The following is a 72,089-nucleotide window of genomic DNA, read 5'->3' on the forward strand; positions in this document are numbered from 1 at the left end:
GACTAATAGGGATCCCTGACTGGGGTTGGGTCAGGGTGGGGAATGAGGTCCCTACCCCTGACCCCAATTTTATATATATATTTTAAATGAAGGACAATTTTTTATCACCGATGAGGATTGGGGCTGGGGACGGGGAATGTGATCCCCACCCCAAACTTGCCCCATTATCATTCCTAATTAAGAATTTAGAGATTTATAGGGTTTATTACTTTTTAGTAAATCTTAGTGTTAATTGGATGCATTGTCCAATTGCTTGATTTGCGTAAATGAAGTCAACCCGATAATATGCTTTTTGGGATTTTTGAAATTAGAGTTAAGTTTTCTTTTATTGGATTTTATTTCTTATACAACAATTCCAAGCTCTGGTTCATGGTCAATATCAAGTTAGAATTTTTGGTTTTAGTTATTGAATTCCATTTTTGGAGATACCACTTACACCAAGGTCCTTTTTCGACAAATTGGAATGGTATAAGCAAAAGGAGACTACATAGTTACTTTTAGCAATTCAATGAGTTTCTCAATGTAATTATGTTCACTAGCAAGAATACAAGTCCTTCAAAAGGCTATTGCTTTGTGATATTTATTGTTTTAGATTGTTAGTTTCGTACTTGCTGCAACTATAAAAATGGGATTTTCTTTTACCTTTTCCCTCTTCTTTTCCTCTCTCTGCTTGATATCACAAAAAAAAAAAAGATACAAGATAAAGATGCATAAACTTCCAAAGTGTGGATGTAATCAAATGTCCACATTTTTTGGCCTTTGGTAACTAAAAATTTGGTAGAAAATGATTTGCAAGTGTAACTTTGATACTTATCAATACATTAAATAAAATCCTTACATAAAAATAAAAGTATAGATTAATTCTTATTTATATTTCAGTGATTTTCTTTTATTTGTATGGAGGATTTAGGTAACCTTCGATGATCCATAACCTACAAGGAGGGTTTGTGTTGATCCAAGCCAAATTATTGGTGGTAAAAAGGAGTGTAATTTGACCTTACTTAAGGCAGTCTACCCAGATCATTTTTGCCTTTTGGTATCTTTTTTTTCTTTGTTTTATTTATTTGAATATACATCTGATATGTGATCGTTATTGGGGCTTTGATTTTTAAGTCACATTAGTTTACTTTTATAAACATTATTTAATCCATGAACTGAACATTTGTTATCTATGATGAGTCGCCATCCAAAATGAAAGATATATGTCTTTGTTCTTCCAACTATGCTCGTCTACAACCAAATGAGCATCTTCCATCAAATTTCACGTGTTTATTTTTTTCTTAAATACTGTAGAAATAGGAATGTCTAATGGACCGATCCTTAAAGAATTCAAACATGCTCTTATGTGGTTGGAAGAAATTCCATATATAAATCTTCCTGGAGACCTTTTGATTGCCTACATTGCATGGTGAAGTTTTATCTTTAGTTGTTTCAATGTAATTATTTATTGTTACTTTTTTTTCCTATTTTCCCCTTTGATCATCTCCCTCTCTCTCTTTCCATTGTATACATCGTTAGGAAATTTTCTTTTAAAGACTTAAAAAAAAGCACTAATTTTAGGCTTTATGCTTTGGGGCTTATAAGTTCTTTGGCTTTAGAATATGATATTTTCAAAAGTAATTCTTATAAGTGTTTTAGCTTTAGAATATTATGTTTTGTTCACGCTTTTTTTTTTTTATTTTCTTATTTCTTATTTAACATCTCTTTGTTGTTTTATTTAATGGAAACTTAAGAATGTGTTTAGCATCGATGCAACATATACAACATTATTTTCTGCACTGGATATGTGTGGGTTGGAAGCACTGTTTTATAAGAAAATAATATTTTTTTGTTTGGAAATGTTGTTGCCACGTAGGACATTTACATTCTATTTGGTACCGATGCTCCGTATCTGTTTTCAGCACTAACACCCATTATCTAGTGCTTATACTATGTATATATTATCTTACATCCATTGGTGGAAAAAAAATACATATTTTATCATATGGCCCCAATTGTTGAATAGACTATAAATAAAAAAAAAATCATTAAATCATGAGGAGATTGATTCTAGACCTCCGATGAATGAAAAAATAACTATAGACCTCCGATGACTGAACAAAAGGTCTCTAGATCTCCGACGACGAGATTGATTATCCGGTGATTGGTTACATGGGTAGACCTTTGGTGATTAGGAAAGGAAGACAATGCATTCGACCTCCAACAACTAAAGAAACGTAGAAGAATAAAATGTTTTAGGGTTCTTTAAAAGAGGGGAGAAGTATTTTACGATATGGTGCATTGCGTTGCACCATATCAATTTAAATATAATACACGTTGTATGCCACTTCACTACCACATAATGTTACCGTTGGTAGCAACGAGCTCCAAATTGAGAAAACATCGAACTCGGCATTTCTTCTGACCACGCCTTCTCAATTTCGAAGGCATGGTTTGAAACAATAATTTTCTTTTATGGAAAAACGGTTCCAAACATGTCGTTGTTTTATGGAACATCGATTTTTTTAACGTAACACTAATGTGCCACTATTTTCTGGAGCAACGACATTAATACCAAACATTGCCTAATTATTAGTTGGTTGAATACAAAAATTAGAAGGAGGCCTTCCCTTAGAAGTTTCTTCCCATAAGTTATGACTTCACCATCAATATCGAGCAACTTGTTCATGTTAAAAGCATGCTAAGACCTTTTCCTTTTTTATTTTTGCAATAGAGGATGACAAGCCCAAGTTTTAAAAGCCTAATTTGTAAGAACTCATGTTATTCTTTTAATGCAAACCATGTTAAGCCATCTTGATATGTGGGCCTCAACCCCTTATCTTACTTCGGCCTTAGAAAATGGGCTGTGTCTGACATAGATCTGTTCATGGGCCGGGCTGAGCCGAGCTTTCACTCTGGATTAATAGAATTTTCTAAGGCCCAAGCCCGAGCGGCCCACCCCGAAATTTAGCCCATATTATTAGTGGCTGAATAGAGAGAGAGAAGAATAAAATATATATATATATATATATATTAAATTATAAATATATAATTTAATAAATATTATATTATTTATATAATATATAAATACATATTATATATTTTATAAGATATATAATGCTGAGTCGGGCCGGGTCGAACTTTTTTGACAAATCCCCAAACCGATCCGAAACACAGTCGAGCTTACTGTGTTAGGCCCGAGATCAGGCCCGCAGACCTAATTACATGACCAAGCCCAACTGAGGTGCAGGCCGGGCCATCAGGCTACCCGACCTATGAACATGTCTAGTCTGACATAACCCACATCGTTCTGGGCTGTGCCATCCCATGAACGGCCCGGTCCATTCTACAAGTATTTATATTATGCATTGTAAAATTAATTTATTTTGTAAAAGAAAAAAATACGAGACCCAACAAATATATAAAGTATGTAGCTTTTCTTCGATGACCTAGCAAGAGGACTTGTGGTGTATTGATTCTAGTGAATTGGGTGGACGCCATATATAATTCAGGAAGTTTCCGTTTATTTTCTTAACGATAAAGACAAAAAATATTTTAATTTTAATAAAAGGGAGTTTTTTTTTTTCTTCTGTCGTTAAGAAAGGGAGAGTTGAAGTCGGATTTTGCATATATTAATGAATTTACATCTGCGCACCCACAAATTCCCCACAACATTTTCCAACCGTGTATTGGAATGACAACCTCGGGAGACGTTTCAAATTCACGCTTTGATGTGTATGTAGGAATTGAAGGGCATTTTGTAAGGCGCCTTCGGTGGGGCGCAGATGCGATATCTATACTTATGGTTAGTTGATACTCGGCTTAACTCCGAATACGGAGGCGCGGGATAAAAAATCCCGCGTAACTGCAGGCTCTCCTCGGTAGCCCTCACGTGCATCATGTTTTGTTCATAGGGCCCCACTACGTAACATGTATGCATGCAATGCAATAAAAAAAAAAAAGAAAAAGAAAGAAAAATCTATGACAGCAAAAAGTCATGGTATCGAAAGAACATCGACCAATCAAAGCATATTATGAATTTTGATGGACGACATATGATTGATCTCCCCTGTTATGATTCTGGTTGATTGGCTAAAAAAGCCAAAAAACCTTCCGTCTAGCGTGTTTTAGGGGTTTCTACCTATCGACAGCATAATAAAACGATGGGTTAGCATTGAATCCATTGATACAAGAGTCGGGATCTGCTGCCAACAAAATGAATTCATGATCTGTGTCCATACATTAGAGACATGGTAGGCCCCAATCTCACGTGAGAGGGTACAGATCATAATGGAACTATGGAAGCATGTTTTGGCAGCAGATCCGATATCTTGATACAAAAGCACGGCACGCGTGAAGATGTTAGATGTATACAATTCATCCACTCCGTCCATGCATGCATCCGTAGGCATGTATGATGTATACACATAGACAATTAGACATAAATGTTATGCTATATTATACGCCGTAGCTACAGCGCTTATAATTATTCTGGAGGGTATATTATAGGTTGAAAAGCGGAGCGGAGGGCGGTAGATGAGGACCGGAGAGACGAAATTACAGTGATAGGATCTGGAAATATATTTTAGGGGCTGCAAAAGAAATCTGAAAATATCAGCAAAGATCAAAGAGGAAGGAAGGGTTGTGTGTTGAAGAGGGGAGGAGATTGAAACTTAGAAGAGAAGCCGAATGGGGGAGGGCGGGTGCTGTCCATCGATGGAGCTGTTCCGCTCGGAGCCGATGCAACTGGTGCAACTCATCATCCCCATCGAATCCGCCCATCTAAGCATTTCTTACTTGGGCGAACTTGGCCTTGTTCAATTCAAGGACGTAATTTTCTTTTTGAATCATCTCATCTTCTTTTTCAGTATCTTCCTTTTTCGGTATTTTGTTGCAGCGTAACCCTCATTTGGCTATTCCCATTAAGTCTAGGAATTCATAAAAAAGTTAACTGGATAGATGAATGATTGTATTTGCCTCTCTAGATTTCTGGTTCTTCCGGGCTTTTGTCAACTGAATTTACCTTGATCGTATCTGAACGGTCTTATGCACTCTGATCTGCAAATATTGCTTGATTTGGCGACTGTATTCCTGATGAATGTTAGCGATGATGCGGATTGTACAATGTGATGTTGTGCTAGATCAATTCGTTGTTTTTTGCGCTGAAAGATTTCATTACGTTGTAATCTCATACGGTCGCGTACGGTCTAGTGATTTTGCACTGAAGTTCAGGAATTAGGTACACTTATTTTTCAGTTTCTGAACTTCAATTGCAATCATTCATCTAGCACCTTGAAGGATGAAGTGCAAGAATTTGAAGAAAGAGTTGCAATTGGCAAGTATAACAGATGGCACTCCAGCTCATTCTCTTATCTTCAATTAACTAATTAATTTTTAAGCAATGAATTAATTAGTTGATTGGTTTGATCGTTTTTCCCTGTCATGTATGTAATATTGCAATTACTTCCATAGAATTATCCTTCCTTGCAATCGACTGAGAAAATAGTATTAATTTTAGCGTAGAGCTTCTGTGACACATAGGGGTTTGGTACCTAAATTTAAACAGGGAAACTGGGAATAAAGTAGGTTTTGGGATGGATGGTAGAGGAAGGGGGAAGGGGATAAGGGAAGTATTACATCCATTCCAAATTCAATTGAAATAAGAAGAAACTTTAAATTGACCAAATGAACATTGGAAGTTGGAGGGTTTAAACAAATATTACTTGTGCGTAGAGTTTGGACCATGCTGGCTTTGATATAACATTTTGCTGATATGTGCATGCATGGTTGTGTGCGCACTTGTTTGCTCTCTTTTTTTTTTCAATAAATTGCAAACCCATGAATGATTTTCTGAACCTCTCATTAACCTGCTGAATCATGCAATTGCATGTCCCTGATTCTTGCTGTTGATTTTGAGCCTTTTTCAGCTTGGGATATCTGCCAGGCAAAAAGCCTGAGCTATAATATTAAAACTAATGGTTATGAATCATTCATTTATCTGGTCCGGATGTTAGATTCATAATGAGTTAGTCAATTATTCATGGTTTTAGTAGGTACTAGTAAACGTGAATGTGCATTTGCACGTGGCATTATCTCTAATACAAAATTATTTATAAATTCATGGGCAGTTTCTGAACGGTTATAAGTGGGCAGTTTCTAAACAGTTATAAGTGGGCAGTTTTTGAAGTGAGAGTAAAGGACATATATGCCCTCTTTATGCCCGTTGTATGCTTAGACAAGGGGGTAGAAAATGTCCAATGAAAATTTCAGAAAGAAGGGGCATTCGCTCTTTTATAGGTAGTATAGATAAATCTGTGTGACGTTTCTTAAATTGCAGGGAAAGCATGACTTGAATAAGCTATCTTCCCTTTATAGTTCTTCCCTTCCACTCTTCATGATCCTTGAATCTAGCTTCTTTTCTTTTCTTTTCATTTGTTTCTTGTTGAGCAATTTTGGTTATGTGAAAATGCCAGAATCTGATTTGCATATCCAAATCCTTATTACACTGGCCATTGCATCTATTTGTCATCTGTTGAGCTACTGTTTAGAGAATGAGCCTTGACAAGAGCAATCTATGGATCATGATTTATGAAAGGCATTCTGCTGATTGAAAAAAGAGGTTATTTGTATTTTATTTGTTCTCTCTATGTACAGAAAGTGTATACTTGTACATGCTTTTCTTTCAAGGGAAACTCTCCGCCATTTAATGCAACTGCCTTTTACTTTAAAAAATGTGTTATAGGAAAATGCATACAAATTTTGCTCATTCGTTCTTGGACTTGCTTTTCTTCCAAAGTGGTCGGCATGAAAGGAGCCATTACAGTAAATACATAAAAATTTTGCTCATTAGCTCTTGGACTTGGTTTCCCATACCAACTTTAGACAATGAAAAGAAATTAACTTTTACCATTCAGATAAATACTATGAAGGTTGGAAGGTAGCATTTTATTTTTTCTTCATTTGGAGAGTGAGAAGAAAGGGGGTTTATGATTTTCTGAAGCTTTGGAATTGATTGTAAAAAAACAAGAGATGGTTCAGATGGGGCAATGTTGGTCACTGGATGGGTTTTGAGGATTGAGGATTATACATGTTTTTGTCAGGGTTGGTGCATCTACTGGTTTGGCCTGCATGCTGCTATGTTGACGTATCTATTGTTTTTTCTTTGTCTTTATCTGTTGGGAGGTTAGTGGGCTATGATTTTATTGAATTTGCGAGGGAATTCTTTATTTTTATCAATCTAAACGGCATTTTTTGTTGTGGAGTGGTTTTGCTAGAGAAATTGTGGTCTTTTCTTAGAAAGTGTGAGTTTTAATTTTTGCTTTCTTCTTTTCTTGTGACCCCTTTATCACTTGTTCATGTTTCTTATTTTTTTTTTACCTCTAATAAATGTTTTTTTTTTTGTAAAAAAAGCACCACCAGCTTCTCTATGCAATCATTGCAATCTTCTTATCCTCTTACTAATTGCATTTCAATATGACTATGTAGATTGTATTCCATTTTTCTTCTATTTTGGGATATTGTGGAGGGTTCCACAGCAAACCTACATGGTTGAATAGCCCTACCCCTTTTTAACCTGCCTCTAGCCAAAAAAACCCAAGAAAGATAATCATCTGTTGAATTTCTTTGGGTGCTTTCCAATTATTTTTTTTTGGTTGCACGGTTGAGTGCTCATTACTCGTACATTTTCTATGGTTTTCTGATATCTAGTTTATTATTTCTTCCAGCTTAATGCAGAAAAGAGCCCCTTCCAGCGGACATATGCTACTCAGGTATATATTTGTTCCACTCCTCTCGTTTTTAAGGTTATCCATGTTTGTACGGTTGCAGGCTTAGGTTTTAAAGTTACATACTTTTCCCCCAGCATGCATATTGTACTTGTAGTAAGTGCAAATTGTGGTAACTGTTAAATCTATGTCAGTGACTTGGCCGCCCAGCATTATTTTATAAATTCAAATACATATTGCTGAAAAAGGTATTTTTTTGATAAGTAAACAATAGGATTTTATTGAAAGATTAAGAATTCACAAACATCACAAGAGGCCCAAGGAGAGATGTGAGGTGCAGCTTCTCAAAGAGCATAGTATCAAATTACAAATGAGCCTGAAACAAATGATCCCTATTAACCCCTTGTTTGGCTAAAGTATCTGCAATCCCTTTAGCCATTATTCTTTCCCATTGGAATTCTTATAGTCATACTATACTTTTAGTAAGCCATTTGAATCTCTTGATCTCATTCATATAAGCCCATACCTGTGGGTGTTTTATTCCATCCTACCATCAGCTTGGAGTCTCCTGCAATAATCAAATTGTCAAAATTAAGCTGTCTTGCTAACTGTATTGCTTGGAGTACAACAAGGAGTTTATATCTAACTGAGCCTCTACACCTGCTGGTCCCGAAAATAATGCAAAATCTGTTCTTTCTTTGTTCCTTAAAACACCCCTACACTTGAAGGACCTGGGTTTCCAATAATGCTCCCAAAATTTAGTTTAATAAAATCTTCTTTATGTGGAGACTAAGGGAAATAGATCCTTTCCTTCCTTGAAGATCTTCTTTGCCACTATACCCCAACAAAGAGAAAATATCTAGTCTTCTCCCAATGTATCACCCTTGTCAACATGTCCTCTGTCACTGCATCCTCACTTTGTTCTTTCTCTAGGAAAATTCTAGCATTTCTTTTTTCCCAGATGGTTCAAGCCAAGGCTGCCCTTGTACACCTTCAAAGGCCTCTCCCCCCTTTTCTTGGGCCACCTAAACGTGTAAGAGTCAAAAAGCATGTTAACCTCCAAAGGCAAAGTCCAGCTGCACCCGAACAAAGAGAAAAAACAGGAGATTAGTAGGTGGTAATAACTTTCTCCATTGGCTTGCAAAGAATGCACTAATTTGTTGATAAGAAAAGAAGAGGCTTTTTCCTTTGTAAATTATCCAAGGTATTAATCTTCCCATAGAAGACTTAGACTTGGTATAGACCGGATGGCCGACTGTCAAAATCAAAGAATCAATATCCAAAGCAGTTTTAATTAAAAAAAATCCCATAGAAGAATTCCCAACAAAAGGCACCAGCTTTAGGGGGAATAGTTCTTCACCAACTTTCCTTTAGAGGGAAAAGACTGGATGGAGGGAGAAGAGCACAAAGAGGAGTAAAAAAACACAAGAGTTACTTAGATGTCCTAAGTTAATGCTCAATCAAATTTGAGTATTAAAATATGAAGTGTTAATGTTTTTAACATGTTGGCACCAATAGGAAGAATATTAGTTTTATTTTATTATTTTTATTATTTTTATTGTTTAATAATAAGATTCATTAAATCATAACCAAAAGAATACAACTCAGGGAGTGGCACGAGATGCTACCTCCCCTTTAAGAAGGGGAAATGGAGGATTCCATCTACCCTTTTGTTGATTACACAAAACAAAGAAAAATTACAGAGAAGCCCAATACAAAGTAACCTGAGAAGCCCCTTGTTTGGCAAGAGCATCAGCCGAGGCATTTGCCAATCTGCCCACCCACTGAAACCTGCTATGTTCCTTGTGAGCCATTTAACCTTTTTTTAGAACATCCTTAAAGCCCCAACTAACAGTATTCAGAATATTAGTTGGAGAACATGTAGGCAGAATCCTTCCAGACTAGATGTTTTTTGATTTTTATGGGGGTATATAGAAGGGTTTTCTTGTGTTTCTTGCTGAATTTTTAATAAAATCTCTTTCACCTTGTGGTTGGAGGACAGCATACTTCATTGTTAACTTATTCTGTCATCAGCAATACTTAATCCAGGAGTGGTCGGGTGGTTCTCCCCTGTTTCTAGGAGCCATCAAGCTATATTTTCTTTCCTGATTAAAAATGAGAACATTATATATGTGATTCTTTCTACTCTAGCATTGAGAGTATAACCAAGATCTTAGCCCTCCTTCAGGATCCTGTTTTGTTGTTTTTCTTGAGTATTGCATATTTTAAGGTTGAGGGATTTCTGGGTTGTTACCATATCCAGATGAACAAATGGTCCTTGGAACTTAGAGACATGATCAGGGAGGTAAAAAGCCTTGGCATCTGGAGTGAACATCTCACTTCGATGGATACTGCAATATGCCGATTTGCTTGATAACAGTCTAGCTAATCCAAGCATGGTCAGGACTAATTTTTATTTGGGAACATGCACTCCATGATAGTATTTATTCTTGATTTATCTCTTTGTATGTTTGTCTTTGGTGGCCTTTTAGGCTTGGGTGTTTCCCCACTTCTGTCTGTTAGGAAGTGGTTTTAGTGATACATTTGCTTCATCCTTGTTTGTTTTTTTTTTTTCAATCTTTAGTAGAATAGTTTGTTATTTATCAGAAAAAAGTTGGTTTACTGAATGAAATTGTTGATAACCTCTTCCCATTGCCCGGGAGAGAGCTTTGAGTTTCAGAAACAAATGATGAGGCAAAATTCAATATCCTGCTATTCATTATTTAGTCATTTATAACCATTGGTGGTCTGAGACTGTTGCAGTAATGATTAGGCACTTGATATGGTTCCAACGGCCTGTACGGCAAATCAGGTGGTTATAGTGGAATATTTGATGCAGGCTGACGTGGCTACAACAGCGCAGCAGCGCCCCGCATCATCCCCTCCTCCTCGGAAAACGCCTTGTCCTCGAGGGGTGTCGATGGGTATCGATGCTGCATCTGACTGAGAGCTTCCTAGGTGGCGTTGGCAGGGCTCGTCCCTCCCATTGTACCATGATTTCAGTGACAACACGGTTCCCTTGTTTTACCATACGCCTTTCAAGCACAGCCTTCGGGTGGGGAAGGAGGTCCCCTCCATGAGTAAGTGGTGGTAATTCAGGGCAGATATGGTTCGGATCCCCGACGGAACATTTAAGCCAAGATACATGGACTACTACTAGGTGGATCCGATTATCTAGGGGAAGAGCCAATCTATAAGCCACCGGGATGATCCGTTCGATGATGGTGTAAGGGCCGTAGTACTTGGCCAATAGCTTTTCTGATTGGCGAGCTGCAACGGAGGTTTGTTGGAAAACCTCATCTTCTACCTCAAATTCCCGTTCTGTCCTTCGTTGACCCGTCTGTTTCATTCTTTCTTGTAACCGGGCTAGATTCTCCTTGAGCTTCATCAAAGTCGTTTCCCTGTCCTCCAATTCTTCGTACACCACTTGTACCTTAGTGGTCCCCGGGAGCCAGGATGTAGGTGAGGAGATTGGGAGGGGGACACCAGTAGACCATGTGAAACTGGGTGGTGCGAATGGCGGAGTGGTGCCAACCATTTTGTCCAAGTTTGCAGGCTTTGTCCGGCGAAACAACACAAATATGCCTCCAGAGTTCGTTTCACCACCTCGGTTTGCCCGTTAGACTAGGGATGGTAGGCCGAACTCATCTGTAGTTGTGTCCCCTGTAGATAGAACAACTCCTTCCAAAAATTCTAGTGAAGAATGGGTCCCTATCGCTCACTATGCTGCTCAGCATCCCACGAAGCTTGAACACATTCTCCATGAATGTGTGAGCTACTCCCTAGGCCGTATAGGGGTGTGATAAAGCTACGAAATGACTATATTTGGTTAGTCGGTCGACTACCACCATGATAGTTGACTTTCTGTTGGAAAGTGGTAGCTCATCAATGAAGTCTATTGACATATCCCTCCAGACATACTCGGATATTAGTAGAGGCTGCAGTCGTCTGGGAGTGGGGACGTTTTCACTATTGTTTCATTGGCAAGTTTCGCATTCACAGATCTAGTTGCGCACTTGTCAACGATACCCCTTCCAGAAGCATATCTTCCGTAGTTGTTGCTTTGTTTTTTGGTAACCTGCGTGTCCTCTCAGGGGACTCAAGTGAGCTTCTGTGAACAACTTCCAACGGAATTCAAAGGTTGGCCTGAGAACCACCCGCCCCTTTTTCCACACCAATCCATTCTTCAAAGTGGATTTCATGCTGGAGACCTGCCCCTGTTTGATCTTCTCCACTAACTCCTTCACCCATTCATCCTGGTCATGCTCCCGAAACAGCTCTTCCACCCACTTCAGTGACGGGTTGGAGATGGCTTGCACTTCTCCTTCAACACAATGGGACAGGGCATCAGCAGTGGTGTTCTCCTGATCCCTCTTGTATTGCAATGTGAAATCAAACCCCATGGTTTTGCTGAGGAGTCGTTGTTGGTAGGGAGTGGTGATCCTCTATTTAAGCAAGTATCCCAAGCTTTGGTGATCACTCCTGACTACGAACTTCTGTCCCAGAAGATACTGTCGCCATCGTTGGATAGCCATGACAACGGCTAGCAATTCCTTATCATACGTGGATTTGGCTGCGTTGGTGGGGTTCAAAGCTTGACTAAAAAAAGTGATAGGTCTCCCTTGTTGGGATAGAATGATGCCAATACCAGTTCTTGACACATCACATTCCAGTATGAAGGGAGAGTTAAAGTCCGGCATGGCCAACACTGGAGTGGAAGTCATGGCCTCCTTTAGCTTCTGGAAGGTGTCCTCAGCTTTCGGGTTCTGGCCCCAGGCTCCCTTCTTAAGCAGTCATGTCAGTGGTCGGGCTAGTTTCCTGTTATCTTGGACGAACTTTCGGTAATACCATGTGAGGCCCAAGAATCCCCCGAGTCCGGTTGGAGATTTGGGTTTGGGCCATTTCACCATACATTCGATTTTGACGGGATCCACCTCTACTCCACTAGCTGAGATAATATGTCCTAGGTAGCTCACTTTGTTGATCCCAAAGCAGCATTTACTTCTTTTGGCATGCAGCTTGTGGGCCTTCAGAGTCACAAGCACTGCTAAGAGGTGCTTGATATGCTCCTCTACTGATCGGCTATAAACCAATATGTCATCCAAAAAGATGAGGATGGACTTCCTTAGAAACTCTCGAAAGACCTCGTGCATGAGTGCTTGAAAAGTGGCCGGAGCGTTGGATAACCCAAAGGGCATCACTAGAAACTCATAATGCGTCTGTTTGGCATCATTGCCGTTTCCTGGAGCAACATTGTGAGAAAATGTTGCTGCATCTGCAGCATCGATGCCAAACATATACAATGTCTGTCGTGCATCTAAAATGCCGTCTTAGGGACATCCGAGGCCCGAACTTTGATATGACGATAGCCTATTCGAAGGCCCAACTTGGAAAAGATCCGTGACCCGTGCAACTCGTCCAAAAGCTTGTCGATGTTGGGCATTGGATATTTATCCTTTATCGTCATCGTCATTGCATTCAGCTGTCGGTAATCCACGTAGAACCTCCAACTTCCATCCTTCTTCTTTACTAACAACATCAGGGAGGAGAATGGACTCACACTGGGTCGGATGATCCCACTAGCGAGCATTTCCTGAACCAACTTTTTGATCTCTTCTTTGTGGTAATGTAGGTATCGGTAGGGACGCACGCACACTAGCATCACCCATCTTTGCAACGAAATGGCGTGGTCTAAGGCCTGAGGAAGGGGTAGACCCTTCGACTCTTCAAAGACCTCTTCAAAGCCCTCCAACACAGACCAGATCTGAGAGTTCATGGTGGGCTCCGTTGGATCGTGGGTGTCTTGTATTTGCATCAGAAAACAACATAAGTACTTGTTTCTCCATTTTGTCCCCATCTATTGCTCTTAGCTCAGGAGGTCGGTGGCCTTGTAGGAGGTGAGTGTCGGCCTGGTCTTGGTATTATAGGGAAAGACTGTTGAAATCCCATGTGACTAGCCCCAAGGTTCGAAGCCATTGGACCCCAAGTACAACATCCAATCCTATTAGGGATAACAGGTAGAAGTCTACAGTGATCTCTACCCCTACGGTCCAGATGCAGGTTCCATCACAACGGCCCTGCTCGGCTACCTGGTCCCCGTTTGCCACCGTTACTCTGAACTTGGTGTTTGATGTCTGCCACCTTGGCCTTCGTTGCCACCCGGTCCATGAAGTTGAGGGAGGATCTGGAGTCCACGAGGATGGTTATTAGGAGAGCCCCTACCATTAAATGTATGCACATAGTCTGTGATGTGTTGGCTTCTGAGATAGCATGCAGGGAGATGGTTAGGGTTGGGTCCGGTTCTTCTTCTCCCATGGTCTGTTCAGAGTCATCCCCTTCCTCCTCTTCCGCCTCCCAGTTAATCCACAACAACTTCTGCACCTTGCATCGGTGGCTGGGGATGTACCGCTCCTCACAGTTGTAACATAATCCCTTCTCCCTACTCTCCTTCATTTTTGTTGGTGTGAGCCTATGAATCTCTGGAAGCTTCCTTTGTGATGACTTGTTTGTTGGAGGGTCGCTCACCGGTGAGAGGCAGGGTCATGGTTGCTCCTGTTTGACTGTCCTTCGTTATGATGCCCATTCTTCTTCCTCTAACAGCATCAAGCGGAAGGCTCGAGCCAAGGTCATTGGCTCAACTTTTGCACTCTTGCCCGAACCTTTGCCTTGAGACCGGAGATGAAACACCCCACAAGGGTCTCTTAATTTAGCCCCTTTACTCGGATGGAGATCCTCTGGAACTCCTCCATATATTCATGAACAGTGGAGGATTGTGAGAGCTTCGCAAACCGTCCAACATGGTTGCTTCCCAGGGGCCCCTTGAATCGAGCATCTACGGCGGCTACAAACTGACGCCATGTGGGATCTGATTGATGGTCCTTATTACCACCTATACCACTCCACTGCTCGCCCTTCAAACCCAAGGCTAGCCACCGCCACCTAGTTCTCCTCTGATAGCTCCTGCAAGCGGAAGTACTGCTGGATGAGGAGAAGCCATCCGTCCAGCCCCGTGCCTCCAAACTTCTGTAACTCCACCTTCCAGAACTTTTGCGGGGAGACGAAGCCGCTCCCTACTAGCCCTGAACTATCCACTCCCTTCTTGAAGCCCCCACCAGTGGACGACTGATGGTGAGATTCTTCCTGCTGATCCAATCAGAAAGCGATGTGATCCAGACACTCCATCAACTTGGAGAACTTCATGTGCATCTCCTCACGAGACCTTTCTAGACTTCCTACGCGATCCTCCATCGCCAGTACCTTGGTTACCCAGGGATTTGATTGCTCTGATACCAAGATGTTGATAACCTCTTCCCGTTGCCGGGGAGAGAGCTTCGAGTTTCCCCGAGCTATAGTGAAGCACCGCTCGAGGGGATGGCCAGAAGCATGACCGGAGAGAAAGACACAAATGTTGAGGCAAAATTCAATTTCCCACTATTCATTATTCAATCATTTATAATCATTGGTGGTCCAAGACCGTTACAATAATGATTAGGCACTTGATATGGTTCCAATGGCCTGTTCGGCAAATCATGTGGTTACAGCGGAATATTCGATGCAGGCTGATGTGGCTACAGCAGTGCAGCAGCGCTTCGCACCAGAAATCCAGAAACTTTCGCTTCGACTCCCTTGCACTTTTAGATGGATTCTAAGGGAACTGAATTCCCTAGTTGATTCTCTTTCTAATTCGGGGGTGGATAGAATTGAGCAAGTATTCATTGCTCCTTGGCTTGTAGAGTTTGGTCACACTTCTTTCATGCAATGGGCATTTACTGGGTGATGCCAAGATTGGTTTAGGAACTTCTACACAGCTGGTATATTCTGGGTTTTTCCAAAAGAGGAAAAATCATTTGGAGGACCATTCCAGCTGTAGTGATTAGCGCTATTTGGTCTGAGAGGAATAACAGAGTTTTTAGTGATCTTTGTAAAAGTTCTGATGAGTTGATCAATTGTATTGTGGCTAAACTAGCTTCTTGGTTATCAGTTGTTCCTGAGTTTAGAAATCAGAATATGTTCCTGATTCTAAATTCAGTTAGTTTATGGGACATCTGATGTTGTTTGTGTGGCGGAGGCAGTCTTGTTTGTTCCTCCATGTGTATGTATTTCTTCAGAATTAATATTACATTACCTTTTTTTTTTTAAAAAAAAAAGTAATTGAGTTGTACAGTGCTAATACTTTACCTTTATTATTTTTTCTTTTTTTGGTAAGCTGGCAAAAAAGTATTGTATTAATGGTATGAGAATGATGAGGCCAAGGCACTCTCTGCTGTACAAAGAACCTTATCAAGAACTACTCAAAAGTATTACTATATCCTCCTTTGGACAAGTTATGTCTTAGAGAACAACACTCCTAGAAAGTCCAAAGAAAATCCAAAGTGAAGAGAGAAGACAAAGTTGACATTGTATTTACTGGTTATGTCCTTGCTTATGAACGATCTATAAGTGCTCTCTTGGCCTTCCTTGGTTCTAGATTCTTCAACTTGTAAGATGCCACCTCTTTGGATGCCAAAAAAGCATGTGTGTAGTGGTAATGCAAATTTTGAGATGATTGTGGTGGAAGGCTTGACAAGAGAAGTGAGTCATGCGGAGGTTCAAATTAATTCCGATGGAAGGCTTGACGAGAGGATGAAGTCTCTTAATGCAAGCTTGATAGGAAGGTGTGTTGGAATGGATATGGAGGAAGTAGTCGCCTGGGCTTCTTTTGAATGGGGTAAAGATAGAGTTTTGGGTGTCAGAAGGCTGAATGGGGGACTATACTTGTTTATGTTTCATAGCAGGAAGGATGCGGAGTGGGTTCTGGAGTCTGAAGCTAAGTTGAGTAGGGGCTGTGACTTATGATTAAGCTGGTGGTTTCCAATGGCAGGTTTCCTACAAGAAGGCAAAAGGAGGAGGGCAATGTAGATTGGTGTTTTGGGAATCCCCTTGCATGCATGAAGTGATGTATCCTTCAGAGTGATTGGGGATGCTTGTGGTTAATTCTTGACTGTTGATGAAAGGAATATCTGCTAGGAGAAGATCAACATTGCAAGAATTTTGGTGGAGGTTGATGAGGTCTCTGCCATTCCAGGTTGTTTTGTTTTGGTTTTTGTAGGTTAGAAATACGACCTAAAAATTTTTGTCTAGGGAGAGGATACTACCTTTTTAGAGTGTGTCGAAAGGAGAGAAGGAAGGAATTTTGAGAAGCCTGAAACAGGGCTGGAGTTTCAGGACGGTTGCTTTGTTTAAGAGGTGAAGAGCTGCTTGAATGAGGAGGACGATGGAGGGGATGATACAAGGGGCATAGCGGTAATTTCGGGTGGGACATGGACTTTAATAGAGAGGTACGTGGTTGGAGTTGGCAAGGATAATATGAATAGATGCTGGTTGGAGGTGTAGGGATGAGAGATCCATCATATGGATGGCGGAACCCTGTAGAAAGGTTGGGCGAAATTTCAAAAATTTCTTTCTCCCATCTGGAAATCGCATTCCTTATTTTAGAAAACCGCATTTTCAAGGATCAATCTTGAGCCAAAACCGGACCTGATCTGAAATCAAAAGGGAGGAGAGGGATATACCTAATACGAAGTAGCAGTAACTCCCAATGAAGGTGTTCACGCCCAAGGAGAAAACCAAAACCCGCTTCCACTGAAGATGACACAGTGTGTGGTGAAGCAGGATCAGCAGGACGAATTCTTCAGCAAGAACTGAATTCTTCAGCAAGAATGGAGTAGAGGGCTGGTGAGTACGACTTCAAATTGCTTCTTCTACCAAGAAACAATATCAAGAACAATTCTTGATCACTCCCACAAGTGGAGATCAAACTGGGTAGGAGCGTCAAGAACAGGGAAGAATTTTGCAGATTGCTGTGGTGTGTATAACTGAGGAATTCACCCCCTTTATTTATAGCCTTCTCAGGATCAGCCTCCTAATCCAATTAGGAGAGAGTTCCTTAATCCAAATATGATATTTGAATCTAGACTCTTGAATGGATAAGACTTATCTTATCCTTCAGCTAATCCTAATCAGATTATAAATCCTATCTTGCCTCCTTTTAATTAACTAACTTAAGCCCAATTCGAATTGGGCTTTAGGCGCATTAGGTTTATGTGCTCACTTAGCCTCTTAACCTGTTGCCCAATTGGCTCTCTTTGTATGGCGTGGGACCCAAACATTGATATACACATCGGCCACATGGGTTCAACCCAACCTTTGTTACAAGGCCTGGCTGAATTCACTATAGGAGACCGTGAACCCCTGAGTCCATCACCATGGGCTCTTAATGGGCCCAACATTTACACTAAATGGTCCTTGGGTCTAGCCACCTTATGAAAACCCAAGGACTGTGGGCAGATGCAAGATTAGCCCATCAGGTATTACCCTCAATGGTCTTACACTTAACCTCTCAACCCAAAATGATCAAACACTGCCCGACAAGAGAGGACCTCTCCCTCAATTGCAAGGAACAGTGCTGCACTCTCTACTCACATGGATCCCGGGAATTAAAACCTTTTGCAAACATTTTGAAACCATACTATATATATGTATATCTCTATGTAAATATATTTTGCAAAAACAAATTTCAACGGTTGAAATCAACTGTCGGCAGTTTAGGTTTCTATCAGAGAGAGTGCATTCCCCGATCATTTACTTTGTCTGACAAAGGGGCTGATCCAATCACTATGATCACCCACTTAGGTGAATTCTCAGACTGTCCCAACATACCCAGGTTTTGACCCTCTCTAAGAATCTCACTGATTGGCATATCAAAGACAACCCAATCCGACACCTAGTGCAGTACCATAATCGAGTCTAGGGGTCAGGTGTAACATTCTATTTTTGCTCATCTATCTCCAAGGTCCAGGGCAACACTAGAATTTTGGTCCAGTTCAGGGTTTCAAGAAAACCACACTGCATGTACCTCAGGTCTCACTCTGGCAGCTAAGACAAGCCACCCCAACCAACTTGGCGGCACATCAGTGTCAGCCTTGGCAGGATAAATCTCCCCAGATCTATCCAACGGTTGTGATGATCCTAAACTAACATGAGTCTCATAAGTGTCCAGTTTAAGGGTATTACACAGAAACACACCAAAACACATGAATCAATTATGTACTTTTATTCATTTACATTAAATGTCATCAAGTACATCAATTTGATTGGAGCTAAGGGCATACACTGTCTAACAGGAGGGTGGGAGTTTAATAGCAAATTTCAAGGGGATATGCAAAGGGTTACAAGGCTTGTTTAAGACGTTGGATGCTGAGAGTGGGGACCACTCCCTGTGATCGAGATTTAAGAGGGTTTGTAGTAGTTTTAGGCGCAACAAAATAAAGTTAAGAAAATGATTTGGCGCCAAGGCTTTGCAGTTCAAGAAGATAAAGAGAAAGAGGGATTTCCACTGGCTTCAATTTGGCAAGGCGAAGGATTGGGTTTGGGTCATCACTAACTAAGATAGCTCTAGAAAAAAATCTGAGCCTGAAAAACAAGGAGAGCCGTACTGATGAGAAGGAGCTTCATGGTCTTGTGAGTGGTGAAGCTATTTTCATTCCAAGGGAGACAGATGTTGGGAGATCGGAGGAATAGACAAAGATATAATCGGCCTTTAGGTAGGCCTATTTGTTTTTGCTCTTTTGTGGTGAAAATTCTTGTTGGTCCACCCAAGGATCGAAATATCGCAATGTACTAGGGCGTATTGACTGATACGTATCTTATTGGGGCCCCTCTGATACGCCCCTATACTTAGTGTTCCGGGGTCTCACCTATTTCATGGGGTAGGTGGGCCTTAAATTGACCCCCTTGAACCGGTTTGAAAGAAAAAAAACTAAAAAAATAAAGGGGAGCTTTGGTGCAGGCCAATACGCCCCATCCGGTGAATCGACTTGTATCGATACTTTTGAACCTTGATCCACCCCTAAGTGGGGCATTTGGTGTCATTTGACTGGGATTTCGCTAGGGTTGAGGGAGACGGGAAAAATGGAGGCTGGGGTGGAGAAAGGAGAGGAGGAGGACTAAGGGGGATGAAGGTTCTCAGAAGAGATGCAGAGGAGGGGGGAATTCAAAGGAGGGGCAGCCAGGAGGTTAGAAACAGGCAGTTAGACTGAAGAAGCGAGCAGAACAGACAAGAATGGTGAGTCGGAAGTTCGAGAAGAGTGTTTACACTTTGAAGTCCCAGTTGGAATACTTGAGTTGACTTAGGCTGAAGAAGGAATTCTGAGATCAAGGAAAGGGATGCTTCTGCTTCAGAGTCTTTGGAGAAAGTAAGAGAGGTGAGCAAGTTCGTCAAAAGTTTTTTTTCCCCACGTTTGAAAGATGGTTTGGTTGGTGCTGGTCCTACCAACAAATTCAAGAAACCTTATAAGAAAAAAGGCTCAAAAGATAAAGCTTTAAAGGTGAAAGTTGCCGAAATCAAGGGAGCCAAGTGTCAAGATTCACAAGGGGATCAGTTGCAACGGATACTGGCTTCTGAAGAAGGTTTGGAGTTGAGGCCAGAGTTTGAGGATATGGAAGGAAGGGGTAATTGAGATAGTGAAAAGGGCTCAATTGCGACTTCATCAGTCAGTGTGGGTGAGAAGGGATGTTAGGGTGGGCAAGAGCTTAAGCCTGTTTTATTGGGGTGGAGATTTAACTAGAAAGGATTTTGAAGCTTTTCAAAAAGGTAAGAGGGAAGAAATCCTGAAGAAGATCGCAGTTGGGGAAGGAGGAGAGGCGTGGAATGAGAAAGGAGTTGAAGGAGAAGGATAAGATGAAATGCTTGAAGAAGACTTTTTAAGTTTGCTCTGTCTCGGGGTGGCTTTCAGCTGCTTCCCTCTGTTTTGCAATCTTAATTTTTGTTTTTTTTTTGCAGTTGAAGGGTGGGTGTTATCTAAACACCTTGTTTGTTGTTTGTACTTGATCATTTTTCTTTCAATAAAATTTTTGTTTTTACCTTTCAAAATAAATTACTATATCATTTAGAGTGATGCACTGAAACTGTCTTATTATAATTGATCTCCAATCATTTGTGAAATCAACCACTGTTGCTCCAAAAAACTGTTGCAGCACTCTAGCCCACTTAATAAGACCCTGCTCAATCTTCCCCCAAATTCTCTTCCTTTTGGAGTATCCTTCATAAACAAATTAAAAATATTTTTTACTATATTCCAAATTTACCCTTCAATCTGGACTTATGAACTAACTTGCCTTGTCTAAGTAGTATATCAGGATTATACAAAAACCATTAAACCATGTTTAGTATGCCCAATTAATATATACTGTACTATTGCTAATATAAATTCTTAGCTGAATTGCTGGAAAGAATTTTAAAAAGAACATGGCTGGTTTGTGGATATGTAAATGTATGTTAGTTAAGTTGATTTTTGTGCCAGATTAAAAGGTGTGGAGAAATGGCACGTAAACTGCGCTTTTTCAAGGAACAGATGACAAAGGCAGGTTTGACCCCTTCAACAAGGCCTCTGACACGGGTTGACATTGATCTTGATAACTTGGAGGTATTTCCACTATTGATCAGTTTGATTTGGAACATATTATATTTCATGTTCTAATCTTTCCTTTTGTTCTGGATTGGTAGACAAAACTTGGAGAACTTGAAACTGAGCTGATAGAGATAAATGCGAACAGTGATAAGTTGCAACGAACTTACAGTGAGCTTTTAGAGTATAAACTTGTTCTACGGAAGGTATGGCTTTGCTGGATACGCTTGATATGTTACTTATGCTGCTTATTCTTAGGCATGGGCTGGCATAGTAAGGACATATATAAAATTAAAATTTCTGTCTACCATTATTATGCAATAATTCAACTATCACAGAAGGGGCCTTTGGCCATTGCTTGGTGCTATAGTTATACTTGGCTGATATGCATGAGAACACAGGATCTAGTCTGACTGTGGCCTCATGCTAGAAAAAGCTGAAGGTTAGGTTTCCAGTCCACCCCTCCCATGACCCCAGATAGTTAGGACAAATATTGGGTAATGGCCCTTAATTCAACTAAGATAAGTGATACTTAATTACTTACAGTGTCTTACTTATTTTTGGGACACAATTGATCAATGACGTTCACATTATATTTTATCAAGAAACCTGTGCTTGGTATTCTTTTTAATTTATTCTTATATACTGAAAGGCACTTTCAATTTCCTAAGAACAAACTTGTTTCTTAATTAATCAACTTAGATTCAATTAGTTCTCATGCAAAACAGAGAGATCCATTTTCAGCAGATATGTTTCACCAGTTAGTATTTTATTCTTTTGAGACTTCTACCATTGTCAGATTGTTAAGTCACATTACATGAATTTTATCCTGTTTTCAGGCAGGTGAGTTTTTCTACTCAGCGCAGAGTAGTGCAACGGCTCAGAAGAGAGAAATTGATGCTCGCCAAATGGGCGAAGTATCCATTGACAGTCCTTTATTATTGGAGCAGGTAAATTGTTTTGGCTTCTGTCTCAAATTATTAGTGTTGGATAAAACATTTTCTTCCTTCCTTTTTTTTCTGAAATAATAATTTGATTGGGATTGGATGTTACCTAGGAGATGTCGATCGATCCATCAAAGCAAGTGAAGCTAGGATATGTCAGTGGCCTTGTACCCAGAGAAAATTCAATGGCATTTGAAAGAATTCTATTTCGTGCTACTCGGGGTAACGTGTTTCTGAGGCAAGCTGTAATCGAAGAGCCTGTGATGGATCCTATGTCCGGAGAAAAGGTTAATATTAGGACTTTTCTTTTTCAATTGTGTAGCCTTGTCAAACAAATGCAAATGAAGGTGTTTCTTTCCATAAGATCCCTTAACCCCACCAACAAATGTAAATAAATAATAGTTACTAGACTTTTGAAGCATTCTATGGGATGACAATTTTAATGCTTTTGCTTCTATTTTCAATTTTCTTTAGAAGTTTAGGTTAAAGCATGGTATAGCCTAAATGACCAACTAGGCAGGTGGTGTAGATATGAACAGTTTTGGTGAGCCAAATGTTTAACTATACCCCCTCTTATATATTGAGTGTATGTAAGTAACTAACTATGAAAATCAAGGATCTTTGTCTCTGTTAATTTGAATTAGGGGGGTTATCTAAAAAAATCTTTTCCTTTCTTTTCTGAATATCAGGTTTATTGTAGTTGTGATTTAATCCTTGGTCATTTAATTTGCAGTTCAATAGCTTATTAAGAAGTCATTACAAGATACTTTTATATAATAAATTAATAATCATATATCGAAAATGTTTCTTTGAAAATCAGGTGTACTATAGCTGTGACTTTTTGATAGGGCATAGGAACTTTTATTAACATTTTGAGAAAGAAAGGATACAGTATTTACAACTCTTGATACCCCCAAACATAGGAACTACCACCTTATCCCATTTCAATTTCACCTTATGTCTGAGCCCAAAACATTTGTTCACTGTGTACTCCATGCTTATCTAAGGTGTCAGCCATAACATTTGCCTATCTTTTGTACCCATTGAAAGGTAATTACTGATTCCCTTGCCAGCCATTTTATCTCCTTAATAACTTGTCTGTATTACAGTTGTGATTTAATTCTTGGTCTTAATTTGTATTTTAATAGCTTGTTAACAATTAATTACAAAACACTTTTATATAATTATATATATATATATATATGCATATATAATATCCTTATTAATTTTATTGCCTAGGTCAAAAGAATTGATAGAGCTCCTTTAGAAATGTTATGAAACACCATATTATTACTCTGTATCCCTGGTGTTGACTTACTTGCCAGGACAAAATACATAGGTAGTTGTCTGGTGCCTTAATTACACTTTCCTATACCATAGGTTTGGTTTCCCACCATGTTCGATGTTTTATTCTTTCTATTACTGGTGAGAAATGATGCCTTTTCACCTTTTCCTTCCTCTTTTTTCTAGCTTTTCCTTTTTTTTTCCTTTTTTGTCACAAGTAGAACACATCACTTTGAACTCTATTGCTTTACATGTTTAACATTCTTTTGTTTCCTCTTGGTCATTTTAAAATATTTTTGTTCTTTTTATAAAAATAAAAGTCTATGCTTTATGCAGTGTGCCATCTCTCAGTGCTGGTTTTGGAGGAGTTTTTGACAAAACAGTATCTAATGCAAATCCATGTTGAAGATTGAACTTTGTTTCACCTCTAATTGTGTTCAGTTGACTACCCTTTTAGCAATATATTCCTGTTATTAGCATGTTCAAAAATATTTTAAGGTCCAAAGGCAAACGAAGGTGCACAATATTGCCACATTTTATGGATTTTAGTTCATATTCTAGTCTAAAATATACACGTATATCAACTATTCATTTTAAGTTTTTATTAGAACTCAATTTTTCCTTGATTTGCCCAACATGTTACCTTTAATAGAATAGTTTTATTAAATACAATCCATGGAGTTGTTCACTTCAGTCTTTCTTTTTCCTTTTTTTTTCCATCTTGGGGTTTGGTGGGGGATAACCAATGGCCTTAATGGTTTATGTTCACCTTCTATTTATTTGTTTTACTATGCTTTCTCTCATACTTGTAAATATCAATTTATAGGTTGAGAAAAATGTCTTTGTTGTCTTTTATTCTGGAGAAAGAGCAAAGGCCAAAATTCTGAAGATTTGTGAAGCTTTTGGAGCAAACCGTTACCCATTTACAGAAGATGTGGGAAAACAAGGTCAGATGCTTACAGAGGTATGCTTTTTTTTCTTTTTTCAGTTTATTATTTCTCATGCCTGTTGTGCCTTGTTTTTAAATTTTCCTTCTTTCTTGATGAACCCTGACAATACCATTATTTATATTATTAAAAGTTCAAAACATTTTTTTATATCTTGCCTGGAACTAATCCCTTCATTCACATAATACATGCTATTTAAGTTTTGAATCTTGAAATTCACTGTGGATGTTTTGAATACTTTGTATTGGTTGAAACATCTGTACAATGAGATCTGTATCCCTTTAATCACTATACAGGGTCTATTATGAAACATTGTACATGGATACACTTAATACAATTACAAGATCAATATAATTTTTTTTGATGAGTGATAATAAATTTATTAATTCAGAAGCAGATTTAGAGTGAGTTCATACAACATCCCTGGGAGAGGCGCGAGCTGCAGCCCCTCCTTGAATCTTATAAGTAAACTAGGAAAGAAAAGCAAGAATCAGAACTGAGCCCAAAACAATTCTTCCCTATTTACCCCTTGCTTAGCTAACACTTCTAACAAAGTATTTGCTGATCTCCCCACCCACTGTACAGTGACCAACATATTCCTTGTCAACCAACTAAATTTCTTCATTTCATTCTTGTAATGCCACATAGCCTCTTCAGGATTTCTCAACCAACCCACCACCACTTTGGAATCCCTCTCGATTGTTAGGTGTTGTACCCCCAGCTGGTTTGAAAATTGCACCCCTTGTACAACAGCTAAAAGTTCTGCCCTGATGGAGTCCCCAATTCCCAAGGGACCTGAGTAGAGCAACAAAATCTCTACCTTCTCATTTCTCAAAGCACCCCCATTCCGGATAATCCTGGATTACACATGCTACTTCCGTCAAAGTTCAACTTCAGTGAGCCTTCGGATGGAGGAGACTAGCTTGTAATTGATTTGTTCTTTAGGGATGAACACCTCGCTACTGCTGACCAATTTCTCCAAAGGTCATTAAGGGAGAATTGATGAAAGATTTCCAAGGTCTTCAACCAAGGTATTGCTCTATTTAACACATAGTCTTTCAATTCCTGACTGCTCCTTTCCTTTTCTTGAAAAATTCTAATATTCCTTTCTTCCCAAAGGGTCCAAATCAAGGCAGCACGAGCACATCTCCACATAATTTTCCCTATTTTTGTAGGCCCATAAAAGGTAGAATGGTTGAAGAGCATGTGAACTTCTGCTGGTAGACTCCAACTACTCCAAAACAACGAAAGTAGCCAAGCCCAAAGGTCTGCAGAGAAGGGACAAGATATTAATATGTGGTAACAATTCTCACCGTGAGTTCTACAGAGGATGCACCAATTAGGAGAAATACAGAGGAAAGGTCTTCTCTTTTGTATGTTATCTAGAGTGTTTACTTTCCCATGGAATACTTCCCAACAAAACACCATAATTTTTTGGGGAACTAGCTTGCACCAAATTTCTTTTGACGGAAAGGGTTGGTGAGTAGAAAGTTGAGAGATGGACTTGAATAAAGAAGCACAAATGAAGGTTCCATTGGGTCTAGGAGTCCATACCCTCTTATTTGGCTTGGATGGATCCAAACAAACCTGATTAAGACAACTAAGCAAGACAGAAAGAGATTCAATTTCATCATCCCTAATTCCTCTACGAAACCCAAAATCCCAAGTAGGATCTAAGGTTGTTCCCAAAGGTGAGACAAATTTTGAGACCACCGCTTTTTTGTACAAAGAAACAGAAAATAGCGAAGGGAACTGATCCCTTAAAGGTGTGTCTCCTACCCAAATATCCTCCTAAAAATGAACAGTGTTGCCAGAACAAACTTCATACCTGATAAAATTGAGGAATTGAGGAAGGGTGTTGTGAATGGCCTTCCAAGGTGCTGCTAGGTTAGCTTACCTTGATACACCAACATCTCATCCATTCTCTGACCTCCCATGAATGCTTCCCACCACCTCATGCCACAATCTCTCTCTTTCCAATGGCCATCGCCACAACCATTTTCCTAACAGAGCTTGATTTTTTCTAGTTACCCTCCCAAGTCCCAAACCCCCCTCTTCTTTACTTCTGCACACAATTTCCCAATTAACCAAGTGATCCTTTTTTTCTTGTCCCGACTCCCATAAGAAATCTCTCATAAACTTCTTCAGTTTCCTAGCTTCCCTAATTGGTATCCTAAATACAGACAAAAAATAGGTAGGTAAGTTAGCCAAGGTAGCTCTTATTAGGGTAGTTCTCCCTCTTAAAGAGACATAGTTCCTCTTCCATGAGGCTAATCTCTTCTCAAATTTTTCTATCACTGGGGTCCAAAATCTACTCTCCCTAGGATTTGCCCCTAAAGGAAGCCCTAAATATGACATAGGCCAAGCAGAGGTGGAACACTCAAGACACTCTGCAATAGCCTTAACCTCCCCTACCTCCAAATTTATACCTGCTATGCAGCTCTTTTCCAAATTTTTTCTCAAATTAGAAATACTTTCAAATCCTTTGATTAGTTCCTTTAGGTTTGCTACCTTTTCGCTAAAACCTCCTTCACAAAAGATCATAAGGTCATCTGCAAACTGAAGGTGGGTGACGGGGACTTGGTGTCTCCCTATTCTCCAACCCCTAATGGCATCTTCACTATCAGCCTTAGTAATGATCCTACTAATCACATCAGCTACTAAGGTAAAAAGGAAGGGTGAGAGTGGATCCCCTTGCCTGACACCCCTGCAAGCTGGAAAAAAGTCCCTCACTATACCATTTACCAGAATAGAGTAGTGACAAGTACTGATACACCCAAAAATCTAACTACACCACTTGTCCCCAAATCCACAGTTTCACATAGCCTCTAATAGAAACTCCCAGTCCACCATATCATAGGCCTTTTCAAGATCCAATTTACAAATGAAACCTCTCTTCCTAGACCTTTTCATTTCCTCCACACGCTCATTCGCAATTAAGATCTGATCTGTTATTTGTCGCCCTTGAATGAAAGCCCCCTGGGTTTCACTAGTGATAGAAGAGAGGACTGTTTTGATCCTCAACGAGAGCACTTTAGCCAGAATTTTATAGATGCTTGTCACCAGACTAATAGGCCTATAATCTTTTGGGTGGTTGGTATCATTCTTCTTAGGTATCAAGGCCAAAAATGTGGCATTAATTCCAGGGCTTATAATGTGTATTTGCAAATTCCTTAAAGACTTCAACTAAATCCTCTTTCAACACCTCCCAACAATCTTGATAAAAACCCATTGTAAAGCCATCTGAACCTGGAGCCTTGGATCTATCCATTAGAAAGACAGCTTTCTTTAATCTCTTCTTCCTCGAAATCCCCTTCCAGCCACCTTTCCACGATTGCTCTCTCACTTAAAGGTCTTCTATAAATCAATTTGAAGTGGTCCACAAATTTTCTAGCTATGTCATCCTGGTTGGTAATCACCTCCTCTCCTATCTCTAGCTTGGTCACAAGATTCTTTCTTCGTTTCCCATTTGCCAAATCATGGAAAAATCTAGTGTTCCCATCGCCTTTCTTAATCCACTTGTGTCTAGATTTTTGTCTCTAACTGATTTCTTCCTTCAGTAACACCTCTTCCAAATCCTTTTTCAATTGTCTCCTTAACACTCTGTCCTCCTCGGTCAACACATTTTGAGATTCCTTTACATCCAAGTTTTCTATTCGAGAGATTAAGCACAATTTTTGCTCCTCAATTCTACCAAAATAATCTCTATTCCACTCTTTTATTTTGGCTCTCAACCTTTTTAATTTCTTATGAAACTTGATCCCCATCCATCTTCCCCCCCTTTCTTCCTCACCCCACCATTCCTTCACTTTTTTCACAAAATTTGGATAGGTAAGCCACATATTTTCGAATCTAAAAGGTTTGGGTCCTGTAGGAAAAAATCGAGTACCTATCTGGATAGGACAGTGATCGGAGGTGACCCTGGGTAACGCTCTAGCAATCAAGTTTTCCAAACTATTCTCCTAGGCAAGGTTAAATAAGAACCTGTCCAACTTCGAACACAAAGGAGTTTTCCTAAAGGTTGGACCAAGTGTAACTGGCTTGCAACAGAATTATTTCCTTCAATAAAACCATTAAATTTTCTCATGCCTATTGTAATTACCTGTTGGGGATTACTGGTTTCATCAGAGAATCTAATGACATTAAAATCCCCATCCTGACACCAAGGGCCATCCCATAGCTCCTTGATTGCATATAGTTCCTCCCACATCTCATTCCTCTCTCTATAGGAATTAGGGCCATAAACATTGGTTAAGATCCATACACCCATCCTCTACATTCTTACACTTAATGGAAGCTGAGAATCTGCCTATCAATTCTTCCACTACTTCCACCACATCCTCCCTCCACAATGTTACAATCCCCCCCGAGGCTCCCCAAGAAGGAGACGAGCTCCAACCTACACCTCTAGACCTCTAAAAACTCCTCACCCATCTCCCATCTAATTCCATCATTTTGGATTCTTGTAACAGCACAATATCGGGTTTTTCCCTTCAGAGTAGGTCTTTGATCACCCTTCTCTTTCTTGCACTCCCTAACCCTCTTACATTCCAGCTAATAATTTTCATCGAGACAAAATAGCAAAAAATCCATGAAAAGGTCATAATCTCCTCATTTTAGGCCTTCCTTCTATCCCCTCTACCACTAAATTCTAAATCTCCCTCAATGTCTGAGATTAGCCTTTCCACTTCAGATATTTTTTTCTTCTTTGTTCCTTCCCCCCCTCCCCTTCCTAATACAACAATCATCCTCTTTCTTTTCTCCATCCTTTCCAACCAATGTCTGAGGAAGATTTTTACCCTGCTCACACTTATTTTGGCTACAATATCTCTCTAAGAATCCTTCATTTTTTTAGTTCCTCCATCATTGTACAGATCAACTCCCAAATTCTGTCTGCCTCCCCCTTACTACTTCCTTCCATCACCCTCTCTCTTGCATCAGAACCTCCTGGATGGGAAGCTGGAATATCTGTTACAGGCATAGCAGACAAGTCAATACCTAAAAAGGAATTGACACCCATACCTGGTAGGACGGGGGTAGGACTAGAATCACTGGAATTGAGTTGCTGACAGGCGACAAATGATTTTAAGGCCTTTCCCCTTTTTGGACAGAGTTGTGAAGTAGACATAGTGAAAGAATCACTTCCTGACGACCTACCCACTTGGAAATCCTTTCTTTGTGTTTCCGACACTGGAATACCCACAACCATTCTCGCGGCCGATTCTTGCCCCTCTCCACCAACATCCTGTAATTCATTAGACTCAGGGTCAACTCCCTCGACGAAGGGAAGAGGAGTTTTCACAGCTTTAGGACCATTTTCTTTGCCATTTCTAGTCTTCCCGCCACCTGCCTCTTCAATCTCTTCCTCTAAAAACAACAGCTCTGTATGCAAACTTTCTATTTCAAGTAAATCATTGTTGCTTTTCGGAGATAGACTTCCCAAACTTCAAGTTTCGTTTCTATCAGAATCGTCACTGCTGTTTTGTTCACTTAACCAATCTTCAAACCTTGTTCTGTTCAAATCACTAGGCTTCAGGTATCTCGGGTTGCGCCTATATGGTGAGAGACGGTTCGCCAGGTTGGATGGGACCCACTGTAGAGAGCCTCGAGACTGAGAGTCTTGAGATTTTGCGCCTGAACTGTTCGATCGAAAGGAGGGATTCAGGGTAGAAGAAGATAGATGCTTAATCTCGTCTATCAGCTCATCCCTCCTCCCAGTCACGTGCTTACTTAAAGGGTCCCTTGGCCCATCTGTCTTGTAATGGGCCTTGGGCTCAAAACTTGCAATATAAGAACCCGACTTTAAAGCCTTTACTTGAGTTGCCTTCTCCGGCCCACCAGAAAAGGGATCCACTCGATTGGGCCCATTTTCTAAGTCTTTTCCTCCCACGTGACCTCTTAACAAATCACCCCCCCCCCTGTTTTAATGGTCGAACCAGCAACCCTCCTTGTCTGAGGTTGCTGGTTCAGCCCTCTCCCTTTAGACACTGGTATATTTTTGTCTATTTCCCCTGACACCACCTGCGCAAAAGATCTGCCATTTGTCATAGCCTTTTCTTGCTTTCTACAGGTTTGACCTTCCATCTGCCCCAAAGTTTTTTGGCTTCCCAGAATTTGATGGCCCTTTTTAGTGAAACATTCCTTCCCATTTGAATTAACCAATCTCACAAGTCCACGTAATGCTTCTTCTTCCTCCTTCTCCCTTCCTACCATACGAGCCTCCTTCCACAGCCCTGCTTCAATGGAGGACGCTAGCCACACAGAGACAAAACTCCCCTCTGTTCGTACCTCTACCTTTCGTGGAATGTCTTCTGGCTTCACACCACTTAGCAGGATTGCTACTGAATAAAGATCACCCCAGAAAGCTCCTTTCAAGATTCCTCCACACAATACTGCTATAGACTCTGCTACTTCTTGTTTTCCACAGATGAAATGGCAAGCCTATTACACGCACCACCACACCATCTTTGACAAATAAATCCTTGGATTTGGATGTTGGATTCCATTTAAAGACTGTGAATGATCCGAAATCAGCCTGAACATTGATAGCTGATATTTCCAATTCATTCTCTACTGGATCTAGGAGGGCTTTACAGTTATCGAAGGGGGTTACTATGAAGACACTCTTCAGCTTCAACCTGGTTGCCAGTAAGTCAGCTACCCTCCTCCAATCATTAACCTTTTCCTTGGCTTGTATCACAAACTTACTATCCCACTCTTCTCTCTCGCCTTTTGTTTTTGCCATGACCACTGGCCCTTGTTTTACCCTGCTGTTGCTGAGATATGCCTTCTCCTCCCTTATGGAGGCTTTTTTATCATTTGCTACTCTTTGAGCAACCAGTCAACTTCCCCCCCTCCCATCCTTGGTTCTGTTTTCCTGCTGGTAGACACACCAGTTGGCTTCGTCCCTTACCAAAAAATTCAGCTAAAGCTATGAAGAAGCCTTTTTTTTTTTTAAAGAAGGGAGTGTAGGGTTAGGGAATGTAGTGATTAAGAACGAAGCTCTTTTAGGTAAATGGCTTTGGAGGTGGCCCCTGGAGAGGGAGAGGTTATGGCATGAAGCGGTGAAGAGTATTCATGGTTGTTCTAAATCAGGTTGGGATGCTGGGTATCTCGAAGGGCTTTGCTAACAACACCCAGAAGGCAATTTCTGGCATTCTCCTCGAATTCCTTAGGTTTGTAAGGTATGATGCTTGCTCCAGAAACTTAGTTCTTTTTTTGGAAGATATTTGGGGTGGGCACTCGTCCCCTAAAAGATCGTCTCCTTCCCTCCCCCCCCCCCCCCGATTCTCCCTTTGGTTTTAAACTGGGATTTTGGGTTTCAAAGAGGTTTAAAGGATGATGAATCTGCTTGGGTTTCAGAGCTCTTGTTGCTCCTAGACTCTGTGTGTTTGTATCCCCCTAGACTTGTTAAAAGGATTTGGTCTCTGACCCTGGTTAGCTCCTTCACTTGTGCATCTTTCTTTAAATCCCTCTGTTCTACCCCCTCCTCTCAGGTCTTCCCTGTTAAAGAAATTGGTCAAGGCCTATACCTCCTAAAATAGCTGTGTTTTGTTGGGAAGCCTTTTATTGTAAGATCAATACTGTGTAAAACTTGCAAAAGAAGAATCCTTATATGTTCTTGTCCCCAAATTGGTGCATTTTGTGTAAAAGAAGAATTCTAATATCTTTTTTTTATAAGTAATAAAGCAGTTTATTAATATTAATCAAGATGATCCATGTGCATTTTGTTCTTGTCCCCAAATTGGTGCATATGGATCATCTTGATTAATAATAATAAACTGCTTTATTACTTATAAAAAAAGATGGCAAGTGTTTGGACTTAGCTTCTAAACATGTCCAGGTCATCCAGCAGTAGCCATTCAATATTGGGACCGATGGGAAGCTTGTACCTAAATAATTGTTTTTTCATAATTAATAAAATTATTAGTTAACCTCAAGTATGAGGAAGTTCAACCACTTTGTGGAACCCTTTGAGTTGAGAAAGCTGCCAATGTTACAAGCTGATTTTATGTGGTCTAACTTCAAGAAGAGCCCCTTTGTTGTAAGTTAGCCTTTGATTGGGAGGAGGCTTGGTGGTGAGAGCTTAACCTAGACCTACATCAGATCATTGTCCCATTAGATTATCACAGGAAAGGTTGGGGGGTGGACCTTGCCCGTTCAGGTTTGAGAACATGTGGCTGCTACAACCGTATTTAAAAAAAATAAAGAGTGGTGGGAAGAGGACCAAATAGCTTTTAGATGGAAAGGTTACAAATTCTACAAGAAGCTACTAAAATTGAAAGCTAGGATCAAAGAGTGGAATAAAGAGGAATTTGGTAGAGTTGAAGAAAGAAAGGAGACTATCATTAAAAGTATTGAAGAAATAGGCCCAGCTGAAGCAAGGAGAAGATTTAGGGTAGAAGAAAGGGAAAGAGATGGAAAATGAAAGATGTTTTGGAGGAGTTCCTGAGAAAGGAAGAAATAAACTGGAGACAAAAATCAATATGTAAATAGTTCAAGGAAGGAGATGGTAACACAAGGTTCTTTCACAACTTGGCAATAGGAATGAAGAGGAGGAAAGTTGTAGTAAGTTTGGATTGGAATGGAGTAGTGCTAATATAAGAAGGAAGATATGGTAAGAACCCTAGTGGAGCACTTCAAATCCATTTATGACAGCCCTAACAGAGAAAGAGAGGGAGAGAGAGACCTTTTGGGATATAGAAAATAAAAGATGCTCTCCTCTTCCTTGATTTCACCTAATCAAGGGGCCTTTGTCTTAGGGAGACAAAATCATTGACCAAATCCTAATTGCCAATGAGTGTGTGGATTATAGGAAAAGAAGAGAAGGGCTTGGTTTGTAAACTTGATCTAGGAAAGGTGTATGATTTGGTAGATTGGGATTTCTTGCTAGAAGTATGACTATGTGCCGCTACTCCATCTTGGTAAATGGTGTAGCTAGAGACTTCTTTCATGCTAAGAGAGGCCTTAGACCAGAAAACCCTTTATCCCCTTTCCTTTTCACTTTGATGGTGAATGTTTTAATGTTTTTGATCTCCGGGGCTAACTCAAGGAATTTAATCAGAGTTTGGAGAATTGGGAGACAATAAGTTATTGTTACTTTTTTTTTGAAGAGTAAAGAAAAAATATTAAAAGGAAAAAAAATATTACAATCTGGATGGGTGTCAAGATGACACACCAAAGTACTACTCAAAACTCAAAAAGATCCACATTATAAGATTGAAGCTCAAAGACATCCCAGTTTTGGAAATATTCACAAAGAGGCTGCAGGATGGAAGAGAAACTACATCTCATTGGGGGTAGAATCACTCTAATCAACCAACCTATTGGTGTACTTTTTGTCCACCTTTCAGCTTCTTGTCAAGGTTGCAAATCAAGCTGAAAAGCTTATGAGGGACTTTCCTTGGGAACCAGGGGATTCAAAAAAGGACCATCTAGTGAAGTGGGAACTTGTCTCTAGGAAGCAAGAACTTGGGGGGTTTAGGCATTGGTAATATTAGATTAAGAAACATAGCTTTGTTAGGGAAGTGGTGATGGAGGTTTCCCCTAGAGCAGGATAGCTTGTGGCATCAGGTAGTAGTAAGTATTCACAGCTTGGCAGCAAATGGATGGGATGCTGGTATTGACCCCAGGGCTTCTAACCTTTCATCAGGTATGATGCTTGCTCAGGTAACAAAATTTTGTTTTGGTATGACATTTGGAAAGTGGTTCTCCAAAAGACGAATACTATGGATGTACTTCAAAGAAAAATGCCAAATTGGTGCCTTTCCCCACATTTCTGTAGCCTTTGCTTGAGGAGTGGTGAAAGGCTACAGACATGTGGGATATGGTTTATTGTTGTTATGGATAATGCATTGTTATTGTGGATATGGTTTATTGTTGCAGAAAATATAGAGCTTGTTCATTGCTTGAAAATTCTGAGTAAGAGAAGATGAAGGTAATGAATCGACAAAAGATTCTATCTCTTGCTTTCTAGTGAAGGATGAGTTTCAGAAACGTACAATATGTTTACATGAGTATGTACTTTCTATATGATGTACAATCCAAAGGGGCTAGTCCATATTTCCCTCTAGTAGAGCTCCCCATACAATCCTGCATATAAATTTAGTGCAAAGTATATACTCCCTACACCAAAGCATGTTGGTTTACACCTTCAGAGGCTAGTAAGTCAGCAATTACATTTTTAGAGTGAGGAAACCAGAAGAAGCCAGCACCCAAGTTTGTCAGTTTCTTTGCTTATCCTATTAGATGTCTGAGCCTCCATGGTCCAGCTACCTCACCTTCCTGCCAGGTATGATGGTTTTATAATCTCCTACCATAATAGTCTGAAAGCCAGAAGATACTGCTGGTTTGAGTTCTTGAAGAATAGCTTGTAATTCTGCTTGACTAGAATTGCTGTTTCCTATTGGTTAGAGAAGGCCATTTTGATTCCCCTTTTAGAACCTGTAAATGCACTCTCTACCTGAAAATGACTACACCCATCAAAGTTCGTTAACTTAATTTTAATGACCATTGTACCTTAGTCTAGCCCTTCCTGTTTAGGTTGATGCCACTGTTGACCATCTTCTTAGAATGTTAGTGTGGAAAAAGTGGAAAATTCCTCCATGGTCTTCAAGTTTTTTGTTGGGTTTTAATTTAGAAGGGGGTTGTAAGTTTTAGTCATTATGTCTGATGTTTATTTTGGGAAGGAACTATTGATTTTTATTGTCGTAATTTCCTCTTGGTAATTTGTTATCACCTTATCTTGTATACCTATTTTCTTATTGAACCTTTTCTTTTATTGTCAAAAAAGAAATATCTGCTATGACAATCTGAGAATCTATGAAAATTTCAATGTTCAGGTCTCCGGGAAAATTTCTGAGCTGAAAACTACCATTGATGTTGGGCTGATGCACCGGGACAATTTGTTAAAGGCTATCAGCTATCAATTTGAACAGTGGAGCCTTTTGGTTAGTTCAAACTTATTCTATTAAATGGAGTCTCTTGTCTCTTAAGGGATGTAATGTGGGATCTTCTTCCATGGAATTTTTCTTTTCCCCCTCTCTGTCCATTTTTTTGTATTTAGCTGAAATATAGAAAGCCATTTTTGGTATTTATTAGTTGAATTTGTGTTTAATACTTGAATTTCTTATCTTTGAAAACCTAAAGGCGAGGAAGGAAAAATCGATATATCATACACTGAATATGCTTAGCTTTGACGTGACAAAGAAGTGTCTTGTTGCGGAGGGTTGGAGCCCTGTTTTTGCTATAAATCAGGTATTCTTCATTTAGATGCTCCATACTTCTCCAACTCAACATATAGCAAACCTTTAATAAATCACCTATAAGTCAAAATAGTTTGCTAAATCCTTAATATATCGTCCTTTGTTTTGTGCAGATTCAGGATGCCTTGAAACGAGCAACATTTGACAGCAACTCACAAGTTGGATCCATATTCCAGGTTTTGCATACGAAGGAATCCCCACCTACATATTTCCGGACAAACAAATTTACTTCTGCTTTTCAAGAGATTGTGGATGCATATGGGTAAGTTTGAGCCATTCCTCTACCATTAATAAGGAGTAGAAGAAATATCACTTCTAATAATTTGGTCAGATTGGAATGCTATACCCAATGGTTTCTTTTTTCTTGAGTATGCTGTAAAATACATCTTTTAGGGGGTGATATGGGTTTCTTACATTTAGAGAATCATGAGATTTCCTAACCATATTATTCCATGGTCCAGATTATGTTATGCTTTGATTCAATGAAAACTGAACCTCATATTGGCAGAACTTCATTTTGTGAAGCTTATCTTTATTATTTCTTATCATACCATCTTTCAAGATGTAAATTGCAATACATAGACAAAATGAAGAACAAGTTCAACGTTTAGGACAAATTGGGGAGCTGGGATTCACCCTAGTATGCAGAAAACTGTTTAATGGAGTACAGCCAACAGTGGGTTCTATTTACTAATCAGTTTTAGGTTATAAAGAGAAAATGCATTCTTCTTGGATACTTTGGACAAGAAACAAGATTTTTATGAACTGTTATCAACATGATCCAACTGATGACAAGGTCATTTTAACTGCAAACCTTATTATTGCCAGGAATTTTAATAGAAATCCTTATGTGTCCATCAGTAGCTGCAATGGAAGTAGAATTTATATTAGATAATGTGTCTGAAATCTATTCATGAACTTTACCTTGTTGATTTCTTTTGAGGCTGTTGTCTTTCGGAACCCATGTTATGAACATTACAGGAGGAATACAATGATATGCTGCTACGTGTATGATTTTTTGTCCATTTGTATTTTTATGGATGATTTTTGTTTATTGCATGGAATTTAGAAATAAAAACTACTGTTCACCTAATGCAGTGGTTCTTTAATACTGCAGTGTGGCCAAATATCTGGAAGCAAATCCTGGTGTATACACAATTATTACATTCCCGTTTCTATTTGCAGTCATGTTTGGTGATTGGGGCCATGGCATTTGCTTGTTACTTGCAACATTGTTCTTTATAATCAGAGAAAAAAAACTCTCAACCCAGGTAATCATCATGTGGTTTCAGTCACTTGGTTATTAATCCTTTAAGTTATTTGTGTTTGCCTTTTGTTATGCAAATTCTGATAAGCTGCAGAGCATATTTTGCTATACTGAGTAGAACCATATTTTTGTTCTTACTAGGTTCTCTTTGCTTTACTCAAATGAAAAATGGTTCTAGTTTATTTTTTTAAAGAAGGTAAAGTACATTTATTTGTCTGAAAAAAGAGTACAACAAGCCCTGGAGAAGGCACAAGAGTCTGCCTCTTCATGGGGATGCTAGAAAAGTCAACCCACTCACCACATAACAGAAAACATGATTCTCCAAGGAGACAAATGAGATAACTCCTTGGCTGCAGAGGCCCAGGAGATAGTTTTGCAGCTGACCATTTGAAGGAATTGTATCCAATATGGTTGCTTTGGTAGGGGATAGGGAAGCTATATTGGGTAGAAATTCCTGCAACTTTTGTTCCAAAAAGAATTCCTGTAACTTAATAATTTAACGCTTTGTTCATTGGTTAATACCAATGAGCTTCTTTGATCATAGAAATTCCTACAAATAACACAACGTAAACTGTTTGATCAACATTGGAATTTGGAAATAGTACTTTGTACCATGAGCTTCTTTGATCACTTCCGTTTGAAAAGAATTACTTATGATGCCAAGCAAAACTCCAAGGAAGCACAACAAAGTAGGAGTGTTGACCATGAATTGATGCACGAATAGCTAGAAAGGCTAGTACACGCTAGATTAACATTTACCTTGCCTTTATTGCTATAAAGAAAATTGATTCAGTATTACAATTTTTTTTTTTTGCATCTAGACATAGGATCACACTGAGATGTAGACCTATAATCACATTCACATCTTATTCTTAAATATCCTTTGCAGTTACTTAGGGTCCATTTGATAACAACTGAATTTTCTGAACTGAGTGACTTGTTGCTTTGTGTTTTCATGAATAAGTTATTCAGGAGGTTTCAGACTCCTTAATGGTTGAAGCTGAAGTTGGATTGGTTACCATACCTTTGAATATTTTGTAACTTAATTATTTTATCTACCAAAGACAAAGAAATGAATCTTTCACTCCAGCCATTTCAGCTGTCACCAAAGAGCCTCTAAATCCTTGGTTTTGTTCCTTAACCTCTCAAAAATCCAAATCACTGAAATAAATTGAAAACGAACCTTTTGCCTATTAGATATCTAGGATTTCCATTAGGAGGTAGCCCTAGGGGTAGAGCTTTCTGGGACCTTGTAGTTGATAGATTCTCCAAAAAATGAGCCACGTGGAAGAGGAGCTATTTATCCTTGGGCCGTAAATCACAGTCATCAAGGCCACATAAGCAAATCTCCCAATATATGCTACCTATCATTTTTTAAAATTCCCTTTTTTCTGATTGGAAACGGTAACTTCATTAAATAACTTTAAAATAACTTTCCAGATTTAAGTACAGCTGTCAACCCCTAAGTAGGTGTTGAGCCCCAGTTATCTTTCTTACGAAACTGCCCAGAACATACTCTCCCTCATAGTCCCTTGTTTAGCCAACGTGTCAGCTAAACCATTAGCTGATCTCCTTGTCCATTTGAAGCCACAATTCTGCCATTTTCATCTCTGAAAACTCCTCCCATACCTGAAGGGCCTGGGTTACCTCTTGAACTCCCATCAAAATTTAATTTCACTCTTTGTTGTGTTGGTGGGGACCACAATTCCTGCACAATAGGTTTCATGGAAGTTGTAGAAGCCACCACTTCCCAATTCCTGTAAATGTCTTCAGCTGAGAAGTCTTTAAACAAATCCAAAGTTTTCAACCAATGAATAGTCATAATAATTATCCTTTCTACAATTCCCTTTTTTGATAGGCAGTTTTTAAATAACCGATATAATTATCTTAATATTTCTTAGTATATAAATTTTAATAATTAATTTCAGCATTTATTAATAATCATCACTAAGAAAAGAGAAAATTGACTTAAAACTAAAAATGCATATAATTACAATAAACAAATTAAAGTGGTTTAGTGGCAAAATTATGGGCATTAAAATGTAGCTGAGAAGTCTTTAAACAAATCCAAAGTTTTCAGCCAATGAATAGTCATAATAATTATCCTTTCTACAATTCCCTTTTTTGATAGGCAGTTTTTAAATAACCGATATAATTATCTTAATATTTCTTAGTATATAAATTTTTATAATTAATTTCAGCATTTATTAATAATTATCACTAAGAAAAGAGAAAATTGACTTAAAACTAAAAATGCATATAATTACAATAAACAAATTGAAGTGGTTTAGTGGCAAAATTATGGGCATTAAAATGTAGTGACTAGGGTTCAAGTCTTGCTATTGTTAATATTTGTAGAGAGAATCACTAATTAATAGAATTAATGAGAGAATTGTAATTAGGAGCTAAAATTCAAATTTAAATTTAAATTTGCCTTAAATATAGGAGTAATTAACTAATTAATGAAGAAGTTAGACTTAAATGTAGGAGTAATAAACGACATTAATGAGAGATATTTGGTATTAAATATAAATTAATGGAACAAGGGGAACTGAAATGATTCGGTTTATATTGGCCTGTTTCAAGCTTGTATCGACCGATACTGATCTGAAACAGCCCGATATGGGCCTGTATTGGCCGATACATACGAAAAGAAATGAAACACATGATTTTTACACATTCCGTGTATCGGTTTCTTAATGAAACGGTACTCATCGGTCAATACGGCCCGATACGTTGCGATACTTTAAACCTTGGGGGTGGCCAATAGAGCCACCTTTGCTTCTCCTTGGAAATTCTATTTTAGAAATTCTTCCCCTCTCCGTTAAAAGCATTAGGTGTAAATTGTAATGCTGCTTGTGGCAAAACAGCCAAATTCTGGGAAGACCTTTGGTGGGGGGAACTCTGTTCAAAGACCGTTTTCCTGCCTTGTACTCCATTTCCAATTTGAAATCCAAAATTATTGCTGTTATGTTAAAGCATATTGAATGGGAATACTTCTTGGAATACGGGTTTTAGAAGAGGTCTTGGAGGTTGTGAGTGTGATGGATTTGGTTTCTCTTTTTAGGGTTTTTTTCTTGGATTTCACCTCTTTTTGATGCCTGAATTTGTCCTCTCCCCTTTGTTTCACTCTCTTGTGTTTCTTTATTCATAGCACTTTTTTTAGTTGCCCCTTCCTCTTTTGTATCTTTCCCTTCCAATTCTTTTTGGCATGGTCCCATCCCCCAAAAAACAAAGGCTTTTTGTTGGGTGCTTGTCATTTGCAGATCAACACTTATGACACCTTCTTTTATATCTTTCTCCTCACATTTGCGTTCTATGTGGCTCAAATGGGCAATCTTCTTTGCATCTGCTAATCTTCTAGTGCATGGGATGGACTCGTCTCTCCTTGGCAGCAGGTGGTCTCCTCCTGGGGATATAGAGCTCTTGTTTTAAAAAGGACTTCTTCAACCCCAAGACAAAGATGGGCAGAATCTTGTGTTAATATTCTAGGGTGCCCACATTGTGGTCTCTTTCAAAGGAGAGAAACCACAGAATCTGTGACAAGTGAAGACCCAAGGAGGAAGTCATAGAAACTATCCAATGGAGGGTAGTAAATTAGGTAAAAACATTGAAAATCCTTGAGCCATTTACGAAGAATGATATTCCATGCTGTTGGCAACAGGTAGCAGATTTTTCTACCACTAAATCATTTTAAAGAATTGGTCTCCACCATCAGCACATGGAAGCTAAATGTTGATGTTTGTAGCATTGGAATCCTAGGACCTTTGGGAATTGGTGGGGTTGTAAGAAATATGACGGGGGATGACTGGAGATTTTATTGCTATCTTCTTGGGACGAATAGGAGTTGCAGATTCTACAGCAGCAGAATTGAAAGGCTTACTTCAAGAACTACAGATGCGTAAATGGATGGATGAGTCTGGGCAGCATTATAGTGGAGGGAGATTCAAGGAATGTAATAGACTGGTTAAAGGAGGCACAAAGCACATGACAACACATACTTTGGAGGAGGCTAAATAATTTTCTAGAGAACTGGTGTGGGTTGGATGTGGATTTATAGATTAGCATATGGTGTGGCTGACTCACTTGCAAAAGGAGGATTCAGTGGGGATGATTTGTATTCGGGAGTAACTTTATGATTATCTTATATTTGTATACATGGGTTTGGGTTAGGTAATTGTGGCTAGCCTGCATTTTGTCATTACTCTTTGCATGCTATTTTTAATCAAAGAATATACTTTGACTATAAAAAACGGAAAAAGATAAACACTCTTTGAAATGCATTGAAAACAGAAGTAATAAGAATCTGTGCTACTAAGGAGTTTCCACATTCAAGCTCAAACACAATGCACAACACTGTCTAGGTTTTGCTCTACATTAACAGAATATGCTCAGGCCCGAGCCCGGACCGACCATCAGGCCTAGGTCTTAAGCCCGAGCCTGGCCAGAAATTTGGAAAAAAAAAGTTTTTTTTTCCTTTTTTATTCAATTAAAAACTATTTTATTTATATTAAAAGACCTCAAAACCTAAAAAAATAATGATAGATCTCACTATTACTTGAAAAAAGAGAAGAATAATAAAGAAAAAATATATTATTATACATTTTTATTTTATAATACATTATCAAGTTGGGCTCGGGCTCGGGCCAGGCTTTTTTGAGAAAGCCCGAGCTTGGCCCGAAAAAAGGTTGGGCCCGATGTTTTAGGCCTGAGCCCAATCTGCAGGCCTGAAATCCTGTCCAAGCTTGACTTAGATCGAGCTGGGTCGGGCCAGCCCGTCGGGCTACCCGGCCCATGAACAGGTCTAGTTGTAACCAATGTTTAGGAAACTGGACTTGACTGGCTGGTTGAACCGGTTGAATTGTGACCTGGACCTATATTTTGTTCGGTTGTACCCTAGAAACTGGACTATGTGAAAAACTGCTTAAAACTGGATGACCTGCAGGTTTAACCGGAAAACCGGTGAACTGGTCCCTGTTTCTTAAAACTGCCCGGATCTCAAATGTATAGAATTTTTCAAAATGCAAGTGATATGATTTGAACCCATGACCTTTTTTCATGTATATTGAGTTATTACCATTAATCCACTTCATTATGTGTGCTCATACTACACAGTAAGAGGGCCAGATGATAGTTCCACTGTTTGTTCCAGTTTGATGTATTCTGTAGTCCATTTATGATTTATGTTCTCTAATGTTATTAGGTTTCATTATCAGCATTAACTATACGTCATATTTTTTGTTTCAACAGAAGCTTGGAGACATCACAGAGATGACCTTTGGTGGTCGTTATGTCATTATGATGATGGCACTGTTCTCTATTTATACAGGCTTGATTTATAATGAATTCTTTTCAGTCCCATTTGAACTTTTTGGTCGGTCTGCCTATGCTTGCCGTGATCCTTCCTGTAGGTATGGACAAAGTACCTTGTTTATGTTTTTGTTATGCATAGAATCTTTCTCTTGTTATTGGGATGATGATGATGACCAAACGATTTATTGCAGTGATTCTACAACAGTAGGTTTGATTAAGGTGCGTGGTACTTATCCTTTTGGTGTGGATCCTGCATGGTATGGCACCCGCAGTGAGTTGCCGTTTCTCAATTCGTTGAAGATGAAGATGTCAATACTTATTGGGGTAGCCCAGATGAATCTTGGAATTGTGTTAAGCTATTTCAATGCCAAATTCTATGGGAGTAACCTGAATATCTGGTGAGCTAGAATGTCAACTTTTAGTCTTGAATGAATGAACTGTCGAAATAACTATCTATACTATATATAAAAGTGTGGATGTAGTGTGAAACTTTTCTTAGACTAAAATTACCCTCTATTTCTTTGTTTTAGAATGGTATAAAAGTCATTTTATTTTAACTTTAATGCTAGCTTTAGTGGCTACTAAAATATCCATATTTATGTATTTATTCCATCTCTAATTGTAATGGTTGAAAATGTAACTTCAATTATTACTTTCCACCTCATTTAATCCCTTCTCATTAAGTCTTATACTTAAGGTATTAGATCCCATTTTCTCTTATTAAATCTTGTATTTAAGTTATTTTCACTAATAAATACTACTAATTGGATCTATGCCAATATGTTTAACAATATAAACTCATATATTTTAAAACTGACTCAAAAACAAAACAATTCTTTATCCAAGTGGTGGCTAAGCAATTCAACCATCTTAATCAAATTGATCAACATATGAAGTCATATTTAGGTAATAAAATTTTAAAATAGAAATAAATATAGAAAATTACAAAAATGTAGAAAAAACTAGACACATTTATGATATTTTTATTAATCTAATTAGAAAATAAGTGTAATAAACAAGAATTATTTTTATTGATAATGAAAATGAAATACATAATTTAGAACTGGCCAAAAATGAAATATAAAAATTAATAATAAATAGTTCAACTTTTGGGTTAAATGCGTTAACCTTTAATGTCATAAATAAATAATAAAATATAAAAATATAAAAATGAAAAAATACATAAATTTTGCAAAAAAAGCATTTGGGCACATCTATAATATCATATATTTATCATATTAAACAAAAAGCAAGTGTGACATGTCAGAATTATTTTTACACAAAAATACAAAAAAATATAGAAAAAATTGAACACATCTATAATACTATATTTACACTACTATTAAAAATATTATTAAGATTTTGGAATTTTGACTAAAATACTCATTTTTGAATTTAGTCCCTATTTAATTGTAAGGTTTAAATTGTAAAGTGAACTATTATTTTTCACCTCATTCAATTCCCTCTATTTAAATCTTACGTTTTTTTGATAAATTAACATAAAAGGATACACCAAAAAGACAAAACATTACAAAAAGAAGAGTCTAGCTAAGCAGGTAGGCCTATCAATGATACTTGAAACTTCACAACTCGGTCCGATTATTACATATTTGGATGAGGTGTTTATATAATTAGATTTGGATTTTGCAATCTGCATCCGATTAATAAACAACAAAAATAAAAATTATATAAAGTTTATAGAAAATTTTGGTTATATTATTACTATCGTTATCATAATCTAGAATTACCACATGCAAAGCACGTGCAAATAGTACATGCATGTGATGTATTTGTAATTTCCTATTATGGCATGATTGTCCATTTTACTTTGTTTAATTGCAATCACTTCTTGCCATGCATTTCTCCAGGTACCAATTTGTACCCCAGATAATATTTTTAAACAGCCTTTTTGGTTACCTTTCCCTCCTCATCATTGTGAAGTGGTGTACTGGTTCACAAGCTGATCTATACCATGTGATGATATACATGTTCCTGAGTCCAACAGATGATCTTGGTGAGAACCAGCTTTTTGCTGGCCAGAAAACCCTTCAGGTATGGTTTATTTTTTATCCATCATGTTTAGGTCTTCATTCAACATTACTGGAGATGGATGTCTCACTTGTTCACTTCTTTCTTTCATTACCAGATGGTATTATTACTGCTGGCCCTTGTTGCTGTGCCATGGATGCTGCTTCCAAAGCCTTTTCTTTTGAAGAAACAACACCAAGAAGTATGCATTTCTTCCAGTTAATTCATTGTGTTTTCCAATTCTTTAGTTGATTTCTTTTTCACCATTTGAATGTCTCTTTTTTGCTTCAGAGACACCAAGGTCAGTCCTATGCGCTGCTTCAAAGTACAGATGACTCTTTTGAAGTGGAAGCTCATCATGATTCCCATGGCCATGAGGAATTCGAGTTCAGTGAAGTTTTTGTGCACCAACTCATACATACTATAGAGTTTGTCCTTGGAGCAGTATCAAATACAGCTTCATATCTTCGGTTGTGGGCCCTCAGGTAGCCAACTAACGAACTAAATGTCTAAAATCAAGTTCTGTTATTCTTTGTGCTGCATTAAGCATGCTAGACAAGTTGAAACTCCTAACCATCTGATTATATTGGAAGACGGTTATGAATATGACCAAAGTTGCATTGAGAAACCTGGGTCAAATAATTTTAATTCATATGTTTGGGTTAGCTTTCATCTCAAGTTTATTACCCAAGTACCAATTATGACTATAGATCCCAAATCCTGCATCTCAAGTTTATTTCCAGATGACTGACTGCAGTTGTTATGTTTTGCCTTTTCTAGTCTTGCTCATTCAGAATTGTCGAGTGTCTTCTATGAGAAGGTTCTACTTCTTGCATGGGGGTAAGTTTGCTACATTTCAATTGTAATCATCTTTATTGGTTAAATTTAGCCTATCAACATCATTATTTAAGCAATCCTATTTCTGCTATTCGTACATGTGTACATCACACATTGGTGGATATTTGCTATAGATATGGACAATTAATTGTGCTATGGTTGCAGGTTCAACAACATTATAATCCTTGTTGTGGGCATCATTGTGTTTATTTGTGCAACCGTTGGTGTTTTGCTAGTAATGGAAACACTGAGTGCATTCCTACACGCTTTGCGGCTTCACTGGGTGGAGTTTCAGAACAAGTTCTATGAAGGAGATGGCTACAAGTTCAATCCGTTCTCATTTGCATTGCTTAGTGACGAGGATGATTAGCGTGTTCTGAGTAGAGCTTAGCAGCAGTTACAAGAATGAATGACAATTTGGATGTGCCAAGTTATGATGGATCTGTCAATTCTTTTATTTATACAAGAGTTCTAGAGAAGGGAATTATTGGCCGAGTGCCTGGTAAATGGAGGATGAAATGGTTCGCCTCCATGTAATCCCCATACAAATTCTATTGTGTTTGTCATTTCGTCGTTTAATTGAATAAAATAGTTGGCAGGGGCATGATGGTGGCTATGTGGGTGGAGTTGGTTTTGATCGGAAGCTGGTGTAACAATAAAATTATATTATGAATGTCTTATTTTTAGAGATGGAAAGAGACTGATATTATATATGTGTTCTGCATCTCTACGTCTCCCACTACATGAATATGATGATGGAGGCATGGTTCAAAGCCCAAGAGTATTGTGAAGATGATTTTTAGGTATCAGATGTACTTGGAAAACAATTTGGATCACTAGACAGCGGAACGATTAGAATGACTTTTGGCAAATGGTGCGTGCGAGAATTAATGAATTATGATCAAGGTCCTGTGGCAGAGTTACGAGCTGCTGCGTACAAATGCATGTGCATGGAACACTGGCGTGTTCACTCGATAGCAGATTTGGATTCCCTGGGGCATGGGTGGAATGGTCTTAGTCAAACCTATGTCTGGGCTGGGGTGCAAGTGTGCAACAGTATCCGAAAATCCAATTTCATATTCCAGATTTTACGTAATCACACTTTATTCTATTTGGTTGAATTGGGATATGAAATTTATACCGTTTAGTTTATTGGATTTATCATTTATGACTTTTTTGTGGTAATCAAATGTTTTCATCAAGAGAAAGAAAAACAAAAAAAAACACAACTAGCAAACTAGAACAATTAGACCGAGAAAGAAAATAAAATCTACTATCTTGATTATCAATCAAGTCTGCGTTCAAACTTGAAAGAAGCCAGTCCGGAGGAGGTCAGCCAAGTGCAATTTAAACCTTTTAAACCAGCTGCGGGTAGCAAATGAGCTACCCTGTTCAACTTACACCTTGCAAAGTGGGACCTGAAATTGTCTTTAGCTAAATTAAGGATATCAAAATTCAAAAGCACAGGCCAGGCTAGGCTTCAGTTACACAATTAAAATCTCTCCGTCGGAAAGCATTTGCCACAGATATGGAGTCACATTCAAATACAAGATAAACCATGTCCAGGGGCCATTAGACAACCAAGGCCACAGCATTAGTATGTACATAAAGCGACCTAAGTACCTTCAATTCTTTCTAATGAATTTATATCACAGTTTTTTTTTTTATTTTTATAATAATTATAATGGTAAAAAATTAAATTAGATAGGTTCGGACAAATATTTGAATATTTAGTCGAATTTGAATTTCAATTTGGTTGTCTTTTCTTAGGTTCTTTTGGATCTTGAATTGAATTCCAAAATTGTTTTCTTAATCAATTCGAATTCAGATATAACTTCATTGCACCCCTACTTGTGTCCAACATATTGATCCTACCACCAAATACCCTCTGTAGCATTTACTCTTACTTTACTAACACTGTCAGGTAAGCATTCTCATACTGGCTATTGGTTTACGATGTCTCAAAATAAAATGGGCTATCGGGTTTTTAATGTATTAATAAAACTAGTATTGGCTTTTAAGATATATGTTCATTTTAATTCCGTGTAAGCGGTTCACACTTAAACTATTTAATGTATCAAGTTTTTTAAGCTTTTGTATTATTGATACATGTGTGCGGATTTTTTTTTTTTTTTTTTCATGTTTCGCCAGTGTACATAGTAAGATGGTTTGTCGCTTGAAGATTTTGCTACACAGTAAGCTGATTTGACAATGAAAGTACCTTTCTCACTAGGCATGCAAATCAGCTTATCAGGCTAATCAAAGGTAGTTAAGTGAGCGTTGAGGATCTTTTCCACTACTTCTGGAAGGATATTGTTCATAATTATGTCTTCATTCCAGCTCACTTTATTTGCATTGATAAGATCCTTGACTAGAAACAGGCCTTGGGTATTTTGCCTAGGCTCAAAAATTTTGATCATTCCACATTCGAACTTGAGCACCAGATCCTTACTCTAGCAAGTTCCTTCCCTTAATCACTTCCTTGCCTACCAAGATACTTCTCCATCCTCAAGACCCATTAATTAGGATTAATATCTAAGTTTAGAAAATCCTCATTCTTTACCTGCTTAGCTCTAATCACCTTTGCCCAAAGAGATGCCAGTCTCCAAGCAAGTTTTGCTAGGAGAGATCTTTGCTCTAATCACCTTTTTTAAAGCTTCATAGATATTTTTTGGAAGCTTGAAAAAAGACATGTAGTATGTTGGAATGGTATAACTACTGCTTTCAGCAACATCTCCTTTCCAACATGGGAGAGAAACATGCTTTATCAATTTTATGTTTTGTTTTCCACTCTATTTACCTGAAAATTGAAAACTTCTTTTTTTGACCTACTAATCTGGGGGTAAAGATCAAGGTACAGGGAAGGTTTTTCAACCTAATTCTTTATATGAAGGCTTTTGAAATCTTGGATAAACATTTGAAATAAACTTTACTTTAGATTTACCAATGTTCACATGTTGTCCAAAAGCTTGCTCATATAGACAGATGATTTCCAAGATTTTGTGCCCCTCCAAATTTGCTTTAATACAAATGTAATTGTCATCTACAAAAAATAAATGAGAGATTAAAGGGCATTGTTGATTAAACTTAACACTAGAGATAGGGTCTCCCTGTGTGGGGCCTCTCTCAGGCAACACCCTTCTACTTGACAACCATTTATCAAAAACTGGTAGGAGACAATGGACACGCAATTCATGATCCACCCAACCCATCTCTGACCAAAGCCCAATTTTCATAATCTTTTGGAGGAAACCCCACTTCAATCTATCATAATCCTTGATCAAGTCTAGTGTAATAGCCATTACCCCTTTTCTTGCTTTGGTTTTTTTTCATGTGATGAAAAATCTCATGAGCTAAGAGCATATTATCCCCAACAAATCTAGGGTTAAGTACTCTACAACCCAGTGTAGAATTCTGAATGATAGCCCCCATAGTCTACTAGTAGCCCCCCCCCCCCCTTATAAACCGTATCCTACCTGTGAATTTGGCATCAATTTGTGGTCAGATTCATCCCTCCTGTACGGTGGCTTGGAGCTACAAAATTCTGATCTTGACTGATCAGTCATTCTCCCATAAATCTATCCTGAAGGAAGACTTTGGTTTTGGGAAACGATTTCACTTAATTTTTTCTTAAGCCTATTTAGCAATTATCTTGAGATTGTATTGCATGAACTTATAGGCCTAAAGTTACTAGTTTCTTTAGGATATTTAGCTTTTTGGATTAGGGTTGCATGAGTAAGGTTGAGATCCTTGATCATAGGGTTTCCTTGAAATAAGCTCTTTACTTCTCTCCTCGCATCATAATTCCTAAACTTTTGGTAGAAGAAATTGGGATGCCATCAGGCGTAGGGGCTCATCTACATCGAAGCATGTTCTATCTCCTCATCTAAAATTTCTTTCAAACTCTATATTATCATCATTGCTTATAACTCTTGGGATCATTTACTTCCTCTATGTTTATTGGGTTAGAGGACGTGAAGAGAGTTTGATAGTTTGATAGTGGTCTCTAAAAGCCCGTTCAATTTCCTTTTGTCCTTCAACCTAAACCCCATTTATGTCTTTTATTTTAAAGATTCTATTTCTGGACCTCTTACCCTATGATATTTGTTGAGACCTTGTATTGGTAGCTGATATGCACTTTATAGGGGTATAGTAGGGATCTAGTACCAATAAAATGCTTTCAACGAGACCAGATCTATTCCTCACATAGGGCGCCTCACATGCACATCCTACCATGCATTGGGAACATCTCCCGTACTTGTAAGTTATTTTTCCCGGGAGATGTTCCCAATGCATGGTGGATGTGCATGTGAGGTGCCCAAGTGTGACAAGCCGATCCCATTCTGCTTTCAACACTGTTCCAATTGGCCATTACAGCATCACATCGGGATCATCTCACTTGTCATTTATGTGGAGATGCTTAGTGGACTGCAATGATTGGTTGGGATGCTGTTGGAATTTGTATTGGTAGATTATCCCAATGAATCTGAACTTGCTTCTTAGAGCGCACTTTATACCGATCTCTCATCCCTATCACACCATGTATTGAGAACATCTCCCTATGAATAACTGTACAAAGTATGGAAGATGTTTCCAATGTGCGACTTAGAACATCTCGTATTATGGATATCACCTTGTCATTCTCTTTGCATGATTTGGGTGATGTTTGGCATGATGATGATTTCCCAAAAATCAGCACCATATAGGATCTACATCATAATTTAAAAAATTAGTGATTTTTTTTCTTGTTTGGTTGGCCGATTATGCCAATTTCTAGAAAATCAGCCAAAAATGATCACCTTTTTCTGATGATTTTCTTATTTTTAACTGATTCCGATTTTTTGAGAATGAGATGGCATCCAACATGGCACTGAATAATAACTCTAATACAAAAATAATCGGCCCTTGAAAAACAGTATGAAACAGACTCAAAACTGAGTTTTCAAAAATCAACTTACATAACATAAACGATAACAAACAACAAATTTTCATAATTTTTCAAAAATCACTGATTCCATAAATCGTGATTTCTGAATAATCGGCAAGGAAAAAGTCATTTTGTTTTTTGATCGTTCAGAATTCTTCTGGTGTCATACCATATTTATCGGGGCGCATAGGCCAACGGATGATCACACGCAATTAGCGTAAATTTTAGTCAATAAACGCGATGTGGGCGTGGAGCGTGGTCCACACAATCCCTGTTTCCACTCTCCATTTCCATCTGTGTCTTTATATAATCCCAATTTTCACGTAGAGAATTCCTTGTCTTTTACTTTTTTTTTTATTTGTAATTTGTAGATTTGTACGATACCGGAAAGGTATTGTACCTGAAAAACTCCATCAATGCAGAAGCCTGCATGATTTTGAATGAATACCAGTTGATTGGTAATAATACTTGTCGGATTTTACCGAATCTGCCCTTCGTTCTTTCTCTCGCAGAAGAACTCGGGTTCTGAGGAGCTTCTGCATCCATCATGGTTAGATATCTTTCAGTGTTTGTTCTAAATTTTCTGCTTAATCCCCATCTTTTTTTCGGGTTCTGAGGAGCTTCTCATATCTTGTTTTGTTATTTTATCTTTTAACAGTCGCAGGGTAGTTTGTCGTACGAAGAGGTTAGCTAAAGTTTCTCTCTCTCTCTCTGTTGATGAAGAAAGAAAAGTCTGGCTTTTGATCATGGTTTCTCTTTTGACGAACGAATAGTAATAGATTCAAAATTAATATTATTTGAATGTACAGGAATTTATATTGAATTCCCGAGGAATGAAAATTTTCACGTGCAGATGGATCCCTATATCTCGAGAACCAAAAGCCCTAGTCTTCTTGTGTCATGGTAATATTACATATTTATCTTCCTTGTAGGAGATCGATTCACCTTGTTCCTTTCCTTGCATATAGATTTTAAACCTTAATGTCTGCGTTTCTGCTAGGTTACGCCATGGAATGCAGCATAACGATGAGAGGTAAATGCCGATTCTAGTTGTTGGTTTTCGAAATCGGAGAACCAGAAGAAGCCCTAACTGGGATAGTCTATCTGATGCAGGTACCGGAATTCGGCTTGCCAAGGCTGGGTTTGCAGTTTATGGACTAGATTACGAGGGCCATGGAAAATCGGTTGGGTTGGACGGCTACATTTCTTGCTTTGATAATATCGTCAACGACTGTTGTGACCATTTCACTAGCATATGTGGTCAGTCTCTCTCTCTCTCTCTCTCACACACAGATATCTAGCTACTTAATTAATTCATCACTTTGACACTACCATTGTTTATGGTTCTCAGAGAGGGCAGAAAACAAAAACAAATCGAGATTTATATTTGGAGACTCGATGGGAGGAGCTGTGGCTATCCTATTGCACAGAAAGAACCCAAAATATTGGGATGGTGCAATCTTAGTTTCTCCCATGTGCAAGGTCTGTTTCATCTTTCTCTCTAAATCTCTGAATCTTCTTTTTCTTCTGTGATTAACATTAGTATTTACTATGCTTACCCTAACGAACATCTTTATAATTCAGATTGCAGAGAACATGAAGCCTCATCCGTTGCTTCTCAGCGCTTTAGATAAGCTTTGCCATGTTGTTCCAACCTGGAAGATGGTTCCAGCTCCAAACTTGGTTAAGGTTGGAATAAAAGAAGTTGGACGAAGGAACGAGGTATTTACTATTTAGGCTTAGTTTTGAAGGAATACAAATGCAAATATGTAGAGTGAAAAATCTTACATTTTTTAATATTTTGCATGTATTTGCATTTGTACCTTTTCTTTAGTAGCTTTTCTTCCAATTAACAAAAAATAATTATTTAGTAATATATTTTCTTCTATAATTTTTTAACCATTTCCCTTTTACTGGTTTGGTTTCTATGTTTTAGCTTAAATCAAACCCATTTTGCTACAAAGGTAGGCCTCGCTTGAAAACCGGCGACCAACTTTACAGGGTCAGCTTAGAAATTGAACAGAACCTCCACCAGGTCAGTTTTTTTTTTCATTTTTTTAAAATATTTTTCCATCTTTAGAATTATTATTAATTGTATGGAGAGATGTCTAGTGCCACAAAAAAGCGTGGCCCGCACAAGCTAATGCACATTTCACCATTTGGGAGGCCTTTCATGTGGCAGCTTCTTGTGGAAATTTGTGAAGCCATGTTTGATGAAAAACCCAGAAAGTAAAAAACAAAAACACGTTCGCATGAGCCCAAAATCGACTTTCAGAGAAGTAGTCTTTCCAAAGCAGCTCAATCAACGCTGAAGCCCTCCAAGCGGGCTCTAAATCACAAAAACCATTTTAGTTCAGTATTCTGTGATCCAACTTATCAGGGCTTCACCATTTTACCCTTTATTATTTATTTATTTTGGTTTCATGGGACTGTACAACCGCAGGGTGGGATACTGGGAAGGGGTGGGGAGGAGGTGCCCATCCTCCTATCCATGACCATAACGCCTCTCAACCCTAGTCCTTGTGGGATTTGATCTCAGGTCTCTGCTACAACAAGTTAGAGAACTTTTCAAGTCTCAACCAAACCAGCATTAGTTGTTACTTTTGGGGTTTATTATTTGAAATATTCCTCCATTTTTCTAACTTTTTCTTGTATTTATCTTGACTTGTTTATATTTTAGAAGGCAAATTTCTTAAACTACCTTATGGTTTAGCTAATTGATTAATTCTATCCTTCTTGTTTTTATATTGTCTTAGAATACCCCTAAGTTTTCTGAGAATTGACTAGTTCTACCTTTACTGTTAGCGTCCATTAATGTTCTGTCAAAATCCATACACATGTGACACCACCTGAGGTATAAAATTTTTTAAAACCCAATATTACCCATCATCCCTTTTCTGTAAGCCAGGTAAGAATCACCGTCATAGTGTTCCTCCCTTACCTTCTTCCTCACAGTGTTCATCGTCCTTTGCACAATTCTATATCGCTCCTCAGTCTTCCTTTGCAAACCTTAACAACTTCGCCTGCAAGGCCTGTGGTTGGAATGTGTAGAGTTTTCTCTACAAACCACTTTAATGGAGTAAAGTGGAGATCGAGAGATGGGAAGACGAGAGGTGGTGGAGAGAGAAGGGAGAAAATGTTGCTTGCATAGGGATGGACCAGATGGTGGTGGCGATGAGTAGGGTGCAATAGAGAGGGGAAGGAGAGAAGAGGGGGAGAGAAGGATGGATGAAAACCCAGGGAAATGAAGAAAAATGATGAAAAAGGAAGAAAAAAATGGAAAATCATAGATTGAAGGAACTCCGATTGAATCATCACCGCCGGTTTGCCGTTATCTCGGATCAGTTTCTGGTTGGGCTGACTGTGTGTGTGTGTGTGTGGAACGGAAAACTTTCCAGTCTTTGGGCTCCTATTCTCTGCAGCCGCCGAGATCCGTTGGACACAACATGATCGAATGCATTCAGTATGATCCGTCGAGAATGAGAGATAGAGAGATAAGAGTTTGTCTCTCCTGCAATTTTTCTTTTAACTTAAGGGTAAAAGGGACATTTTATCATTTCCATTACGATTTAACGGCGATGGCAATTGTCAAAAACAATAGGGGTAATCTAGACAATATATAAACAATAAGAGTAGAGCTAGTCAATTAGTTAAACCATAAGGGTAGTTTAAGAAACGTGCCCTTTGTAGTAGAAAAATGACTATTTCAGATAGTCATTTGTAGTAGAAAAATTAGAGAAAAGATTAGCTAAATGTAATGGCTATGTAATGAGCCGTAGGGATGACACTTTTTTCCATCCTTGTCGGGTACCTGGTTTCCCTGACCCAATGAGTCAAGGATAGAGATTATCTGGTGGAGACAGAGATAAGTAGTGAATTCCCTGCCCTGACCTGATCCCGATTATAAATATTAAATATATACACATATTATATTATCTATATTATTTATCCTTGGAGGTTCGTTTTTATCCCTGGATCAGAGCCGGGGATGAGATGTGAAGTATAGTCCTTGCCCCAAACCTGCCCCATTACCATTCATAATGGGCTGCGGAACTGATGATTAAACCCATGCCAGTCTTAAGTGCATATGGACTACAACCATTAATCTCTCACTTAGCATTTATGACTGGCTTGAGGCCATATTATTTATATCACAGCTGTTATATAGCCATCATATTCAGCTAATTAGAATCCAGAAAACTAATGGTGTTTGAAATATTACAATAATGCCCTTCTATTTAATTTCATCCTTAACCATAATTTCAAAAATAAGTGCTCCATTCACTCAAAAAGAACTATTGGTGGACTGGGAGATGGTTGAAGGTGAGTTGGGCAATGGAATAGGGAGAGAAATAAACTAAAGGTATTTTTGTCATATAAAATTAGTTAATAGGTAGATTGGTTGGTGAAGGTTAGTTTTGTCAATAAAAAAAAATGATATATACAAACCACTTCTATTATAGATTTTTGGTCAATAATATTGATAGAAGATATTGAAAGTATTGTTAAAATTTGAATGAACTCAACTCAAAAGATCAAGAGAATGCAAGAAAAGTGGTGGGGAGTTTTGGACAGCCCCTTTACATTTTATTAGAGATATGTATGCTTATTTTCTTTTCATTACAGTAGTTATTTTTAATATACATTTTAAGCTGAATTCTTGCTTCTGGGTGTAATTCAGATCACATTTCCCTTTTTAGTTGTCCACGGAGAGAAAGACAAAATAACAGATCCGTCCGTAAGCAAGTTATTATATGAATCAGCGTCAAGTTCAGACAAAATGTTGAAGTTGTATCCCGGAATGTGGCATGCAATCACTTCCGGTGAACCTCCGGAGAACATTGACATGGTTTTTGCAGACATCATTGCCTGGTTGACGGAAAGAGCGGCCGGCAGCGGAGGTTCAAGACCGAAAAATGGAGAAGAAAGTATAAGTGACACAGTTCCAAGCTCTTGAAGACAAGAAAATTTTTGCAACCACTAATCAACAACTACCATACGTAGTTATCAATCAACTGGACAACTGGTATTCATTAAAATTCATGGGAGGGGGGAGAGAATGGTAAAAGTTATTCAGGTATCATACCCTTCCCGTATATATACATATAATGGTTTGTACTTTGCGTTGCATTTGATAAGAGTGCAAAATTTGCACACTTAATGAAAATGTTAACTTGGTTTGATTTTGCATTGATAAATTTTGTATTCTTATCAAATGTATTTGATTTGCGATGGATACAAACATTAATTTAAAGAGTGAAAATATAAATGTCAAGATTGAAATCTACTTGTTTTATGACCAACTTTGAGTGCAAAAAATTGCTCTAAAAATGGGAGCTAACTTTACTTTCATTTTGAACGCAAAGGCAGCCTTGTTTAATATAGCATGTAACACTTGTTAGGGTTAACACGGGCACAAATGGTATTAGATTATCCAATGTTCGAAGTACAAATGCGTATAATGCATCGGTTTTTTATCCGATAGATATGTTTGAATACAACGAATTATTAAGTATGCTCGATTTTAAATGCTAATTACATTGCTGAGTATCAGGTTTTTGTAATAGGTTGCCATCAAGTGTTAATAATCATGAGTGCCAATGTTTTTTTTTTGCCTCGACACACAAAAAATAAATTGGGGTTATAGATATTTGAATTCAATCCCATTATAATTGGATTGAATATAAGATCAATTCCATCCAATCCAATGTAATCCATCCAATACTATCTAATATCCTTACTTAAAATTCATATACCATTTCATTAGTACACTTGATCTGAATGTTTACTAAGGGGGCTTTCTTTTTTTGGATTTTGGGAGTGAGAGGGGGGAAGTTGGTCAATGGGATTTAAAATTTTATTGACCAAGAAACCCATATTCTTTTTTCAGATTTATATGGGGAGCATGGAACATTTATTTTCTTGGGTATCACTTATCCATCTCATATGTAGGTAAATAACTTTTTTACTTTGAGAAAAATTATCAATACTTGAATGAGACAAAAATACCACTTTTAATAATGGATTTTTATGGCTAAAACGGTCATTGTTTTATTTACTTGGGAACCACTTACCCAGGTAAATGTATTTACTGGATAAATATTTACCGAAAAGCAAAATTAAAGGAACCTCTCTCCACCGCCACTCTCCAGTCATCAGATTTAATACTCATTTACTAGCCAATTTGGACTTTATGGATCAATTTACATCAGCATGGAACCAGACTTTAGGAGATATTATTAACAGATGCCAAGCTATTCTTAATTTCTTCAAGTTTCATTACAGAGGCAACCTTTCAAATTTTCATACCTAGATTCAGCAATTGGAATCCCAATTGTCACATGTTTCAAGTGGTAGCATGAATGAAGATTCTTTGCGATGTAAACTTGAACAACTGTTGGAACAACAGGATTTGTATTGGAAAACTCGGGCTAAAGGCCCACTGGTTGCAGCGATGGGATAGAAATACACGTTTTTATCATTTAATGGCCTCTAAAACCATATTTTCTGGCTTAAGAATGAGGATGGCCTTTGGTCCTCTTCCCATGATCAAATAATTTCTGCATATTATCAAATTTTCAGTGGGCTTTTTTGTTCAACCAATCCAGACTAATCTTCTTTTCAGGGTCCACCTTCTCCTCTCACTACACCTAACAATACATTTTTGTGCAGTATTCCAACTGATTCTGAAATTCAGCAAGCAATTTTCAGTATTGGCCCTCTCAAAACCCCTGGACCAGATGGAATCCATGCTTGTACGTGATTATCAAAAATGTTGGACTGTAATGCAAATCCAAGTGGTGCAATACATCCAAGACTGCTTCAGTGAGCCAACACGGATGGCTGCTTGTAACCAAACATATTTATGTCTTATCCCTAAGGTTGTGTTTGGTTTGAAGGAAAAAGTAGGGATAGGTAGGGAAGTTTTTACAAAACTTGTATAGGTTTTCCTATCTTTTCCTTCATTGGACTGGATTGGACCAGATCCATTTGTAATGGATTCACATTGGACTGGACCGGATTGGACCAAATCCAGTCCAATTGACACCCCTATCCACAACTAAGAGAACTCAGCTGGCACATCTGAATTACTAAGGTAATCGTCTTTAGTAATCTGCATATTACCCATCTGGATTAGGCAGGTTTTCTTCAGCTTGGAGAGGAATGAGGGTACAAAGAATGTGCTTAATAATATTTCTCTAAAAAGAGTCCGGAGAAATACTACCCCACAAGACACTGCAGCGGCACATGGAAAAGACGAAAACACAGTTGTCATTCATGGAGAGATTCATGGGTGTAGTGTCTTGTAGGTACCAGTGGGTAGTAAGATCTGAGCTTTTCTCCAAATGGTACATGAAAGAGTATAACAAAGAAAAACCCTTCATACATGCAAAGAACCAAGTATAGAAGCATATGGTAGGTCATACATTATATCTTAAACAACACTGAAGCATAAATTATTCCTATTTAGGTAATGTTTCAAGGATTTTGAGGTTTTAAGGACCTATGGGACAAAAGCACAAGATGGACACAATATACATATATCACTTCATGTACAGGAGAGCCACTTTGATAAACCTTATTTTTCATAGTCTACGTCTACCGAGGGGAGATGTTAACAGCTGCCACAGTTGAGACCATGGAATCTACTCCACAGACATTGCGACCCCTGCAGATCTTGTAGTATCCATTCTCTCCCCAGCCTTCTCCCCAAGAGTTCTTTATGATCCAATATGGCTTATCCTTCAACCGGATGGGAGCATAACCTTCAGAGCCATACCCCACCAGAAGCACTCCATGATCCAAACGCTTTGAGCAAATGTATGGGCATGAAACTCCCCCAATGTAGGTCTGCATGAAAACCGCATTGATACCAACTGCAATCATGCAATGCAAAAAGTTATTACCGTTTAATACATACCCAAGTAATTTATGATCGTTATCATCAAATTGGCACCATTGGAACCCTGAAGCCTGTGTGCATTCATATGCTAGTGATGCATCTTGAATTTAAAGGCACCCACCTGCAAGAGGGCCATTTTTCACTAGGTTTGCAGCAATTTGATCTTCATCTAGAGAGACGACACTGAAGTTAGCCACTGATGCAGCAATCTTGGTCTTATCAAATTTGCAGGTACCACGATCTGTTCCAGTGTAAGGATAGTCTTCCTCCCGCATAAGTCCACCAGCCTTTAGAGTGTATTCAAAGGCACTGGTCATTAGCCCACCATTGCACCCCGAATCACATGAATCTGGTTCTTCTGGATCACACTGAAAAAGAAAAACCTCGAATTAACAAACTAAACCTACATATTAGTAGAACTACAAGATCTTGTTAATAATACTTAGAGTCCATTTGGTTTGCAGGAATAGGGGTCTGGAATCAGAACCAGTATGGTCCATGCCATTTGATTGGGTGGAATCGGAATGAGAATCTCAATCCAGCTGACCAAAAATGCCTCCCTCCCTCCCTCTCTGTTGGCACCCTGTCCTCCAATGGCTGAACCTTGGAAAGTCCAGCGAGGTAAGTCACCACCGGTCATTGCCAGAAATAATGCCATTTTGATTCCGATTCCAAGGGATTTCAATACTGACTGCAAACTAAATGGACCCTCAAACATAACCAACTGCAACTCCAAACAACCAATTCTTCAAGGTGATGCCATTATAGCCTAATAATATTTTTACAGCATGCACAGTCAAGTCTTGGGTACAACTGTAGACAAACAGAACATGAATTTATGCACCTACCCAATGCACATCAGCGGCATAAACAGAAATAAAAATAATATAGGTAAATGTCATAATTAAGTTCCATAAGGCCATGTTTGGTTTGAAGGAAAAGGTAGGAAAAGGAAGGGAAATACAGGAAAACTAATACAAGATTTGTAAAGGTTCCCTACTTTTCCCTTCCTTTCCCCACATTCTCCTTCAAACCAAACATAGCCTAAAGTAAATCTTTTAAACTTGGAAAGAGTAAAAAGGTAGAATTCAAATTGCAGGTCCTTAGATCTGGCACAAGAAATTGAAGGCCTGATCCCATCTAGCAAGATGGTCATAGGACAAAATTAATAAAAACTGAAAGTGGAGCCTGCAACCTCTGGCTAGGGCTTGCCTAGACATGGGGTGAACTGGCTGCAATCGTATTAGTAAATCTCTCCATGTGAAAGAAATATGATTTCTCCATTTTTTTAGCAACACCAGAGGCAGTTTCATAATTTCTACTTTGACCATTCAATCAATATCTCAGTATTTCAGCTATTTTTAATTTTATTGTAGGTCTAGATCTATTAGTTGTCTTGGTCATATTTAGCATGTAGACAGTAGGATCCACTTCAGATGAAACTCCTTTATTGAGGTTGTAAGCTGATCACTTTCTTTCAGCCTAATTTTCAGGAACAAAGCTTGTCTTTTTGCTTGACTTTGGTGTCATTAGATAGGTTATTCAGTTATCTATCTATCAAACGAGACCAAAGATTATACATACATAGAGCCCTCCATGAAACCGTTAAAAAGTGAACCCAACAATGGTAATCTACTAATACAAAGACCGTTCCAAATATCTAAATGTTAAAAGAGGAAAGGATAAAACTAATAAACAACGCTATCAACAATTACAAGACTAACCTGCTATAAAGGAGATAAGCCAATACCGTTAATCAACAAAATAAACCAAAAAAAAAAAAGAATTTCCAAACTAAATTCAAAAGAATTATATAATTACCACAAAAAAATACAATAGCCGGAACTATTAAAGCATCAGAAGGAAGAGACTAAAGACTAAAGAGAATACAAACCTCGTGATCGCAATCCACGAGCTGTTGCTCGCTAAGGCTAACTAGCTTTCCAGTAGCCAGGAAATTAGCTCCTTCCAAGGCTCCAGAGGTGCTGAAAGACCAGCAGGATCCACAAGAACCCTAATTTCGGGGGAAAAAACAACAAAAACAAAAACATCAATATCAAAATTTTACTGAATAATTACAACCAAAATCAACAGTCAAACAATCTCAATGGATGATCAAGACGATCCGTAAACGCGCGGAGGAAACAGAAATTCGAGTACCTGGTTCTTGACAGCGGCGATGGCGCCGTGATCCCTCCAGTCAAAATCGGTTGGAAGATCGTTTGTCGGGAGGATAGGAGCGTTATGAGCATCGACAGGAAGCTTAAGAGGCTTCAAACCGAGGTAAGACCGACGAAATTCAGCCGGCGTCAAATCGGAGAATTGGGTGACTCCATGAACGGCAGAGGGGTCGAGCTTCTGGTGACGCCTCGCCCGGCGTAAGTTAGCCTTGAAGACACCCAAACGGTAAGCATGCTCTTCAGGAGTAGCATAGCTCTTTCCGAACTTCCTCTTGAAGTTGTTAAAGTGATGTTCGGCGTTCAAGAGAAGATCGTCGTCGTCCGACACGACTTGCCGGATCAAGGGATCTTCCGATTCATCATCGGGAGAAACAAGAGAAGCTATTGCTGCAGCAAAGATTAGAGAGGACAATAAGAAGATGAAAAGGGAGCGGAAGACACGACCCATCTTCTCGGGACTCGGAGAGATTTTGTCGTCGTCGTCGTTGTTTTCTTGTTTTGGCTCTTCGACTGGTCCCTTCCCGTCGTCGGCCTCTCCAAAGTCCAAGATATATATCGCTTCCAAGAATAGTGTAGGTGAGAGATAGCCAGTGCAGGGTGGACACGTGGTTTTCTGTTTTGTTTGTTTTATAGTACACAGCAGTTCTACGAGGACGGGAATATCTGAAGAAATATTTGCAGCTAAAGCCGTCCGAGAATCATAGCCCTCGATTTCTTGATGTGGGCTCACCTACTACAACACTTGGATGAAGTGACGTTTAAGGTGGGGTCCAAAATACATCCAAAGGCCGTTATTTCATGTTTTAGCCCAAGACTACGCCCGATAGTCTGGGCTCGGAATATCTTGCCATGCTTTCCATGCTGCCATAATCTGGGCCCCATCACCATAGTGTTACTGTCCAACGGATCGGATTCATTACAGGTTTATCTCGACCCGAAATGAACAGATGTGGATGTGGTGAATCAAATGGCTGGCCCACCACGAGTAGAGCTGAAGACGATTAGAATTCAGTGAATTCAGTGAAAGTGAAAAAAGTAAAGAGTGAAGAAAAACAAACAAGGGAAGATTCCAGGAAAAAGGGGTGGTTGTCCTCGTTGTCCTATCCCAACTCGAGTGGATAATGGTGGTGGTTCATACTCGGAGTAAATCAGATTACCTTACCTATCCCCATTCTTTTCTACTATACCAGAGGAGTCCGGATCACATTCAGGGTGTTGGGTTCCCTGCGCGTTTATTCAACAAACGTTGCTATAGGGCGCCACTTCAGCAATTCTCCTCTCTTGCTTTTTTCCGTGTGTATCGATAATAGTAGTAAAGTGAACTTCGATTTTTATATTAGACGTTTGGCACCTAATTATCATAAATGATTGTAATTATTACTTTTTTCGATTTTATAAATAAATAAAATATAAACTTTGAATAAAAAATGTAAATGAAATTAAATACATACATTGTCAACATCTTTCACCATGTATGTTGTTAAATACATACATAGGAGATGTTCATAATACATGGAGGGATGTGATGTGAGGTTGGTGTGAGGAACGCTTTATGAAAGAGAAATTTGGATTCATAGCAGTGGTGCAATTAGAAGTGTTAATTGGATGGATTTGGTCCAACCCGATCCAGTCCAAATACAATAAAACCAAACCCAATCCAATCCAAACCGAATGAAATATAAAAAATGATATAAAAGCACTTTTAGCATTGAAAAACACTTTTGTGAAAGTACTTTGATAAAAATATTTTCATAAACAAAAGCACTTTATTGAAAGTACTTCGAAAAAGTGCTTTCGTAAAAGTTGTAAAAGTACTTTTGTAAAAGTACTTTTCGAAAAGTACTTTTGTAAAAGTACTTTTCGAAAAGTACTTCCAGACTTATAAAAGTACTTTTGTAGAAATGCTTTTGTAAAAGTACTTTCATAAAGTGCTTTCATAAAAGTACTTTCGTAGAAGTGTTTTGATAAAAGTACTTTTAAAAAGTGCTTTTGTTAAAGTACTTTTGTAGAAGTGCTTTCGTAAAAGTACTTTTATAAAGTGCTTTTGTTAAAGTACTTTTGTAGAAGTGCTTTCGTAAAAGTACTTTTATAAAGTGCTTTTGTTAAAGTACTTTTGTAGAAGTGCTTTCGTAGAAGTACTTTTATAAAAGTACTTTTGTAGAAGTGTTTTTATAAAAGTACTTTTGCAAAAGTGCTTTCGTAAAAGTTCTTTCATAAAAGTGATTTTCTAGAAGTGCTTCCATAAAAATACTTTCATAAAAGCACTTTTATAAAAGTACTATGAAAGTGCTTTTATAAAAGTACTTCCGTAAAAGTTTTTTTATAAAAGTGATTTCATAAATGTGCTTTCGTGTAAAAGTACTTTTATAAAAGTGCTTTCATAAAAGTACTTTTGTAAAATTGCTTTCGTAAAAGTACTTTTTATAAAAGTGTTTTTGTAAAAATGCTTTTATAAAACTACTTCTGTAAAAGTGCTTTCATAAAAGTACTTTTGTAAAAGTATTTTTATAAAAGTGCTTTTATAAAAAAACTACTATAAAAGTGCTTTCATAAAAGTACTTTTGTTAAAATGCTTTTGTAAAAGTATTTTTATAAAAGTGCTTTCGTAAAAATACTTTTCATAAAAGTACTTTTTATAAAAATGCATTTATAAAAATGTTTTCGTAAAAGTACTTTCATAAAAGTGATTTTATGTTGTTTTCAGTTTTGATTGATTTCAAATTGGACAAAGTTTTGGCCTTATGATCAGATTATTAAAAATTTGGTTTAGGTGTAATTCAAACCAATAAGAATATGGACCAATTTATTTTGGATTGGCCCAATCAAATAATTATAATGGACCATCCAAATCCGATTCGATAAGGTTTGGATCGGATTGGATCCAAACCAAAACCGGTCGGTTGACAACCCTAGGTGCAATGCACATAAAGCACATAAATGTAGATCTAATGGTACTGGAAATATAAATTCAAAACAAATGTTTTAGAGATAGGGTTTATGTATATTCACCTTTGTACTACGTAATGCATCAGAATTAGAATTAGGTCATTGGACTGTTTCTTCAAATAGGTAGCTGATAGAAGAGCTGAATAATATCAATTTGATGTTCCCCCAACACAATCTGATTTATGTTCCTAATAGAAATGTTTTAGGATTGTTTTTAACTCAAAACTAGCGGGGACCTATGCGATGCATGGGATTTATTAAGCGAAAGCTAAATAATAGAAAGGGTCATTTACTAAAATACCCCTTATAGTTTTATGAATTTACTAAAATCTACCGTATAGTTAGAATTTTACTAAAACACCACTTATAATTTGTAATGGATTTAATCAATCTTCCATTAGATGATAGTGGAAAATGACAGTGTTGACCCTAATAAAAATACCATTTCTGGCCTTTATAAGACACAGGCAACCACTCTATTGGTTATATTTAGTTAACTTTGTTTTATGTAGAAAAAAAAAAGTGTTAAGGGTATTTTTGGAATAAAAAATCATAGGCCTAATTGCAAAACAAACACTCCTTAATGAAAGGTTGATTAAGTAAATAAGTTTAAAATATATGGGATGTTTTAATAAAATGAATAATATAAGGTAGGTTTAAGTAAATGTGTAAAACTATAAGATGTGTTCTAGTAAATGACCTTAATATAATCACATAAGATTATTTTCAACTTTTTAAATAATCAATAATTATTCATATTTTATATACTACTTTTAATAAATTTTTTATAATACAAAAATAACAATATTTAATTTTAGTTAGGTTTATTCATCAAACTGATGAAACCGACCAACTTGATCAACTTGACTTGAGTTGGTCGGTTTTCTAGTATTTTAGGTCGGTTTTGGTTAAAAAATTTCCCAATTCGACCAAGTTGGATCAATTTCACTTTGACCATTTGTAAACCAACCAAAATCGGATGACCTAACCATGGATATATATTAATATTTTATATTTTAAATAAAATTTTTAATATGGAAAAGTGGGAAATTTCCCATATTTTTAGTCTAAAATTTTTTATATCATAAATCTAATTTTTAAATTTATTTTTTAATAATTACACTATAATTTTTAAAATTAAATTAAAATTTTAATTTTAAATCTTTTGAACCGATTGACCAAACCAAAAAATTGACCCAAACCGGTACAACTTGAGTGGGTTGGTTTTCACAAAAGGTCAGTCAGTTTCAGCTGACCAACTCCCCAACCTGACCAGGCCAATTTGGTTGGCCAAATAGCCTACGACCGAACATAACCAACTCATAAACACTCATAGTTTTAACTAAATTAATAGTCTCATCTCTAATAAATAACAATAGTTTAATCTCCAATAATTATTGAAAATTTATAGCAAAAATACACAATTATTGAAAATATATTGATAATGAAAAATACAATAATTACAAAAATACAATAAGTACTAAAACTATATTAACTTAATCAATAAATAGTATAATCTCAAATAATAGTTTAATCTCTAATAAATATTAACCAATAAGTTATAACAAAAATACAATAAATATAATAAGTACAATAAATTAAATTTAAAATTTTCACTAATAGTAGTTTAATCTCTAACAATTATTGAGTTTTTTATTAAATAACAAAACAAAATAAATTTATACATAATCATTGAAAATACATTTATCACAAAAACAATAAATAATTACTAAAATACAATAAATATTAATTTTAGCATATATAATTATATAATAAATACAGATTAAGAGTTTAAAATTATTATTAATAAATATTAAATTTTTTGAAAGTTATTTTCTTGAATTATTACTTGATATAAGTGAAATTAGTTGTTTACAATATTATGTAAAATATTAAATTATTATTAATTTCAATATTAAGTTATAATTATTTTTCTACATTTCAGCAATTTTTTAAATTTATTACATAATTTCTTCATTTTAACTATTTAAAATCTAGTTATGTTAAATATTTTGTTATTTAAAATACCTAGTTATTTAAATACTTAAATAATATGTAAAATATTTAAATTTTAGAATATTAGTTATTTATGGAATTTGGTTATCCATAAAATCATAATTTATACTATTATTACATAATTTCATTATTAATTTTGTGATATATTAAATTATTATTAATTTCAATATTATGTTATAATTATTTTTCTGCTTCAAAGAAAATTTTTAAATTTATTACATAATTTTGTTATTTTAACTATTTAAAATATAGTTATGATAAATATCTTCTAGTTATTTAAATATTTAAATAATCTATAAAATATTTAAATTTTTTTATTTAAAGCTATTACATATTGTTAAATGTTTGAAAAACATTTAAATTGATGATCTGGAAAAACATAATTTAAATTGTTAGTACATAATTTTGTGATATATTTTGTAAAAGTATAAAATTATATATTAGATAATTTCATTATTTTAACTATTTAAAATATAGTTATGATAAATGTTTAGTTATTTAAATATTTAAATATTTAAATAATTTATAAAATATTTAAATTTTTTATTTGAATTTTATTTATTTAAAGCTATAACATATTATTAAATATTTGAAAAGCATTTAAATTGATAATCTGGAAAAATATATTTTGTGATATATTTTGTTAAAATATAAAATTATTTTTTGCCTTTTTAATAAATATTTTAAATTTATTATATAATTTTATTAGAATATTTAAATAATTCTTAAATTTTTTAATCCAAACTTTATTTAGATAGATAAAGATAAAAAGTAGGGGAGAGGATAAATAAGAATTAGAGATAATTTAGGAGAGAAACTCTCTACTAAATTAGAGATAATTGTGGAGATAAATAGGCATTAGAGATAATTTAGAAAGATAAATAGGAATTAGAGATAATTATGGAGAAAGTGGGGGAGGTAGTTTAGGATTAATTTTAGAAGAAGAGATTATTTAGGTTATTGGGAAAGTGCATCTCATTGATTGTTTCAAAAATGACATGGAATAAAAAAACAAAAAATGAAAAAAAATGAAAAAATTTCTTCACGGCTTTGTTTTTTATATATAGATAGATAGTCTTAACTCTTAACCAAATAGAAAATTGACATTTATACTCAAAACACCTAAGTGGCACTGATTGATGTAACAGGGTTTCAAGTAAAAACAGCCCCCGTACCAACCATTACCTAAATCATTCGGCCAGTGTCTTGGAGAAATGATATAAGCACTCCTAATTGAATAGTGAACATGACACACACATGATTCATATAGCCCATCCCATGTGATGATGATGATGATGATGATGATGATGATGATGAAATTGTTCAATTGAGAGCTAGTGTTGTTAATAATTTCTTCTTCTCCTCTTTTTGTCCCCTAAATTCATTTTCGAGAGATAAGAATCACATTAGAGATTCTTAGAGATAATTGTGGAGATAAATAGGCATTAGAGATAATTTAGAAGATAAATAGGAATTAGAGATAATTATGGAGAAAGTGGGGGAGGTAGTTTAGGATTAATTTTAGAAGAAGAGATTGTTTAGGTTATTGAGAAAGTGCATCTCATTGGTTGTTTAAAAAATGACATGGAATAAAAAAACAAAAAATTCAAAAAAATGAAAAAATTTTCTTCACGTTTTTGTTTTTTATATATAGATAAATAGTCTTAACTCTTAACCAAATAGAAAATTGACATTTATACTCAAAACACCTAAGTGGCACTGATTGATGTAACAGGGTTTCAAGTAAGCACTCCTAATTGAATACTGAACATGACACACATTATTCATATAGCCCATCCCATGTGATGATGATGATGATGATGATGATGATGATGAAATTGTCCAATTGAGAGCTAGTGTTGTTAATAATTTCTTCTTCTCCTCTTTTTGTCCCCTAAATTCATTTTCGAGAGATAAGAATCACATTAAATTGCTCAAAATGCATTCACATATTATGATTTTATTTTTAAGTTTTGAAATATAGAAAGGTTGCAAATAAAGTGAACCTAATTATATATATATATATATATATATATATATATATATATATATATATCCAAATTTGCTTCATTAATGTTTTGGATACAAATTGGATCTTGTCCATTGTATATAAATAATATTCAAATTGAAATGTGATCCACTTTGGATATTAAATTTCATCAATAAATTGAACTAAAAAGCTCAAGTTATTATTAAAATGAAATAAAAATGACTTGTATGTTGCATTTTATGGATAAAATGAATTAATAATAACTTTTGTGGGACTCTAAACCCATGACTTTATGGTACGTTTGGTTCGCCTGACCTGAATGAGAATATTCCTATTTTCTCATGTTTGTTTTGGGAGAAATTCTACAATGGGATGAGAAAATCATTCTCAAAATATGGGATGTGGGGTCTCACCAAATATGTGCGACCCCACTTTGGGATGAAAGTCGTGTGATGGTAGTGAGGAAATTTTATCAAGGGGTGGATTGTTTTCATCTCCCACCTCTGCAGTGGTCCGAACTCCAATCACCTGTATCCTTCATATCCGGTGAAGGTAACATTTCCAATAGTTATTGTCTTCGTCTTCTCCGGCGAAGACAGCAAGGACAGGTTATTGTCTTCATCTTCTTCGGCGAAGGTAATATTTCCGGCGGCTATTGTCTTCGTCTCCTCTGGCGACGACAGTAAGGACAGGAAGGACAAGCTATGTCTTTGTTTCCGGCGGTTATTGTCTTCAAGTCTCAGACAACAAAGACAGGTTATTGTCTTCTTCTCCGATGATGGTAACGTTTCTGGCCAGAGACGTGTTTCTCCAGCGAAGGTAAGGACAAGTTATTGTCTTTGTCTTCAGATCTCTGGTTTAACTTTGGTACTCTAGATCTGGCCAGAGACATGTGTTTGCTCCAGATCTAGAATTTTTCCCATTGATCTATTCCAAATCTGTTCCTAGCCCCATGGATTTGTTCCAGTTTTATAGTATTTCTTCATCCATTCATCTCATCAACCAAACTCTAGAAGTGTATTCTATAGGATAGTAGGTCTCAGCAAACAAACACATGACCAAAAAATGAGAAAATAAATTCTTCCTTTCTCATCTCATCCCACTATTTCTTAGAAACCAAACGGACTATTAGTAAATTAACATTTAAATCAACTTTATAAATGGATATAATATAAACTTTATGTAGATACAATTATATAAATATACTAGAGTTAAATATTATTGAATTGAATACGGGTCGGTCTATTCCATCCAATAATAAATAATAAATAGATAAAATTCTAATTACCGTTAACCAATTTGGATTTGAATTTGAATTCGGAAAAATCATCATCAATGACCACAAAGAGTTTGGCAAAAGCTTGATGCCAATTCGGGCAAATAAAATATCGTACTCAGTTTTTCATGACGGACACTATAAAATGGTCCATTTAATGTTTATATAATTTGGGGGCCCTATAAGGTAGAATGTTGGGAAATCAACATTTTTTATTTGTTTAATTTGTCATATTGTGATAACAATATAATTTTTAAATTAAAAAATAGTACTAACTAGTATCTATAAATCAACATCTACCTTAACAAACACACTTAACAAACAAAGCGTTGAAGCAATAATCAGAGTTGTATTATTGGCTGTGTCTTGCACTACATACTAAGGTGGTATTGCCTTGTTATTTAAGGTATTTAAGGTCAATTGGTGCAAACTCTACTTTTTTAACTTAAGTTTTTTTTTTTTTTTTTTTTTTTAATTCATTACTTAATTGTTATTTTGTATGACATTGGTTTTAAGACTTTATTCGTTGATGTTATTTACCACTTTCTTTTTTAATATTTATTTATTACCTTCAATGAGTTTAACTCAACTTGTATAATTCCTAATTGAATCGTATAGCAAATAGAATTTTGTTTCATTCAAGGTTTTAAAAACCGGATCGGAGATAGAACCGTTTTAACCACTGGTTTTCAGGTCAAATGGTCTGATCATCTGATTTGAATGGATGGCTCCTTTTGATTTAAAAAATTAATTAAAATAAAAAACAATTGAAATTGTTGTTTGAGCCAATAAATCGATGATTTGACTGCTCGGGCCAGTGAAATGTAACCAGTTGCCTGACTAATTCCTGGGTCAACTGGTCTGACCATCCAATCTAGTCCAATTTGCAAAACTATGGTTTCATCACATCAAATAGTAGGGCCCTCAATGGACTTTTAAGCTATATTTGGTTTGAAGAAAAATGTAGGAAAAGAGAGAACAATATAGGCAAACCTATACAAGATGCAGATCTAATGGTTATATTTTTTTATTTTTCTCTTTTTTAAGACGGGATGGTGGATGCGGATTGAATCTGAAGAATCAGATGCAGTCTTAATGGTTTGATAATATCGGATTCGGACCGATCCGATCCCTCTACATCCCTATCAAGTAATAATGTTGATTAAAATATTGTTACGTACGATCATTGATTGTGGGAAAAGGTTGTTTCTTACGTTTCTTATTCAACTTCGTATGGAAAAGATCAAAAGGATCAGCTAATCAATGTTGCTTGTTGGGATCTTCTGCGCACAAAAAGCCTACCCAAGATTTCACATCTTCCCTCACACCCCACCCCACCCCACAGGAGTCCGGATCTCTTGCCCATTAGAACTGTTACGGTCCCGTGCGTAGGATCCCGTCACGGGTCGGTCCACGGTGCGAAAGCCCTGCTTCCCCTTGCGCCTTCCCTTGCTTGCAGACTCGATTATGGAAACTGAATGGGTGATTTGTCCAAGAGACCACCCGAACTCGCCTTTGGGGTGATTTGTCCAAGAGACCACCCAAACTCTCCTCACTCTTTTCTTGACTGGAAAACTGAATGCTTTATTTCAATTCGTGGCTCCTTAAATAGGAGCTTACAGAAGGAAATTCCTAATTAAACTCAAACTCCAATTTGAACTCAAACTCCTAATTACCTATTCCTAATGGTAACTCACTCTTACTTAAGATAAGGATAAAGATAAGATTAGATAAGGATAAGGGATAAGGGATAAGATAAGGATAAGGTAAGCTGGCGGCGAGTTGGCTTGATGTGTCCAGATAAGGGTGGGCCCACCCCCATGAGCTGTCGTGTGGGCCCCGCTCTACTGCTGCTGCCGGGTGCGTGCGTGCGGCTCATGGTGCCCCTGCCGTGCGGTGCCGTGTGTGTGCGCGGTGTGTGCTGGCGTGCAGTGCGTGCGGTGCGCGCTGCTGCCTGGCGGTGCATGCTGCGCGCCATGGTGCTGCTGCCGTGCGGTGCCGGGCGTGTGCATGGTGCGTGCTGCCATGCGGTGCGTGCGGTGTGCGCTGCTGCCTGGCGATGCGTGCTGCGCGCTATCGGCGGTGCATGCTGCAGTGCTGCCAGGCGGTGCCCACTGTTGTGCGGCCTGTTGTGTGGGCTGCTGCCTATGACTGCGCCGCGGTGCCTTGCCGGATGGTGTGACCATAACAAGAACTCTGCTCACGTAACATTGTAGTCATATATGGACAATATCTCATCTTCATGCATAGTATTATGTAGGGGGAGACGTTTTTAATTTACGGGAGTAGTGTGTAATAAGTAAATATTGGATTTTAATCTCATAAGAGATTAAATCTAATGGGTTTGATTGGTCAATTACATGAGAAATTGTACCTGCACACTTGATTGAGAAATTAGCTTTTCTCTTACAAAACTCAGTTTTGAACTTGTCCCACATTGGAAAATTATAAGCTTTGTTTTCATTATTTTAATATGAGCTGATTTACATTCCTTAGAAATAGTAGAGGAGAGTGGGGGTTTGATATCGTACAACATCCGCGTACGCGTGTGCGGCGCAATGAGGCGCACTTTGTGTGGCTCGCGAAGGGTGGCTTTGGTTTTGGTGCGATGCTGACCGTTGATGAGATCAACGGTCACGATTCGATTGGGTGTGATCAAGAGGCATAATTCAAAGTTAACAATCATTAACTGTTAACTATTTTTTAAATAGTCACAATGTTTGAAATTGTGACTGTTCAAGGTGCCTTCTCTGAACCAGCACATACATTTTCTTCATACCTCTTCATAAACTATTTAAGGAGCATGAATCAGACTTCAAAAACACACATTTTTGAAATCCACTTTCTCTCTCTCTCAGTCCGGTCTGCTACAGTCTCACAGAAGGTTTCTTCGGAGATTCTTCAACTTTGCTGGTTGTAGATTCTCGCCCAAGGCTCTGTTGTATCCTGGGAACGGATTTGCTTGTAACCCAACAGCAAACTCGGTGAAACTGAGTGGGGGCAAATAACGTTCTAAAGATAGTGTCTTCAGACGCGCCTCAGAGCTTCTCCTCCAAAGTTACAGTGATCCCGTTTTCCAACAATTTTAGAACTTTATTCTGCAATGGAGGTGGAAGCAAGCATGACTTCGATCAAGATGATGAACCAAGATCTTGTTTGATTAGACCAGTTTGATGGAGCAAACTTCAGCCGATGGCAAGACAAGATGATCTTCTTTCTGACCACACTAAAGTTATTCTATCTACTGGACCCGAATCTGCAATCACTTCCTGAACCCACTGACAAAGACTCAGAAAAACTAAGGAAAGAGCAAGACAAGAAGATGACTCACTTCTGTGCCGAGAACACATACTGAATGCCTTATCAGACCGGCTCTACAACTTCTACAAGGAACTTACATCTCCAAAAGAAACATTTCCCTAGTGTTGAGAGAAATTCTCAACTTCTAGAACTAATTCATTCTGACATCTGTGAAATCAATGGTGTGTTAACTAGAGGAGGTAAGAGATACTTCATAACATTTATATATGACTTTTCTAGGTACACCTATGTCTACCTTATGAGAACTAAGGATGAATCCTTTGGCATGTTTAAACTGTACAGGACTGAAATTGAAAATCAACTAGAAAAGAAAGTTAAAATCCTTAGAAGTGATAGGGGTGCTGAATACTTTAAAAATGAGTTTAATTCTTTCTGTGAAGAATTTGGAATAATACATCAGTGTTCTACTCTCTATACCCCTCAACAGAATGGTTTGGCCGAAAGGAAAAATAGAACACCTACAGAAATGATAAACTGCATGTTGTTAAAAGCTAATGC

General features: G+C 37.5%; 3 protein-coding genes across 4 annotated transcripts; 2 read left to right on the top strand and 1 right to left on the bottom strand.

The window, feature by feature from the left end:
* The first annotated feature begins 4,351 nt into the window (after positions 1 to 4,351).
* LOC104607555 (V-type proton ATPase subunit a2-like) lies at positions 4,352 to 45,756 on the top strand. Of its 2 annotated transcripts, none has more exons than XM_010273216.3 (18): positions 4,352 to 4,809; positions 7,704 to 7,748; positions 21,044 to 21,166; positions 21,247 to 21,354; positions 21,988 to 22,098; positions 22,206 to 22,379; positions 24,203 to 24,340; positions 35,165 to 35,272; positions 35,472 to 35,579; positions 35,701 to 35,849; positions 36,705 to 36,858; positions 42,105 to 42,265; positions 42,359 to 42,565; positions 44,036 to 44,219; positions 44,314 to 44,397; positions 44,487 to 44,680; positions 44,976 to 45,035; positions 45,198 to 45,756. In XM_010273216.3, exons 1-18 carry the CDS (start codon positions 4,669 to 4,671, stop codon positions 45,400 to 45,402), a joined length of 2,454 nt encoding a protein of 817 aa, XP_010271518.1. In that variant the 5' UTR covers positions 4,352 to 4,668; the 3' UTR covers positions 45,403 to 45,756. The 2 variants fall into 2 exon arrangements, with proteins under 2 accessions (XP_010271518.1, XP_088744683.1); XM_088888557.1 differs by having other exon boundaries at positions 4,663 to 5,314.
* A 4,535-nt stretch (positions 45,757 to 50,291) lies between these two features.
* Positions 50,292 to 55,262, top strand: LOC104607619 (caffeoylshikimate esterase-like). The gene is made up of 9 exons (XM_088887732.1): positions 50,292 to 50,509; positions 50,618 to 50,644; positions 50,769 to 50,862; positions 50,960 to 50,992; positions 51,073 to 51,219; positions 51,311 to 51,441; positions 51,544 to 51,681; positions 51,896 to 51,994; positions 54,641 to 55,262. Exons 1-9 carry the CDS (start codon positions 50,507 to 50,509, stop codon positions 54,914 to 54,916), a joined length of 948 nt encoding a protein of 315 aa, XP_088743858.1. The 5' UTR covers positions 50,292 to 50,506; the 3' UTR covers positions 54,917 to 55,262.
* A 2,061-nt stretch (positions 55,263 to 57,323) lies between these two features.
* On the bottom strand, positions 57,324 to 60,578 carry LOC104607556 (cysteine protease RD19A-like). Its single transcript, XM_010273218.3, has 4 exons — positions 60,023 to 60,578; positions 59,757 to 59,876; positions 57,984 to 58,230; positions 57,324 to 57,836 (listed from the first exon to the last, which is right to left on the bottom strand). Exons 1-4 carry the CDS (start codon positions 60,488 to 60,490, stop codon positions 57,559 to 57,561), a joined length of 1,113 nt encoding a protein of 370 aa, XP_010271520.1. The 5' UTR covers positions 60,491 to 60,578; the 3' UTR covers positions 57,324 to 57,558.
* Positions 60,579 to 72,089: the final 11,511 nt, after the last annotated feature.

The sequence above is a fragment of the Nelumbo nucifera genome, chromosome 5 (genome assembly GCF_055504915.1).
Source record: "Nelumbo nucifera cultivar China Antique chromosome 5, China Antique-T2T, whole genome shotgun sequence".
Lineage (NCBI taxonomy): Eukaryota > Viridiplantae > Streptophyta > Magnoliopsida > Proteales > Nelumbonaceae > Nelumbo > Nelumbo nucifera.

Bases quoted from the DNA above. Each gene is read 5' to 3' on its own strand.
- LOC104607555 (XM_010273216.3), top strand. From the start codon at position 4,669: ATGGGGGAGGGCGGGTGCTGTCCATCGATGGAGCTGTTCCGCTCGGAG. The intron at 22,380-24,202 runs GTTAATATTAGG...ATCAATTTATAG, and splicing joins ATCCTATGTCCGGAGAAAAG to GTTGAGAAAAATGTCTTTGT. The intron at 44,220-44,313 runs GTATGGTTTATT...TTTCATTACCAG, and splicing joins CTGGCCAGAAAACCCTTCAG to ATGGTATTATTACTGCTGGC.
- LOC104607556 (XM_010273218.3), bottom strand. From the start codon at position 60,490: ATGGGTCGTGTCTTCCGCTCCCTTTTCATCTTCTTATTGTCCTCTCTA. The intron at 59,877-60,022 runs GTACTCGAATTT...CCCCGAAATTAG, and splicing joins TCGCCGCTGTCAAGAACCAG to GGTTCTTGTGGATCCTGCTG. The intron at 57,837-57,983 runs GTGGGTGCCTTT...GCATGATTGCAG, and splicing joins GAAAAATGGCCCTCTTGCAG to TTGGTATCAATGCGGTTTTC.
- LOC104607619 (XM_088887732.1), top strand. The intron at 50,863-50,959 runs GTAATATTACAT...CGTTTCTGCTAG, and splicing joins CCTAGTCTTCTTGTGTCATG to GTTACGCCATGGAATGCAGC. The intron at 51,995-54,640 runs GTCAGTTTTTTT...GGTGTAATTCAG, and splicing joins TTGAACAGAACCTCCACCAG to ATCACATTTCCCTTTTTAGT.